The 64,895-nt window shown below is 25.6% G+C and overlaps 3 protein-coding genes across 4 annotated transcripts in view; 1 reads left to right on the forward strand and 2 right to left on the reverse strand.

The window, feature by feature from the left end:
• The window catches only part of LOC145850071 (tRNA-uridine aminocarboxypropyltransferase 1-like), a 5,402-nt gene extending 1,181 nt beyond the window's left edge, over positions 1-4,221 (reverse strand). Inside the window, exons 1-3 of the mRNA XM_082955216.1 lie at positions 4,012-4,221; positions 341-481; positions 19-107 (exon numbers count right to left, since the gene is read on the reverse strand). Coding sequence (XP_082811342.1) covers positions 19-107; positions 341-481; positions 4,012-4,221 — 440 coding nt within the window. The remainder of the gene's footprint in view (positions 1-18; positions 108-340; positions 482-4,011) is intronic.
• A 19,981-nt stretch (positions 4,222-24,202) lies between these two features.
• LOC145829282 (translation initiation factor eIF2B subunit beta-like) lies at positions 24,203-31,381 on the reverse strand. 2 transcript variants are annotated; one of them, XM_082937037.1, is made up of 8 exons: positions 31,237-31,381; positions 30,570-30,744; positions 28,783-28,883; positions 26,872-27,006; positions 26,572-26,667; positions 25,832-25,957; positions 25,503-25,555; positions 24,203-25,109 (listed from the first exon to the last, which is right to left on the reverse strand). In XM_082937037.1, exons 1-8 carry the CDS (start codon positions 31,363-31,365, stop codon positions 24,878-24,880), a joined length of 1,047 nt encoding a protein of 348 aa, XP_082793163.1. In that variant the 5' UTR covers positions 31,366-31,381; the 3' UTR covers positions 24,203-24,877. The 2 variants fall into 2 exon arrangements, with proteins under 2 accessions (XP_082793163.1, XP_082793162.1); XM_082937036.1 differs by having other exon boundaries at positions 24,203-25,118.
• A 13,040-nt stretch (positions 31,382-44,421) lies between these two features.
• Positions 44,422-55,929, forward strand: LOC145850072 (poly(ADP-ribose) glycohydrolase-like). The gene is made up of 15 exons (XM_082955217.1): positions 44,422-44,478; positions 44,770-44,995; positions 45,298-45,376; positions 48,391-48,583; positions 50,357-50,491; positions 50,891-51,028; positions 51,340-51,498; positions 51,749-51,897; positions 52,341-52,429; positions 53,016-53,158; positions 53,771-53,918; positions 54,158-54,296; positions 54,496-54,656; positions 55,110-55,238; positions 55,574-55,929. The coding sequence occupies exons 1-15, from the start codon at positions 44,422-44,424 to the stop codon at positions 55,666-55,668; spliced, it is 2,040 nt and encodes a 679-aa protein (XP_082811343.1). The 3' UTR covers positions 55,669-55,929.
• The last annotated feature ends 8,966 nt before the right edge of the window (positions 55,930-64,895 follow it).

Below are 64,895 nucleotides of genomic sequence, written 5' to 3' on the forward strand. Positions count from 1 at the left end.
TGAATTTATATTACTAACCCAGATTCATTGTTACATTCATAATTTGAAACCTTGGTGTAATATTCCAACGGTTTGGCTTCATCACTTGGGTAAAGCAAGACTACATCCTAAGTTTACATATTTTCTTAACTCAGTTTTATGATATCAAGTTAAAACATTTAAAATCATCAAAATCAAAATGCAAGAAGTTGTTTTGTTTAATAAACTTTACCAAAATATGATTTATTTCTTCATTTACACATAAACTGACTCAAATTCACTTAAGCAATAAAATAAGTTACAACAAAACAGCAATAAACAAATAATACAAACTAAGATGGTATTGTTAAAAACAAAATACCTCTTTTAAGTTTCTGTAGTCGGGCATGGAAGGGTAAGTGTAAATATTAACATCTTCACTGGCAAGCATTTTTGCATGAACTGCTGTGCTCTTGCCATCTTTCTCGTTTGGATGCTTCACAATGTCTAGTTTGATAGGCAACTGTTGATTATATTTTTTATTTATATGTTTCTAATTTGAATAGAAGCTGTAAGTTATTTTAAAAAATTTATTACCTAAAGTATGTCAAATTTTGTAAACAACTGCAAATTAATTGCTATGGATAATAAATTTAATTAAGTTAAAATAAAGAGTTAGTTGTTAAAAGTTAATACTCCTTCACTGAAAAATACAACATACTGAGTGAACAAAAGACATCAATAAATTTACTTTTAATAAATATTTTACTATACGCTTAAAACAAATAATTTTTTTTATTTTTTGTTTCACAATGTCTACTTAGATGAATAGCTGCAAATTAAAATAATTGTAGCTCCAACAAGTTTAAAATGCATTAAATCTAAAAAATACAGCTTATAAGCTTATTATTAACTTTGTACTAATCAAAATCTGTACTTGAAATGTAAGCTAAATGTCTAGTTTTATGTACAGCTTAAAATAAGTTTTTAAAAGTTACAATTACTTTACTAGATTAGGTTAATAATTAAATTAAAATATACTGAACTGAATAAACGTTTACTTTGTTTATTTTGACGGACTATTGTAGTTAAAGGACAGTTACAGAGTTAAAACAAATTATAAAAGCTTGAGAAAAAAGTAAGCTTATTACTAATGATTTATAGCATTTTAAAAGAATACTTTGAATAAAACATGGTTGCCACTGATCAAGCTGAGAAAAATTTCCTGACTTTTCTAAATCTAACTTTTAAATTAAACTTATTCTAAAATAAATAATCTAACACTTAAAACTATATAAAGCTTTCAATCTTATTTTAATGCATGTTAAAAACAACAGTTTTTTGCTGAATTCTATCATTAAACTTCCAGTACATCACTTAAACCATCTGTGTATGATTGGTGTTTGTAATAAACAGCTCTATCATTTAAGTATTATTACCTTATAAACACAGCTCGTCTGAAAAAAGACACATTTGTTTAGCATTTCCTAGCATAAATGTATCTAGATAAACAATCGACATACAAGGAACTTTTACAATTAAAACCTTGAATTAATAACGAACTTTCACAACTAAAATCTTAAAACAATAACAAAGTTTTACAGTTAAAACCTTAAAACAATAAAGAACACATTTTTTTAGAATTTCCTAGCATAAATGTATCTAAATAAACGAAACGACATATAAGGAACTTATACAATTAAAACCTTAAATCAATAAGGAACTTTCACAACTCAAACCTTAAAACAATGGTCATCTTTTACAGTTAAAACATTAAATCAATAAAGAACTTAATCAAATACTGTTTTTTTAAATATATGTACTATTTTTTTTTCTTTGTTTTTTTATTAGCACTTCAACCTCTTCATCTAATGAAGATACGGTTTCCTTCATCTGAACTGCATTTCGCTTCATTTTCTTGGCAGTTAAAATCATTTGCTTCATTTTATTTAAATCGCTCTCATCTGCTGCCCTTACACTTGTTGAAGAGCATCTTTTCTTTAAGCCAAGCCACAACTTGTGGGCTTCATTTCTTTTCTTTTAGCACTCATTTATTTTTACTTTCATTTATAAAATATTTCCTCTTATCATTTAGTATAAAAGTTGTAATAAATAAATATACTCTTATTTACTTTTAAAACTTAAGTTACTCTACAAAAAATACAAATAATAAGTAGTTTAATCTTCGCATATACTTCTCTTATAACTTATTTTATAAATTTAAACAACTTTGAAAAATTATAAAGAGGTAAGGTATACACATTAACTTGTTACATGAAATAATAAACTAACTGCTTAGTTATAAAAAACTCAATTATTTACTTGAACAAAAAACACTTTGATTCTAAAATTATGCTATATAAACTTTTGTGTATATATCACATTTTCTTTAAGAAAGTGTCCTTGCTACAGATCATCAATACTAAAAAGCTTACAAAATCTGCATGTTCAAGTAGGGTACTTGAACAATATGTTAATAGAAAATTTTGGCAGTTTTGTAAAGCATATTTTACTATCTTATACCAGATGAAGGCATTGGAAATAAAATTAAATACTTTTGTAAATTTTTAGGAAAATTTTGGAATTTTTTTCTGACTTTAAAAGACTTTCAAATTTTTACCATTTTAAGGCTTTGGAAAACAAGCAATTTTGTAAATTTAAACTGACAAAATCTGACTTTTTTTTAAACTTTATCAAATTTCCTGACGTTTGTCATTTTATTTTAATTTTTCCTGACTTTTCCTGATTTCCTGACTTTTCCTGACCAAGTGGCAACCCTGATAAAAGCTAAGTTATAAGAAAGCTGATATTATTTTTGTTAAAAAGATAAGAAAGATAGTTGATTCTTTAAAACAGATAGTTGAGTAAGAGAAAATACTAACTAGGTTTGAGTTATTTAAAATATATGTACTAGGGTGCTTATTTTTACAGCTACCTTTAACTATGTTTTATGCTGAAATTTTTTTTCACATGTGGCCAACTGTTTTACAAACACATAGTGAATAATTTAAAACAATTTATAGAAATTTTATTGGTGGCATTTCTTAATTTTATGTAACTTTTATCACTTTTTTAAGTTTTCTTAAGTTTCCAGTTTTTTTTTTCAAAAAACAAAAAATAATGCCGTAAAACTTTCATCAAATCGTTTTAAATTGTTCACTATGTATTTGTGTGATAGTTGGCCACATGTGAAAAGAATTTCAGTGTGTAACTCTAAAGTCGTATTTTTTAGATCCCATGCATTTTGCATTGGAGTGGTTTTTAGAAAACAAGTTTTTGCTAAAGTGAAAGTTTCTACAAATCAACTAAAATTTTGCATAGGGTATTTCTATGATATTTGCAAAGCATAAAAATTTTTCCAGCCAGAAACTCAAAAGTAACTGTAAAAATAAGCAATGTAATATGTATATATTTTTATTTAAAAGAAAATTTTAAAAACTGTTATTTAGCCTACACTGTAATTCCATTCTTGTTTAATTATTTTGAAATATTCAACTTTAATTTTATTTATCTATTAATTTAATTTTATATATAAAGTTGAATATTTCAAAATAATTAAACAAGAATGGAATTACAGTGTAGGCTAAATAACAGTTTTTAAAATTTTCTTTTAAATAAAAATATATACATATTACAGTGCTTATTTTTACAGTTACTTTTGAGTTTCTGGCTGGAAAAATAAAGTTGAATATTTCAAAATAATTGAACAAGAATGGAATTACAGTGTAGGCTAAATAACAGTTTTTAAAATTTTCTTTTAAATAAAAATATATACATAGATATTTTGTTATGTACCGTTTTTAACCATCAGTACTGAATTAAACTTCAGGTATTTTATTTACATTTAACATTTCAAATAAACTTAAACATTAGATGAAAGCACTCTTAAATTCTAAAAGTATATATTTTTTTGCATCTTAGTAGATATAAAAGTAAACATATTTGAAGATTTAGTACTTAAAGTTGATTTACTTTAAAATTTTAGAATTATTTTACTTTCAACTTTATTTGAAGCGTCTAAAGCTTAATTACTTAAAGAAAATGTGAACTAACTTTTACTTTAGGTAGTTTGCTGGTGTCCAAGGTATCAACATACAGGTAGCACTTGTAGCAGAAGTACATCCTTGATGCCTGGCAACCAGGACACTTTGACCTCTTCAAACCCTTCAATGGGGCGTGAGAAGATATGTTCATGTCTTTGAAGGGATCGTAGTTAAGCTCTTCCTTGCTTCTGTAGGCAAACGTTCTTTTGTTGCCTTCCATATTTAATTACGTTTCTGAAGAAGTGTTTTGTACAAATTTAACATTTATCTTTAAACCAACAAAGATTATAATTTTTTACAAGTTTTATCTTACAAATTGAAATACTAGACCAATTTGACAGTATGGAAAAAGTAAATTTTGTTTTTAAAAAATAAAAATATTTCTGTCGCCTTCATATTTTAATATTTTTCTTTGATTAATTTGTATATAAAATACTAAATTTTAAAATACACAGCTATGAAAAACTATGTGCCTTCCTTCTCTTCTTAAATTGTAAGCAAAAATTAAGTTAATGATTCCATTGTATAATGTATATGCTATATAATTGTATAAATTAAGACTTATACCAAGTAATTCTTTTTGCATGTAGTATTTTCTTTTTATGAGAAGTTATATGTTAGCAGTAAAAATTATAAAACCTATTTGACAATATGATAAAAATACAACTTTGACTTTCTTTAACCAAAATTAAAATATTGTAAAATAAAATGTAATTCCTGTTTCAATCACAACAATTTTTCTAAGATTATTTTTCCATTTTGCTTATTTACTTACTTTTTCTCTCTAAAAATCTCAACTTTTAAGTTGTTTGTAAATATTAGTCTTATAACACTTAAATCTTTACTTTATCTAATTATGTTATACAATATTTGTGCTTAAAACAAAAAACTTGTTAAAATATATAATGTTTCAACGAAAAGTTTTCTTGTAATGAACTACTATAATGATCATTTAGTTAATAATTTAAACTAAGTGAAAGATTTGTTAAATGTTATAAATGTATAAATAAAATGATACCATGACAACTTAAATATAAAATATAATTAAGTTTAAAGAATTATAATAACTGAGTGAAACAAAAAAATATTATATGTAGAAATAACTGTTCAAAAATATAGGTTTAATCGTTTGCTAACAAAAGATCCTAGTGAAGTAACTTCACTGGAATATAAATAAAAACAAATTGTATGGTAATCTTCCTTTATTGTACCAACATATGTTTCTGTGTGTTAACAAATAAACACACTTCAACTGGGTTCTGTAAAAAATAATTACTGTAATGAAATAACAGAAATATATTATTCTATTCTTTCATTAAAGTAATTATTTTTTTACAGAACCCAGTTGAAGTGTGTTGATTCTTTAACACACAGAAACATATGTTGGTAAATAAAGGAAGATTACTGTACAATTTATATATGTAAAATATTAATTCTTAGTGATGTTTTTGTTGGAAAGAAATATAAACTGTAAATTTGTTTATGTGTGTAGTTTTTAAGGTAACACAAAATATTTTTTCAGTCTACTACTATACATACAGAACAAAATTTTTGATTAAAACAAAAATAATTTTTTTTTTAAATATTTTACACTTAAATGTCAATTTTTTAAATATTAAAATTTCTAATCACATATAAATAATATGTTTAAACTAGCCCTTTTTTAATTTAAAAAATTTAATTTTTAAGGTTTACAAAAGTATTCTTATGTAAAAAAAATTGCATTTGGGTTTGCTGTTGAGTAAGTTAACCTTATTTTTTGGTAATAAATTAGTTACTAACAATTTATTTAAATAGAGTTGTGCAAATTAAATATTTTATTTTAGACCGGTTTCAGTGGCAAAAAATTGCGACCTCTTCAAGCAAAATAAAATATTTAGCTCTATTATAATAAGCTCTTACCATTTCAGTGAATTGCATTTTTAAGGCAAATAACTATATAACAATTTACTTAAAAATTCAAAGTAACTTTTGATACACATCAGATGGATCAAATTTGAATTTACCTGCTCAAACAATTTTTTTTAGATCAATTTGAAATTTAAAAATATTTTTTTATTTATTACATAAAGTTATTTTAAATCATACAAGGAGCATTTTATAATTTTGTTAGGTCAAAACTTTTAAAAACTGGTTTTAAGACTTTTAAAAAAATTTGTCCTCATATGTTTGTAGCAGCTACTTTTAAGTTCAAACTAATTTTTTTAGTTTATTTTTGACTTTTTTTTTACAAAATTTTCTAAATAATGCAGGGAGCATTTCATAAAAGTTTAAAGTAATTATCTTTAAAAAAAGTAGAAGAAAGGTTTTTAGTGAAATAGTCTTTTTTTGCCTTTTTGTTTACGCCTTTCATGAGAATTCTATTATACTCTCCAACTTTCATTGGCTATTTCTCAAAAATCATTTTAAATTTTTTAAATCTGTAAAAAGAAAGTTGTAGCTTAGCTAATACTTAACAAAATAAGACCAAATTGTGAAAAATGTGATCTTCCACATGTTGTACAATCTACAGTACAATCTTTAATGAATGCTACAATAACTTATATCATTTTTGATAATCAAATCTTTAAAACCAACAGAATGTTTTGAAATAAGATTGATTTTATAAAAGCACATTTAAGGGCATAGGGGTAGGGTAATTCAACTTTTTCACAATTTAGTCTTACTTTATTGAGTTTAAATTAAGCTACAAGTTGGTTGTTAAAAATTTTTTGAATTTAAAATAATTTTTGAGATACAGTCGTTTGAAGTTGGAGACTACAAATAGTTCCTTGTGAGAGGCACAAACTAAAACGGAGAATCAATAAAAGTTATCAAAAATCTATCTTCTCCTGTGTTTTTTGAGATGATTACCTCAAACGTTCAGGAAATATTCCTTGCAATATTTTAAAAAGTCTCTGGGAACAAAAATTTTATGAAAAAAATAAAAGTTTTTTTTGTTTATTTTATTTCTAAAACTTTTATTTTTTAATATTTTAATTTTGTTCCAAAAATAAAATTTTCAATAGTGCAAGAAACACTTCCTAAAAATTTGAGGTAATTATCTCATAAAACTTAGGAGATAGATTTTTAGTGAAATTGTCTTTTTTTCTTTTTAGTTTGCTTATCCCATAAGGAACCTAAGGAATGTAGCCTAGCTTTGAAAAACTCAAAGAAATTTTGAGATATGCAATCAATTTTGGTGACCTCAATAAGTTCCTAATGGAAGGCACAAACTAAAAACGCTAAAAAAAACCTTCTTCTTAAAATTTTTAAAGAAAGTGTTTTATTGAATTTTAAAAAGATTGAATGCAGGATTTTTTTCTAGTTTTTAAAAAGTTTTTTTTTAATCTAAAACTTTTATTTTTGAAATTTTTAAAGTTGCAACATTCAAAGCTTTTTAAACTATAAAAGGAACGTTTACTGAAAGATTGAGGCCTCTAACTCAAAAAATGAAGGAGAAAATAGATTTTTTAATATTTTAAATTTCCAAGAAATTTGACCCCAAAAAACTTGCTGTCTATTTTTTGTATTGGAAACTTTTTATAAAAATTACAATATCTCAAAAGTTGAATAAGATTTTTTTTGTTCTATAAAAACTAGCTTGTAGTTTGTAACTTTTGTAAAGTAACTTTTTAGATATACACAATCAAAGTAAGATCAACTATAGGTTCCATGAGAAAAACAAAACTAAAAAAAATATGAAATGACTAATTTACAAAAAATACAAAAATTCCTTTACAATTCTTTATAAATATTTTTCAGATTATTATAATTAGTTCATTAAAACTGTCCCTTAAAGGGCATAGGGGAGTCTGAAACTTGGGGGGTCCCACAAAAATAACATTGGATGTTGTATTAAGGCTTAAAGTACAAACTACAAGCCAGTTTTTATATGATCAAAAAATATTATTCAACTTTTGAGATATTGTAATTTTTAAGAAGAAAGAAAAGTTCCTTGCAATATTTAGAAAATTATGTCAGAAGGAATTTTAAATAATAAAAAATAAAAAAATTTATAACAAAAAAACAAAAAAAAAGACGGTTTTTTTGTTTATTTTTTATATAATTTTATATTTTTATTTATTTTTAATTCTTTCTGACATAATTTTCTAAATATATCAAGGAACATTTCCTGAAAGTTTGAGGTAGTTATCTCAAAAACGTAGGAGAAGATAGATTTTTAGTGAAATTGTCTATTTTTGCTGTTTTAGTTTGCGCCTCCCATAAGGAACCTATTGTTGCCAACGAGTTTGACCGGCTATATCTCAAAAATTATTTTGAATCTATTAAATATGTAAAAAGCATTTTGTAGCTTAGTAAAAACTATATAAAATGATACAAAATTTCAAAAAAATGTATTTATGCCCTTAAATGATAGTTTATGGTTTCATAAAATTTCATAAAATGTTATGTTTTGTAAAAAAAAGTTTAACCTACGTATGACCTAGCTTTATTAAGTACTAAAAATTACTGTTTAATGTACAAAGAGTAGCTCCTTTTTCTACGAACAGTTATAAATAAATGAGTTTCACAGTTTATGGAACAATAAAATATAAAATTAAATCTAGTTTAACTTACAGTGTGGTTTATGATAACAAGTCTATAAAATAATGTTGTTTTCTGTAAATTATTTAAAGGTTGCCACTGAATAAGATGTAGAACAGGGTACATACGTTTGTACCCAAAACTTTTATAAAAAATAAAATATTTCAAAAGTTAAACAATATTTTTGAATTCTATAAGAACTGGCTTGTAGTTTGTATATCAGCGGTCGGCAAACTGCGGCTCGCAGGCCGCATTATTTTTTTTAACTAGTTTAATATATTGATATTCTCAAAAAAACAAAAATAAAGTTTTGGTGTTATCTTAAAAGGATAATCTATCACCTAAAAATTTATCTTTAAATTAGTTTTTAAAGCTTTTAAAAAACACTCCTTTGTTGACCTGCCGACCCCTGTTGTATATATATAGCTTTCATATAAATACCAAAGTTATCTATTGTAAAACAAAAGTGTTCGACCTCACCCCATGGCCTTAAGTAGTATAACTACATTAAAAAGATATCTTTAAACTTCTTCAAATGTGTTATTTTTTAAGATACTGAAAACTTTGGTTATTAACTAGCATGATGTCACACCAATATCAATCTGAAACTATATAATATTTGATGTCTTTTTTAACCATATATTTAAGCTAAAATCAATGTTTTTAGCGTAATAAGTTAAGTCAAAAAATATACCATGTTTCAAACAAGCTATATAAATACATAAATAGTTATTTAACTGTTTAAACAGTAAACAAGGTAATAACTTTTTAAGTAAGAGATTGTTTTTAAGTAGAGATCCCCTCCAGTTGTTGCCGACTGTGGTCAACTTTAAACATGTTTGAATTTTACAAATTACATGATGTTGCGTTCAGAAACCTTGCTGTTATTAATTATCAAATTTTTATTAGTCAACAAATTCCATGTATTCCGTATAATATATATTTAAAGCCAAACTACAAAAATTTAAACTATTTTAAAGCTAAAATCAAAGATGGGCTTTTAAATAATAAATTTGGAAATATTATATTGGTGCATTACTTTTCAAATTTGGCAAATTTAAACTTCAACAATTCAAATTCTTACAAAAAAATTGCAAGGGCCAGAAATAAAAAAGTAATGAATATTTGTCTAATATAAAAAATACATATGTAGGTCATATTGATATCTAAAAGCTTCTTTTTTAATTTTTCAAAACATTAAGTATTTATTTAGATATGGCTTAAAAAAAGTTAAAACATAGTTATTATTAGTATTTATAAAGTATCTTGAAAAATATTTAAGATTTTGCAAAAAATAAAAAAGTGGCTTCTAGATATTAATAAGATCTACATATGTTTTTTTTTTTCTAATTTTTATTACTTATTGAGATATATTTTTTTGAAATTTTTTAAAGAATTTGAATTGTCGGAAATATGAGTTCTCCAAATTTGAATTTTCATGTAACCATTTATCAATTAAAAAGAATTGGAATAAATCAAGGAGGATGTAAAAACTGTGAAATCCAAAAATGAAAGGTTGACTAAAAAGATGTTGATACATAGGAAAATTATAGGCAAGCAAACATTAAGCTGAATCAAATTGAAAACTGGATGAAAGGCAACAATATTGAAATACAGGGTGTACCAGCTTGTGAAAATGAAAATGTAGAGATTGTTGCAATGAAGGTTTTAAAGAAAGTAAATCTTGAACTTTTAGGAAGTGTTCCTTGGTATATTTAAAAAATCCTGTTATAAATATTTTTTTTAATAAAAATGAAAATTTTATATACAAAATTAACAAAAAAAAGTTTTTTTTTAATATAAAAATTTATTTTTAAATTTTTTTGAAATTTTTTCAGACAGAATCTTTTAAATATTGCAAGGAAGATTTCTAGGAGGTAGTTTTATCAAAAACCAAGGAGGAGATAGATTTTCATTTATTTGTCGTTTTAATTTGTGCCTCCCATAAGAAACCTATTGTTGCCTCCAACTTTGACCAGCTATATCTAAAAAATTATTTTGAATCTTTTAAATCTGTAAAAAACATTAATAGAGTTAGAGAACTAGCCAAAAGATTTTATTTTAAAAAATACTTTAGTATAATAAAGTAATTGCAAAAAACTAATGAAAATTGTAAGTAACATTGTCTCCACTAAATCTACTTCAAGCTGTAAAATCAATGGTGTGCTTGACAAGAGTTGTAAGATTGTGAGTGACCTGAAAAGAGTAACTGAAATTTTTTTTGTAAAATAATAATTGCAAAGCAGTATGGTTTTAGGAAAAATAGTACAACTGAGCTGGCTGTCAATCAGATTGTGAATGAGTTGACTGAGGCTGGTGAGAAAAAGTTAGTTAATTGTTCTGTCTTTTTAGATTTAGCAAAAGCATTCAATACGGTTAATCATGAAAATCTCTTGTCAATATTAAAAGGTTATAAGTTAAATGATCTAATCTAAATTTTCTTCAAAGATATTTAAACTATAGAGGCCAATCAACTGTTATTAATAATTTTGTGTCTGAGCGTGAAATTGTGAATGTTGGTAAACCACAAGGTTCTTGTTTGGGTCCTTTGTTGTTTCTTGTGTATATTAATGATATTTTTTACTCTACTGAAATAAATATGAGATTGTTTGCTGATGATGCCTGCTTAAGCTACCAACATAGTGATCCTGCTTGTGTGAACAGTGTTACTAATGAAAAGCTGAGAAAAGTTGATGTATGCTAATGAACTTTTTATTAACTATTCTAAAACTAAATTCTTGCTCTTTAACTATACATCTCAAAAATGTGATTTCAAAGTAAATATAAATGGATATAATACTGAACAGAGTAAAAGTATAAAATATTTAGTTGTGACTTCGGATGAAAAACTAAATTGGAGGGTTCTTTTAAGATCTCTCAAATCAAAGCTGTCTCAAAGTTGTTTTGTGTTGTCAAAATTGAGGTACTATTTGGATGTGAGTACTTTTAAAATGGTGTATTGTAGTTTATTTTATCTGCACATCCAATAGTGTACATCTGCTTGGGGTGGTGCTGCTGAATGTTATTTGAAACAAATTGTTACTATGCAAAAAAGGATAGTGAGGTATGTTGGTGATGTGCCTGCTGTGACCCCAACAAACCCACTGTTTGTGAAAACTTGAGTTGCACACCATTAATACCTATTAACATCTTGTCCAGGACTTAAATAGGGTTAGGATTAGTTTTTGTTTTTATTTTGGTTAGTTAAAAGTTTTACTTTTTTTTTGTTTATCGATAGGTTTAGATTTATTTTATGATTATAAGGTAAATTATTTTATTGACTAATTTAAAGACAGGGCAGGTGGAATAACACATGATCAGCTTGAATCCACTCAATTGACCTTCAGAAAACTGTTGCAGAGAAAAAGTGAGTTCTGATGTTTTTCTACCTTAAAAAACATTGTATTTTTAGCATAAAATTATGATTAAAAATGACATAAAACATTGTATATTTTCAGTTTGAAAATGGTGCAGATTATGCTTAGTTTGTTACATATTGCAGGTTTTTTTTAAGTTTTTAGTTTTTTTTATTTTCAAATTCCAGGCTTTTTTGTTTTTTTTAGTCTAAATTGTCAAATTCCAAGTATTTCCAGGACTACAGGTTAATTAGCAACCCTGTATTTGTGTACCAGATCTATTAGAAAAAAGGCCTCCAAATTTTGATAAGTTATACTAAACATTAAAGCAACTATCTATATTTGACCCATGGAACTAAATGATTTATGCTCACTTTTTTCTTGGTGTCCTCTCTACAAAAACAACCACAGTTTGCAATAAAAATAATAATAGACATAAAACTATAAAATAATTAGCAGCTTCAATCTAGTTCATTGACATTACCTAAAACAGTGCTTCTGAAATGGGGTTCCGCGGAACCCTTGGGTTCCGCGACACCTCTCAGGGGTTCGGCGAAGCCTTTCGAAATTTAAATAACAACATTTATTTAATTAAACAGTTTATCTAAAATTAAAATTAGGGGTTCCGCGGAAAAGTTGAACTTTGGAAAAGGGTTCCGCCACTAAAAAAAGGTTCAGAAGCACTGACCTAAAAGACTTTAGGCCTTCTTTTTTCTTTTTGGCTAATATTTACTTTAAAACAAACCAATATTTTCAAAAGTGTTCTAAAATTTGTAGAAACCCCTTAAACGAAATACAGTTTTAATGCTAAAATAATTAAGTAGTTAAGCAATACCTACTTTTATAATCATAGGTATGATTTTTAACTATTACAAGTTACTTTGTATAAAATTCTGTAAAATAACTAACTATAACGTTTAATTTCAGCGTCATGTTAATTTTTACAAGCAAACTTTTTGAAAAGAAAAACGTTTTATCTTTTCTAACTATCATAGAATAAAATTTTTCTATTAATTTTGTTTTTCACCTTAAATTAAAGCGAAAATTTATATATATCTTTTATTAGTTTGAAAAAAATGGTTATATTTTTCTTCGAAGATTACTTTAACTAAAGAACTCGCAAACTTGGATCCGACCGGATATGAATGACTTTAAATTCTTTAAGTAAATAGTTCTAAAGTAAACTACACATCTAAAATATATTTTATATGTTTGTTGCCGTTTATTATGTTTTAACTCAAAATTTACTGAATTAAGTTTAAATAGCTTTTGTTACATAATTTAATACAGTTCAAATCTCAGAATAAAAAGTTTATTTGATTAATAAGTAAAATTTTTGTTTTAAACTTAGTATAATAAAAAACAACGACAAAAAAACTTTGTTTGCTTGTAAAATAAAATTTAAAAAACTTCTACTGATCTTACTATGAAATAACAATCAAATAAGCTTAAAATTTCAAATCAATCTTTTTTCTTAAGAATAATGTTTTTGTAAGTTTAATAGCTCCAAAAATATAAACTGGCTTACAAAACTTGACTAAATTGATTGTTTACATTTATAAAACTAATTATAGTCTTATGCATTTGTTTGTACTTGATAACTTTCAATTTGTAAAAGCTTTTTTCTTTCCGAGAAAAATTTTGTTATTAACTTGAAATAAGACTTTTTACAACATATTTAAAATAAACTAAATACTATTTTATACGTGTTTTGTACTAAATGTTTATTATACATCTAAGCTAAGACTCTTTAGATAAGTTTTTTTTTACTATTACTTAATTTTTTACTTTCTAGTATTTGTTTCGGCCAGCTTCAACAAAGTTGAGATGTTAGATCTTAAGATCTTAAGCATGCTTGGTTAAGATCACAACAGCGGTTTCTCGCGACTAAGCCTCCCTCCTGATGAGTCCTAAAAAGGACTAAACCGGTCGTAGGTTATCCCGGATGCTGTTGTTGTTGGTCGTGTGGTGAAGATTATTGTTTTTTAATTTTTTACTTACAGAAGAAGGTTTGATGCAACAATCTTAAAGTCTAAAACATATGTGAGCTCACGTTTGTTTTATATCATACCTATCATGCTCTACTTTGTCTACGAACTACAAAAAATATTATGTATTTATTACATTATAGGGTTAAAGACATTTTATTTAAAAAAATTTGTTTTTTAATTTTATAATTTAATTTCTGAATTCGGAAGATCACTACAAAAACCCAAAATTATTAAGTATTTATCTTATTAAAGAAAGAAGAGAACAGCATTGATTTTTTTACAAAAACAAACAGATTTATTTTTGTTTTATCCCTATACCACTTTTTTAGATACTATATATAACTCAATTCTAACTAGCTGACATTTTAACATAATGTTTGTAGTTTAAATATTCAAGTTTTCATAAAATAGAAATACCTTATCTATGAATTTAGTTTTTTTTTTTTTGTTTTTTAAAGATTTTATGAAAAAACCTATTTGAAAATACATATTTATTTTTATAGAAAAAGTTTTTAAGTAATTTAACTACAAGAGTTTTAGAGCTCATATCTTAATAAAGTTATTTTGTTTGTACGAAATAATAGGTTGAAAAAACCGTATTATGAAGTTTTTAAATACAGTTATATTTGGTTTTACTAATTTTAATTACGAAAAACAAAGCTATCAAATTATCTTCAACAAAAACTTTAAGTTAAAACATGGATTTTTATGTTTATGAATAACACAAAATAATAAATTTAAATAAAACAAAAATTTAAAAACCATTATAGCATGAAAAATATAATACAAATATGTTTTAAGTTGATGAGCCTTAGTAAAATGACTGTACTTTAAATAAAAAATATACATGTACTATAAGTCAGTGCTTCTGAACCTTATTCTAGTGGTGGAACCCTTTTCCAAAGATCAAACTTTCCGCGGAACCCCTAACTTAAATTTTAGATAAAATGTAAAATTTTTACATAAATTTTTAAACTTCGAAAGGCTTCGCGGAACCCCTGAGAGGCGTCGCGGAACCCTAGGGTTCCGCGGAACCCCATTTCAGAAGCACTGCTATAAGTAGTTCTACGTGAAAACAAACTATTCTACTTTGCTATAAAACCTCAATTAAAAATCACTTGCAACTGTACCCGATAGTTGCTTAATGTAAGCCAAAGAGTCCTAGAAGTTGCAACAAAACATACATGAGGGAAACAAAAAATTTAAAAATTATGTCAGCTATAAATTCTGCAATGGACAGTGCGGAAGAGTGAAAATTTGTAAACACTGGCTTCTGAGTTCTGACCAGCTGGATAATTTTAACTCAAATAACTTATTATATTACAGCAAACATTTAAAAATTAATTTTAACAAAGAATTTTTGCTTGCATAAGAAAAAATCCAATCAAGACTAGTAAGTTATAAACCAAAATCGTTAAGTCTCAATATATATCAACAATTCTCGAATTACGACTTCTAGGAACTGTGTTACTAGTTTCATTCAAAGAATGTGCATCAGTACCAACAAAGCAATAAGTTCATGAACTGTCATTATAATCCAACGAATTTTTTTGTTGGCATATTTTTTAACAAATGAATGAGCAGTCTAATATTTTTCACATTTTTTTATTTTATATGTATATACATCAAAAGTTTTTTTTTAAAGTTTCAGTCAATAGTGCTTGACAAGTTAAATTGGAGCTAAATATTTGTTTAAATATGAAGTTTTTAGCTCATTTATGTGTGTATGAACGCCTAAAAATTAATAACCATGGAAATAATAATTTTCTCTGAAATTGTAGTACGAATAGCAGTATATACTTTTAACTAGAATATAATATAACTTAATGTTTCTCAAAAAAAAGTATTTAGATAGAAATATAGCACTTAGTAGTAATAAAACTTCAGATGCTAGATGTTTTAGTAAAAAAATATGTTGTTTTAAAATTTAACTCAAAATAAAGATACCTTATGTAAAAATAGACAACATAAACTAAAAGTTTTTGTTTTTTTTTAAATGCTATAATTATTTTAAAACATCACGAAACATCTTTAAGTGAAAATATAAGGTCTTTTAAGCTTTTCAATTTCTTGCTAACAAGATAAAATTCTGAGTCTGAAAAGTTTAAGTTTGTAAATTTTTCTAGAATTTTTAAAGTGAACCAAATAGAATGAAACTTTTATCTCTTTTTAAGCGTTTTCCCATCATTTTTGTTAAATGTCGTTTTAAGTTTATTTGATAATGTTTTTTTTATTTTTTTACGATAGATCAAGCTGCTAACAATTTAAAACAAAAACAACCAAAAACATAGACTAATAAAAAATAAAAATTCTTTATATTAGCTTTATTTTTTGACATCTCATGTTTTAATCTTTATAAAAAAAAATTTATCAAATTTAATAAGTAAGTGTTTTTAATGTTAAGTATATAAATAAAAATAATTTTAACATGTTTTTGTAACATTTATCTACATATCACAAGTCTTCAAGGTGAACTCCTGTGCAAAGTAATAATTATTTTACTGATCACAAAAAGTTCATCAATCTGAAAATTTGTTTTAAAACAACTTTATCTTTTTTACTGCTATTAAAGAGTTAATTGTAACATAAATTTACAGTTCTTAACACTTATTTTGATTGATAAGAGTTAAGACACTAAAATCATATTTTTTTTTACCAATTACAACTTATTTATTGTTTAATGAAATATGCACAGAATCCCAGTTGTTTACAATTCTTTCCAAAAAGGTCAACTACCATTGCAATTTAAACAAGTATAAAAGGAACAACTTTTTTTTATTGAAAACGGAAACAGCTATAACTGTAAAAGTAGGCAAAAATAAAGTAGTTAAAAATAACACCGGATGTAAAACAAAACAGAGCTTTTGTAGTTAAAATTTCAACAAACTAAAACTAAAGAGAAACAAATAGTATTTATTTAAAGACTATTTATTATGTCGAAATAATTTAACTGAAACTTACAAAATAAGTGTGTAATAAATATTTTACGTGTTTTTATTTTATAAGTTAAGTTACGTAATTTAAAGTTGACATATATTATTGTCAATTGCATACCGAAAATACGTAATTTGTTTGTTTAAAAAAATAACAAAAAGCTTTATTTGTCTTGATTTTAGTTGCGGTTAAATAAACAAACATTACTGTTTTAAGACAAATTACTTCACATATTAATCTTTATTTTTTAACATCTGACGTTTAGATCTTTATGATAAAAAGTTTTTATGAAATTCAAGAAATAAGTGATTTAAATATTAACTATACAAATAAAAACAATTTTAACATGTTTTTGTAACATTTATCTACATATCACAGGTCTTCAAGGTGAACTCCTGTGAACATTAATATTTATTTTACTGATCACAAAAAGTTCATCAAGTTGAAAATTATTTTAAAATAATTTAATCTTTTTTACTGTTATTAAAGATTTAATTGTAACATAAACTTAAAGTTCTTAAGACTTATTTTGATTGATAAGAGTTAAGACACTAAAATCAAAAACTTTTTTTTAATACCAATTACAACTTATTTATTTTTTAATGAAGTATGCACAGAATTTCAGTAGCTTACAATTTTTTCCAAAAGTTCAACTACCATTGCTATATATAAAAAAAAATATAAAAGGAACAACTTTGTTTTTTATTGAAAATGGAAACAGCTATAACTGTAAAAGTAGGCAAAAATAAAAAAGTTAAAAATAACACCGGATGTAAAACAAAACAGAGCTTTTGTAGTTAAAATTTCAGCAAACTAAAACTAAAGAGAAACAAAATAATATTTGTATAAATACTATTTATTATGTCGAAATAACTTGATGGAAATTTACAAAAAAAATGTAATAAAATATTTTACGAGTTTTTATTTTATAAGTTAAGTTACGTAATTTAAAATTGACATATAAAATTGTTAATTGCATACCGAAAATACGTAATTTGTTTGTTTAAAAATATAACAAAAAGCTTTATTTGTCTTGATTTTAGTTTCGGTTAAAAAAACAAACATCACTGTTTTAAGACAAATTACTTCACATACTAAATAACCCTAATACAAAACATTCCATACTGTCTTTAAAGTTTTATGCTACTAAAATAAATCTATACACTCATGATATGAATTTTCTGAGATTAAACAATATAATAATTTCTATTAAACCTAATAATAAACTTTTGTGTTCGATTTTACAACGTGTATATTAAGGAAAAAATCAGTTTTTCAGAATCAAAACGATGTTTATACAAATTAAAAGTTTGTATTCAAAGTATTATAAAAAGATAGAGCTTTTATTAGCACATGATTATAAACTTTATTACAGACAACTAGGCTGTTATAGAACCATTTTACTTTTTGAGTTTTCACTTTTAAATATTATAACATGTACACATATTTTGCTAAAAACCATTGTACAAAAGTATTTATTGATTTTTTCAAGCTTTGACTTAAAAATTAAGATTACTTTTTAACTTATGGAATGATTAAAAAAATAGATAAATTTGCATGTTTGTCGATTAAGGTCAAAAGGTAGTGAAATAAACTCGTGAAGTTTTATTTGTACAGAAATCACTCACTTTCACAGAAAGTAAACATAATGTTTAATGTGGCTATTTTTAAACAAATAAAAAACGTTATTGATGTTTTTCGTGTACTTTAAAGTGCGTCAAACGGTTTGGGATTTTTAAAACTTAAACCTGATTTTATCCATTGTTTAAACTTTGCTACATTGCGTAATAGCACCAAGGGAAATTTATATCGGGTCGCTCGGTTATCTGAACTTAAATAAATACCAAAAATGGAAATTTCCAAAAATTTTTACAGGGTTTTTTCAATGTTTATTTTCCTAACACTATAGGGCACACTGGTATTTTTAACACTATGGAAACTTACAGAATTTTTTTAAACACAAAATATAAGAGCTATAGCTATACTTGAGAAACTAGTAGTTGTTTATTCACGTAAAGTTATGTTTAATGTGAAACATTTTATGAAGTAATTTGTCAAATAATTACGGAAATAGTTGTTTATTTTACCCTACGTCAAACAATTCATGCTATTTAAAACTTAAACAATGTATCGCTGCATCTGTTGAAATTTTTGTACTTTTATATTTGTTTCAATGTTTGCTCTCCTCAATAAATTTTTGTTTGATATCCGGTCCGAATGAAGTTATTTTTAATCGCATTTTTTCTTCTGTTTTGATTTAAAAATAGAACTTATTGTTCCTCTCACATTATCTTTTTGTATATAAGAGAACACGGCAATAACTATTAGTTTATTCTATTATAACTCTAGCATAATACAGTCATTCTTTATCTCTGATAATAAAAAATAATGAATGTAGAAAGGTAAATAATTGGAACTTAAATAGTTCTAGATTAGAAGTATAACTTTAATTTTACTTTGATGTACTATTTTATATGTTTTTATTTTTTTTATAACTTTAAACTTTATTATAGGTATTTTGCGGTTATTCTGGTCTTTTTTGCAGTTTCTGTTATTTGTATAAGTTCAAAAAAATGCTCTTTTTCGAAAAGTGAAATAAAATATCTACGAAAGTTTTTACATGAATACGAAGAAACGTTTTTATCTAAACACACAATAAGCAGTAATGTTAGTTTAAAATTTAAACGTGATTAAATTAAAAGTCTTTATTATTGTTTGTTTAGATTCATTTTTTAACTAAAGTAACTTTATCATTTATCTGGAAATCGTTCTGAAGAAAGTTTTATTAATTTAATTTAGGATACTAAGAAAGTTAAGCTTCCAAGTAAAGCGAAAAAGTTAAAAAAGAGTGTTTGGAACATCAAAAATAAATACTCAAATAAAGCAAAACTTCTGATAGGAATTTCGAATTTACAGAAGGCTTTTAAATTTATTGATGAAAATATTGTAAGTGTTAACTTTTATTGTCAGGTTAATTAATAAAGTAGTACTAAAAGAGTACTTTAACACAATAAATATAAATAATTAAATATATTCTTTTATGTAAACTAATTGAAAGGTTTTAGCCAACTATTTAAGTTTGTCGCGTTAGTTGTAGCATATAAGCATTTATACACAAGCATTCTAAAATTAAATCACATCTAGTTTAGTTATACTTTTGTTATATTTTCCTTGTTTTGACTTCGTTTTAAGCACGTCCATAAATCTTTTGAAGACCTTAAAAACTTTAATGTTCACAGAACCTGCATCCATTTAAACTAAGTCCTTTAAAAATTTTTAAGAAGCTAATCATTTATGATTTTGTAATTAAGAACTTAAAGGCAACATAAAAAATTGCTACCCAATTTAATTTTTAAAACTTAAAAATCACTAATATTAATGTAAAAGATATAAAGTCAAAAGTGTAGCTTTGTTTACTTTTAAATAGTAATAAGAAAGTTAGGACTAAAGTTCAAACTGTTTAAGCTGATAGATATGGTCTTTTTTGTCAGTATTTACCTTTAACTATTATAATAACAAAATTTTATGCATGCTACATAATTTGCACTTTATTTATGCACCTTTAACTATTTACTTGGTTACATTAAGTGTTGTATTTAGTAGCGTACAATATGGTATTGTTTTTAATTAAGTGTCATTAGACATGTCAAGCAAGCACTTAAACTTATTTAGAAGATTTACGCTTTAATACTGTTTTATAAACTTTAATTTATACACAACAAACACATTTTGTAAAACTAATTTAGTTTATAAAAAACAATTCTTTTTTTCAGGATAACAGCAAAATAATTTCATGTAAAAATCAAAATGAGGTTAGGTTTTTTAAATCTTTCTTTAAATTTCAGTTAGTAGATATTTTTTTTAAATAGACTTTAAAAGTCAATATCTTTATAATTAGTAAAAAGGTTGTGTTTTAAAAGCCTAAACATTTTGTGCTTTTAAAATAAGTTTTTTTTTTTCATTTATCTTGAGTTAAATTGAACAGAAGTAATTTAGCTACTTAAACATGTTTTTTATTAATGTGTATATAAAAATAAATATTTATTATACACAAAAATTTATGTACAACTTATTTTTCTAGTTGTACCCTTCTTATATAACTTACTGGGAAGTTTTATTAGATGATTTATACAAAAATCTCAGCAAAACCAAGCGAAAGAACAAAAATACGAAAAAACAAAGTAAACAGGATAAAAAGATGAAAAAGCTAGTATTGAAAACATCAAAAAAAATGTGGAAAAAAATAAATAAAAAATTAAAAAGTCTATCAAAGTCAGCATGCTTTCTTGTTGATAAGAATGTGAACAGTTTAAAAGAAAACCTTGTTATGTTTACTCAAAAGTGTTTTGATTAGATGAAAAATTGTAGTCATTAGAGTTCTTTCTTTCATTCATAACGCAGACGAAGAGTGTTTATCCGTTAACACACAAAAAACATATGTCGGTATAATAAAAGAATTAGTGTATAATTTGTTTTTATTATATATTCCAGTGAAATTTTTTCAACAAGATCTTTTTTAGAAACACTCAAGTTTTTATTTTGAATAGCTAGTCATTTTTCTTCATAAGTGTTATTTATTTTCATGTTTTTGTTAAAAATATTTATTGATGACAATTACACAATCGTACATGTTGCTTTTAAGTTTGCCTCGTTTGATTAAAACTTTTTGTAGTAAAATTAAACTTTTTTGTGCATTTTATTTAAATGTCTGATAGGTTTAAAAACAGTATTGGGCAAGACGTTACACTGTATCCAAGTAGTGTACAACATTATAACCGAAAGGTATATTTTTTATTGAAAGGCCTTAGAGCTTTTTAAGCGCTTATTTTTGTCGTTCAATAAACAATACGTATGTTTAAAATTTGAATTATGTTTCTGTTATGTTCAGCATTATCCTTAAAATCAAGTAATTAATGATTATTGTAATATATTTCAGGGCACAAAATTGTACGAAGATAATTTTGCATGAAGACTAATTTACGCGAGGGCACAAAATTGTACGAAGATAATTTTGCACAAGGGTTACTTTTGCACGGGTTAAATTTATTGATCTTTTTTATTTCTGTATTAATTTTAATCTTTTTACTATCACTGTTACCCTTAACCTCGATCAGTAAGTTATTAGTACTAATAAATTTATTTTTTACTATCACTGTTATCTCTAACCCTCGGTCAGTAACTTTTTTTAATATATTTTTTTTTTCACTATCGTGCAAAATCGTCTTCGTGCAATTTAGACCCGTTCCCGTTTTTTTTAATCTATAAGATATATTTCTTCAGTCAATCGAAGTTTTACTACTTAACATGTGAAAAATTCCCAGATTTTAGTGATTTTTTCCAAACTTCCAGGTTTTTTAGCCTAAATCGTCCAATTCCAAAGTTTTTTGACAACCCTGACAACATGATCTAATCTATTAGAATCCGATAAGTTGGTATCACAAAAAATACTTCTAGTTAAATAGTAATAGTTGACTAGAACAAAAATACTTGGTATACCAGCTTTTAATAACCACGACCTGAGCAAAAAACTGAATGATGTAAAGTCTTAGTCAGCCCGAATCTGAATCTTGACATAAATTTTATTTTAAAAACAGGCAGATTGAGATTTTAAAATGCACTCCAAATTTAATTATGAATAACTCTGTTGTTTGTCCACTAATTGATACAATTTTGCTTTAATAAAGTTTTCTAAATTATTCAAGAATAGCTTTAAAGTTCAACCGTCACGCAAATAAATAAAAAAAAAATTCAGCACGCTAAGGATTTCGTGGTTAACTTATTCCGTTTCTTAAGCGACACCTGATATTCAGCATTAAAACCTTCTTGTTTGGATGAAGTCATTTTATTGTCTATAAGTTGTCTCGGCAGACTGTAGGTTTACAAAAGTATATTAATAAAATTGAAACCTCTGGACTACTTTGTTTTTTTTTTCGGTGAATTGAGTACTTAATTAAAGTTTTTAGGAATATAAAAATTCAAATAAAACCGGAGAAAAAACTTATGTTTTCCAACAGTGTATAAAATATTTATTCAACTAAAAAATGCTTTTAACACAATAAAAGGTTTGAGCATATTACTTAATCATTAAATTCTAAATAAACATGCATTAGCTGTTTTTAAATTCAATACTTGAAATTTTATTGTTCTATAAACTTACTCCGTGTTAAACTATGCTTTTTATACTACACGCAGTTCGTTTAGTTTGTAACAAATTCAATCAACTAAAAAAAATTTTAAACTATGACTTAAAATTTTTTATTTTAAAAATTATTATTTTCAAAACTAAGATATAACTTGACAACTTTGTATACATATCTGAACATTTGAATTATCGTTTTATAGAGTTAAATACTATACAATTTTTGCACGCTTTCGCAATAACCATTAGTAACTAATAAGTGACAATGGACATTTGATATTTATATGTATATGGTAAAAGTAAAATAATCATATCTGAACTGTAAAATAAAGTAAGTAGACAAAATTTATAACTGTTGTCAGACTTATACTAAACAAATAAAGAAATTTCAAAGTTTTTTTTATTTCACAGAAAATTAATTAAAAATTGGTAATTTTTTTTTTGCATACACAAGCAGCAAATATATGTTATATCTCAAAAACAAGTTAAATAACTATCAAAATATTGTAATAAAATATTTTTATATTGACTATAACTAAACAAAAACTTAAATTAAAATTATAAAGCATATTGTGCAAACAATCTTTTTATGGTACATAGTTTACACTGATAAAAATTTAAAATTTTCTAAAGCTGTATCAGTTTATAAAAAACCTCTAACAGTTTAGCTTAACTTTTACATTCAAAAATTAACTGAAAATTATATAAAAACTGTTTTTAACTTTTTTTAAACAAAAACAGGTAATTTTAGAAAGATAAACTTAGTTAATAGAACAAAAGTATCGAAAATGGCACCAAAGAGTTATAAAATTCATGATAATTATCAATAAAATAATATGTTTAGTTACATACTCAAAAATAGCAAAATTTTATAAGTAATTAAGTATAAATACTTAACAATTTTTGTGATAAAACTATAAACTACAACTATGAAGGCAACTTATTTTTGTTCCTTTCGCTAAAATCATTACATTTAGCACAAGCTGAAAATAAACAGCAATTTAAACAAAGAGTTTTTATCAGAAACTAGTAAAAATTAAGAAAAGCATTTTTTACCATAAATTTTAAGATTTCTTTTCAAAACTTTATAACTTATTACACTTATCATGACTCAGATTTTATAAATACCTATATTTTAAGTTTAACAAAATTCAGTCAAGCCTGAAAAGAACTTGATGAAAAAGCTTTAAAATTTTCTATTTAAGCTTTAAGAATTTTAACAACTCGAGTTTTAACACTTAAAACCCACCAGTGAAAACCTATGAGCCCTTAAAACTTTATTCCAAGAGAAACGATAAAAACTTGCTTATCAACAGTTTTCAGAGCATACAAGTTTTTTTAATTGTCTAAATTATCAACTAAAGTCTATTGAATAACTGAAAACTTGTTTAGACTGCCAATAAACACAAATTTCTCTAATAAATCTCCCACAAATTTTTCTTGATCCTTATTCGTAGACTCAAAAGATAAAAATATTTTTTTTTATCAATAAAAATAACCTTTATAAGTATTAAATATACAATACAAGCACCAGTAAGGCTTTACATTAACATTAGATTTTTTTTCAACCGACTACATTTTCCTAAGTTTTTAAATTTCATAAATTAAATAAAACAAGTCAGAGGCATAATCACAGATGTAAGAAAAAAAGGTGCCATAGCAACAAGAATACTAAAATAGCTACCGTAGCACCTTAAAACTTACGCCCTAACAACCAATTTAAACAAAGAACTGCTTAACAACCAATTAATTGAATTATTATAGTTAGCTTAATTTTACAAACTTAAATTTATATCAGATCACTAACTTACAAGTCTGTACGTTTAAGCGTATAAATAACTTAAACAAATATCATAGCAACCAAAACAACAATAAGAAAACGTAAACAGAAGTCATAGCAACCAAATGAAATATCCCTAACAACCGAAGTTAGTTGCTATGCAGGTGTTCAAACACGTCTTGCCTACAGTACTGCTCGTCGATGACGCTATATAGGTTCAACGGGGTCATACCTCCCTCGTTGCTAATCACCAGGGTGATGAGGGATGGGGGCACGTAGTCGAACTGCGGGTTCAACACGTCACACTGCTTCGTGACGTCATAGTTGCTGTTGAGCTGCCCGTTGATGCGGAACGACATCACGTGCTCGCTTGACAGCTGCCTGCAATTGCTTGGTGGTACAAAAGTATATTGTATTAATTCATCATGCATATGTATATAGTATTTTATTGTATATAACTTTACATTACGTTGTTTAAAATATATACTTATATCTATGATTGGCAACCTAATGGTTTATACTTAGCAAAGTTGTATTGATTAGATATAAGTTTTATTAAAGTAACAAATTTGTAGATTACACAAGGTAAGCCCTTGTTGACAAAAAATTAAAACATACTATGTACTCCGAAAACAAAACTGTGATTACAAGTTTGTAAAAATATATTTAGTTATGTAAAAATGTGTCTTATTTATTTCATTAAAATTTCTTTGCAAAATATCTTAATTAGTTAACAAAAATAATAATATTAAAAAACTAAAAACTTAAAACTACCTGTTTGGTTGCAGTTCCTTTCCAGTAACGTCGCATTGAAACAACGGAGAAACCTGATAAACGAATTCGATTATATAAATGTTCTATCTTTTATAAATAAAGTATACTATAAGATATATTTAACCTGATGAATGTATAATAGTATATTTTACTTACAATTATAATTTAAATATATTAATGCCTGATGCATACACAACAGTAAATACACATTATATATTTTATATCATAAACATATTATATATATTACAACCTGATATATCCAAGATAGTATATTTAAACAATAAATATTTTATAACATGTTAAGTGCAAAATGTATATCATATTAATACCTGATGTATACACGACAGTACATATACAGGAACTTGGTGCTGATTGGCTGACAAGCAAGTCACGTGACCTCCAACATGCATTTTCATTCCTCCGTTCGCGTAAACCGTTGATGTTCCTAGTATCACCTGTGAGATAAATTGTTAATGAATAATTATTGTTTATAATAAAAATTGTTTTTGTAATTTGGTTTGTATTTCTCTGTGTTAACTAGTTTAGAACATATTTAATGACAATTTTTTATTTGAAATGCTTTACATTTCACATTAAGGTAAACTATCAAAATCCACTTGATTTTTTTTATTTTTTTTTTATTTACTATTTATTTTATATATTTTTTGAATTTTTTTTATTTATTCTTTATTTATTTTTCACTATCACTGTTACCCCTAACCCTTACCCTCGTTCGGTAAGCGGTTTTCGAATTTGACTCGGTGGATTTTGATCGGGTGGGTTTTGAACGTGTCCCCACATTAATTATATTAATTCCAAAGATTACTAGTTTACAGTTGTATGTGTGTTATAAAATAAACTTAAATTATTTGTTTTGAGCAGTTTATTTTTGTTGTGCAGCTTACTTGAGATATCTTTTGAAAAAAATTAGTATAACTTTAAATATAACAAGTATTGGCTATGAAACTGAAAAAGAAACAAAGTATATTCAGTAGTGTAATATACACTATATATCCGTACCAAAAGATATTGTATACTATATTATACTGAAAACAAATAATCAACTGACCTTATTAACTCTGCTCATGACGCAGTAGATGGCTGAGTCATTGATGAGAGTAGTTTCAATTCCACCTTCTACAAGTGATTTCACCATGTCATGGCCCTGTTTGAAAAAAATAAACTAAATAAACATGTTTCAATATCTCCTTCTACTAAAGATTTCACTTTGTCGAGACTCAGTGTAAATTAATAACCAACCACCTAAAGGAATATAAAAATCCATTTTTATTAAACACTTTAAATATTTTTTAAATTCAAGAAAACTGACATTCATTACATGCTACTTAACTATTTTTTACAAACTCACACTGTAGCTGGGAGCGGCTTCTGCGACAACCACACGAAACTTCCGCTTAGTGGCAATGTGGAGAAGAAACTTGCAGACTGTTTCGTTGTAGCCAACTGTTAATACTATCTCGTCTGCGTGAATGTGCTCTATTCCCTGTTGACAGTGAAAATTTATTAAAACATTTCTTAAATTTAATTATCTGGTCAGTGTAGTTGTGTTCTAATTCTGTTGAGAGTGAAAAAATATATCTTTTATACTTATTTTTTCTTTAATTTTCATAGCTCAGTTGAAGTGTGTTAAGGCCATAGGGGGGGGTAGAAGCCATTTTTTGACCAAAAATAACATATAGACTTATATTATAGTAAATTTCATTATCTTTCAGATGCTTTTTTTAGATTTTAAAAATATTAAGTAACATTTTTTTTATGACCGGTTATATAAAGGGTTGTCTTTATAAAGGGTATATAAAGGGTAACTTTAAAGCCGTTTTTCTCGAGTTTTTAAAAACGGGCTTTAAAATCTATCTTCTCCTTCATTTTTCAAGCAATCTTCTTCAAATTTTCAGGAAATGTTCCTTACATTATGAGAAAAAAACGTTATTTGTGAATTTTAACAATTTTAAAAAATAAAAATTTTATGACAAAAATTTAAAAAAAAAGTGATTTTTTATCAAAAAATTTTTTTTTTTTTTTCAAAAAAAAGGTATTTTTACTTAAAATTTTTTAAAGTCACAAATAACGTTTTTTTGTTATTGTATAAAGAATAGACTGTGAAAGTTTGAAGAAGATTGCTTAAAAAATGAAGGAGGAGATAGATTTTGAATGCATTAGTCTTTTTTCGCCGTTTTAGTTTTTCCTTCCCCATAAGGAACCTGTTATGGGGCCCGACTTTGGCCGGTCATATCTCAAAAACTAATTCGAATTTTTAAAAACGGTTAAAAGCAACTTGAAGCTTAGTAAAAACTCTATAAAATAAGATCAACTTGTAAAAAACATGGCCTACCCCCCCTATGGCCTTAATTTTAGAACACACAGAAAAATTTGTTAGTTTAAAAAATAAAAGTACTGCTTAAAATAAAAATCATTATTATATATATTTTTTATTAATTACTTCGTCAGCATGTTAATACTCTATAACTTATTGAGGGTGAAAATATTAATCATTTCTCTGTGATATAACATTTATGACCAGTTCAAATTTGGAGAGTTCTTATGGGCATAATTGAGTACATCACTGGCAAATATTGCTTAACACAAACTACAAACCAATTGTGAACACTTAAACTAACAATATTATGTTATTAATTTCGTTTAGGTTATTACTGAGTTTATGCCATTATAGTATATTTTGAGAAAAAAATCTCGACCTTAGAGTATTATGCTTAACTTTTAGAAGGTTTTACTTTATGACTTTAGTTTTGAAGAGTTTGTTTTGGAGTTTAGCTTTAAACAAATTTTATTATACATTTAATTCTAAAAAAATGGTCATATAATGGCTGTTTTGATGGTAAATTGTAAAAACCAGATGTTAAGAGCATATTAATGTTTACCAAAGTTGAAAAACAATTCATTCTTCCTGTAAAAAGTAAGTACTGCGAAATTTACATCACCTTACAATTTATAATGCAAAAATTAGTATAACCAATGTAAAATATTTTATTAACAGTAAACCAATAATTTTAAATATAAAAAACTAATGTTATTTTTAAAACTTAATGTTAAATTATAATAAATAAAGTTTTCTGAGCAGCTTAGTAAGTCAAAATTAATTAAAACCAACTTAAGTAACATTTTAAATTACAGTTTGATGAGCATGAAGTATAAGTTTTTTTATGAAGTTTGTAACGAAATAGCCTAATAATTTGAACTTTAAAGTCTCTTGTGTTTTAACAAACAAAAAATTACTCGTAATTATTAATACAAATCAAACCTGTGCAGCAATGTTGTCCACGGAATTTTGAATTTCATCCATGTACTCCATAAGCATTCCAACTATATTAGCTTTCAGTTCCTTGTAGGGCTTGTCCAGACCTAGAGTAAATAAAATATCTAGTAGTTATATGTAAAATTAAAAACTAATGCTGCATGTGATCTGTTGATTAATTAAAAAACATATTAAGTTCAAGTTTATTAACACAGTATTAATTTAAGTTCCTTGTAACAATGTCTACAGGCCTGAAGTGAATTTGTGTTGAAAATAAACTAATATTTGTAGAACAAAACATTGTACAACAAGTTTTATATTGTAAATATTATCAAAAAAAACTGCTGTGATAGAGTGAATGATAAAGATTTAGTTTATTAATGCACTTTATTATTTTTTACTTCTTGCAATACTTATAAAAATCGAAGTTAAAAACTTTAGAGTTAGAACTTTAAACAGCATAAAAAAAGTTCCATATTTTACAAAATAAAAGACTAATATTTCTAATAGTCTTTCTTTATTTACTTATTTTCTAGTAGTATAACATGTTAAACTTGAAATATTAAAAGGGTAATAAGGCTATGGAGGGTTTAAACGTTGTTTTAAACAAGTGGATATTATTTAAGATTTTTGCTTACAGACTTTTTTTAATGCTTTACAGAACAAATTTGGAGGTATCAATGATCAAGGTTAGCTGGGTATTTAAAAATTAACTTATAGAAGGAGCAAAGCAAAAAGGAAAAAAATACTATCCAACTTCAATTATTCTTTCTTAAAAACTAATCTTCTTAAGACGTTTATGTTCTTAACTAGTTCAAAATTAAATTCTGGCAGTTTTTTAAATTAAGACTAAAAATATTTTTTTCAAAAAATAATATTTTTGGTAGCTTTAGATTTTCTTTTTTAATTTCATTTTGTCAGTTCTTTTAAACTGTTTAAGGAATTGTTTTTGAAATTTTAAAGTCTCAGCTCAAAGAATAAAAATTCTAGAAAACAATTTAATATTTAAAGAAAAACTCTTTCTTGACGTTTAATCCAAACTGATTCAAATATGATAATGTAGTTAAAATAACATATTATGACACTAAAAACTTTTATAAAATGACTTTAGCATAAAATAACACTTATATAAATTAAAACCAAGTTGTTCCTTCAAAAATAACTGTTTATCAAAAGTATCAATTTAAATAAACTTAGATAAGGAGTTTTTAAGTACTTTTTAGTAATGAATTTAAACATAATAAACAGTAAAATAACATATAGAACTGAAAAACAGTAGGCATGAATTAAGGGCAAAGGGGGGTCCAACATTTTTTTTTAATTAATAATAAAATATTATATGAAAGCTTGAAGTGCAAACTACACGCCAGTTTTTATAGAATTGAAAAGTCTTTTTTAACTTTTGATATATTGTATTATTTATAAAAAGTTTCTAAAACAAAAATATAGAAAGCAAATTTTTTGGGATCAATTTTCTCAGAAATTTTAAAAATCACTAAAAATATGTCTACTCCTTCATTTTTTGAGCTAAAGACCTTAAACTTTCAGGAAACAATACTTTTATAGTTAAAAAGACTTTTAAACTTGCGCCTTTCATTAAGAACCTTTTGAGGTCACCAACTTTGACTGCTTATATCTAAAAAAATACTTTGAATTTTTTAAGCGGTTAAAATGTCTAATAGATCAGATAAAATTATATAAAATAAGATCAACTTGTAAAAATCAAGGTTGACCCCCCTATGCCCTTAATGGCTCTACATAAACACTTTACAACTAATTCACTCAGTACTAACTTGTGTTTTCATTAGACTCTGAGTTTGGCAGGATTTTGGACTTTTGTTTGAGCGATTTATTTTCTTTCTGCTCAAACAACTTAGTGCTTTCCTCTCTGATGATCTTCAGCACCCTGAACAGGATGTTTTGAACAAAGTGCTCGTTGTTTTGTATGAACAACATGGATTTTCCAGCCTAAAGCCATAATTTGTTGTTGTTATTAACCAGACTGAGATGTACCTTATAATCATTATTAATAAAAACTATTTTATAAATGTTAACAATGTTTATTATAGACTAATTCTAATATTTTATTCACAAACTTATGACATAATATAAGCTTTAAAAAAGTATTTATAATTCTTGAAATACTTTAAAATTGTCTCATGATAACTTGATTTCTCCAAAAATGTAAAAATAAAATATTAGCTTATTTTATTTAATCTTTTTTACAATAAAAAAGCTTGTACTTTTTCGCAAGTTAATTATATTTATATATAAATAACATAGGGTTTCCAGTTTTTTTTTTTTGTTTAAGCCATAAAAAAGTAAATATATGAATATTTAAATTGTTTTAAGATTATAAATTTTTTTTATCATATCAAATGAAAGTTTTAATAAATATTACAGGTATGAGACTTATTTAATCATTATTTTTTAAAACAAAAACAAAAAACAAAAGCAAACTTCTTTAACAAGTTTCATCAGCTCATTAGCAGTGTGAGCTACCCCCTTGTTTTGCTGAGGATTGGTCCTGGCAATCACCTTCTTCAGGTTCTCTACAGCTTTCATTGGAGTGTTGAAATATCCTTCCATGATTTTTATTTTATTTTTCTAAATATTCTGTAAATAAAACTAAACTGAGAAACAATAGTTTTCTATAAATAGTTAAAGTGTCTATTTTAAAATGAATATAATTAACACTAAAAAGTCTGATAATGCAACTAAATAAATAAAAGAAAAACGCTTTCATAAAACTGTTATAACATCCTTCTTTGTTTTTTAGTTATTTAGCATAATTGAACTATAGCTCATTTTTCTATATATCAGTGTTCATAATATATATATATATATATATATATATGTATATGTGTTTATATTTATTATTGTTTCAGACTTTTTATTAATAATAAAGTATTTAAACACAAGATTTTTTTTCTATTACTATAAATAAATGTTTTACTAAAACATAATGAATTAATAACAGGTTTAAATGTAGAATATACTACAAAATAAGAAGAATTTAAAATTCTCAAGTTTTTGTAAACAATAATCTAGTAAAAAAAATTATACAATCACATTAACTAAAAAATAAATTTGTGAAAAAAAAGTCATTAAGCACTTATTTAATATATTTGACTCTATGGAATCAAATATGTTTTAAAATTAGTAAATATTTTGTACATAGTTAAGTGCAATAATTTGTTTTTAACTAAGTGTAACATATTTTATTTTGTATTTTTAAATTTTTGAAGCAATAGGGTTTATTAACGACTTTTAAATTAAAAAATCTATTAAGCTCTAAGTTTCTTTTAGTTTTGTTTTTGTATAATCTTTTAGTTTACAAGTTTTTCCAAGTTTCTAGGTAAAATTACCACCATGCAGTAAAACTATACAATACATAAGTTTTTTAAATAAATCTCATTCAACAAACTTTAGATTTTTTAAGTTTTACAATATATTTCAAATGTTTATTGTTATTTTGTCAATAGCTATTTATTAAATAAATGTTAAACAACTTGAAAATAGACCTATGACTAATGAGTTTTTCCACAAAATGTTTCTGTGATATTCCAGAAAAAAATTAAAAAAAAGCAGTTGAAAAGTCAAAGCAACCAAAAAGTCCTAGAACAAAGTCATCATTTTTTCTTAAAATTAATTAGTTATATGATCAACTTCCTAGAACCTATACCTTTAAATTCTAAAGAGTAGAGTTATCTAATTAAACTTCAAGCTTGACTTAAATAAATTTTGATTGAAAAAAGAGAAAGAATATAAAACCTTATAATAAGGTTGCCTTTCTTTCAAGCAAAATACAAGCCTGAGTAACAAAAAACTAGCCAAGTATAAGATTTGAAGTTTTTTCTAAAGTATTAAGTGTCAATAGCTGAAGAAATTATAGTAATCAAGCTTGGATGCCTAAAAATATCGTAATATCACATAAGAAAAATATAATAAAAGTCATAAATATTAAGATTTAAAAAAAAAACATCCAAACCATCTGAGTTTTGCAAAAAAAAAGCAAGTCTGATCTTTTTGAAACAATTAAACTAGCCTTAGTTGCTTGTATATGTAGCACTCTAATGAAGTTAATAGTGTTTTAGCTTAGTTAAATCTTTTTTAATTATTACAGGTTAAATACATTTTATACATAAGTTACAAGTCAAAAAAAGTAAATTGGCTTGTATTTTGTTTTTAAAAAGTTAAAAATTACCAATTTCCTTTAAACTAAACTATTATTAAATTATTGGTTGCAATTTAGTGATTACTATTGTAAAAAAAATATATGAAAATGTTTAGAAGTAATTGATTGTTTAGTGTTTATGGTTTACTGTAGTTTTTATGGCAAATGTTGTCCTAGATAAGAGGCTAAAGTGTATATAAGTGGTGTGCGACTCAATAAGCAAAAGTATTTGTTCTGCATTAGGTCCTAGGACCAAATATTTTGAGTGCTTTTTTTTTTCAATAAACAATATTTATAAAGTAGCAACAAATTTGAAGTTAAACCATTATGTTTTTTTTTTACTTTATTTTTCATATCACTCTTGCATTTAATACACTAATTGCTTACATACAAGTATCAAAAATAATTTGAACAAGAAAGTTTAATCCTCCACACCTGGTCCATTGACCAGACCATACTCTTGTAAATTCTGATGCAACAAATATTTAATAAATCATAAACTACCTTGTGTAAAACATCCCCTACTTTGAGTATTTTAAGCTAAATCAAAGTAAGTTTTAAAGCTACAAACTTTTCTGTTAAATAAATTAATATATATATATATATATATATGGCTCAGTGTGAAATATATATATATATACATATATCACAGATGTTCTTGTGCTAAAACTTTATTTCAACTAACGGCGTTTCACTGCTCTCAAATAAATTTAAGAACAGATCTACGGAGTCTATAAAATGTTAACACACATTAGAAAAAAAGCAGAAAAAAAGCATGTATAAATTATGTATAGTGTTTATCTAGGTAGTAACTATAAATGGACTTTATGGTTTAAAAACAAAGTTTGGGATAAAAGCATAAAATTATAAAATTGTCTACAAAAAAAAAAAAAAAACCAATTTAATAAAAGTAGGCACTAACCTCAAAAAGCTCTAAGAATAGACAGGTTTTAAAAATGAAAATTAAATTGAGTTGTGCAGAAATGTTACGTCATAATAATTTTAACAAGTTGTTCAATAATTTATATAGCTTAAAAACATGAAGTATTAAACTTGCAAGTATATGTAAGTTTTGTGAAATAAATTAGTACATAAATAGACAGAGTTATTTAAAGTAGAATCGTCGGTTATGGGGACAGATATTCGATAAATCTTGCCGCTTATTCAGAAGTAGGTCTTTATCTTCTGCTGCAATTACTGCTCTTTCTGTATTGCAAGTTGGGCAAATTCTACTTACTCCGTTGGATGCATGTTTTATCTTTGAAACAATACTCCACTCCATGTTTGGCCTTTTACCGTACCTGTGAAAAAAGCTCCAGACATAATCCGATAAACGCGTGCTTTGTTTTTTATTTATATTTTTAAAAGTATGTTTATGATTAGCATATCTATCCTTGAAACTACCTGCTGTACTTCCGATATAAATTTTATCTGGGCCCTTACTTTCAACTTTAACTTTATAAATTACATTTTTAATTAAACAATTACCTTTTAATGGGCAGTTATCTTTGTTTAATTTACGGCAATTACATGTTTTAGGCATATTACTTAACTTATTACCATTAGGGTTAGTTGGTTTTGAATATTTATTTATAGTTTTATTGTTATGCATTTTGCTTATACTTTTAGCGCTATTATCACTTACTTGTTCTAAGTTTTCTTTTATCATTTTAGAAATACTTCTAGTTATACGTTGATTATTATAATCTACACTATTGTTAGTACTATTGATATGGATATTTTCATTATCATTAATATTAAAGTTATCATTATAGCTTATATCTTTAATGTTTAAAGTTTTAATATGTTTTACATTATTGTTACCATAATTAAAATTTTTACTATTAGGATTATCATTATTATTACTGTTATTAAAATTATTATTATTATTATTACTGTTATTATTAATTTGATTAGTATAATTAGAAATATTGTTCATATCTACGTTATTACTAACTTTATTACTAGAGTTATTATTTGTATTAGCTTTGATATGTCTATTTTTAAAATTTGAAATTACTGTTTTGTTGTGCGATTGTATTAAAGTTTTAACATTACTCATGCAACTATAAGAAATTTTAACTGTCTTTCTATTAAAAATTTTGTTATAAAAGTGGCTATCGGGGAAGTGTTTATCGACTAGCTTTAAAAATTCTTTACCTAAGTTTATATTAACTGAAGAGCAATATGGAGGATTATACCACATTATATGTCGGTTACGCGGTTTTTTGCGTTTTTTATCTACATCTAATTTTTCATACTTTAATTTACACTTAAAACCTCGATTTTTTAATTCATTTTCGTACGGTGCTTTTATTTCGTTAAATATCTTTTCATTCGAAGAGAGGGTACTTAGACGTTTTTGTGTCATTACCGGGAGGCCTTTTTTTACATGGTAAGGGTGGTCAGAATTAATATTGATAAAGTTTAATAAAGAATTCGGTTTACGGTACGGACGGTAAGTATTATTAGATAAATTTAAAGTAACATCTAAAAAATTCGTTATTTGCGCTCCTATTTCTAAAGTTATTTTAAAACCGATATCAGACATCAATCTAAACGTTGACTTTTTAATTTTTTCGTAAACAAGAGGTTTTGAAAGATCAATAACACCGAGTCCATCATCTCTATACAACCCACAATTATCAAAAATACTTTTGAGTTTATCTAGGATGTATAAGCCTACAAGATCGCATACCTCCGCTCCATGAAAACTACCCATTGGTATATCAAAAAAACTATCGGTATCATTTTTCTTCCATACATCATCACCCGAAAAAAGCAAAGAGTCGCACGAATGGAATATAATGTCTGTATCTGATTTATTAAAATTAGAAAATTGGGATGCATAATCTAGTGCGTTAATTAAGTGCGCTTTTGTAATAGACGGGTAAAATTCGACGATATCAAAGCTAATAAAACGCTTACTACTTTTATTGTTAATATTATTAAACCATTGTAATAGTTCACCAGTGTTTTTCCATTGGATTAGACTAGTGGCTGTTCTTACGTCTTTAATTATACTAGTTAAAATTTGTTTAGATATTTTACCAATATGCGTTTTACTTTTACTTATTAGTCTGCACTTGACTGTTGCAGGAAAATTATCTTTATGATCCTTTACTGTTATATATGCTTGCGATCTTTCTAACTTAGGTATACGTTTACCAGTAATATTATTTTCATTTAAAAGTTCTTGTGCACGGGAGTCTATCGTATCAGCCGGATTATTGGTACATTTTTTATAGTTTTTTGTGATATTATCTAAAAGTAACTTATCATAATTTTTTGGACTGATTTTATACAAATTATTAGTTTTGTCTGCAAAAATGCTCTTCAGTTAATATAAACTTAGGTAAAGAATTTTTAAAGCTAGTCGATAAACACTTCCCCGATAGCCACTTTTATAACAAAATTTTTAATAGAAAGACAGTTAAAATTTCTTATAGTTGCATGAGTAATGTTAAAACTTTAATACAATCGCACAACAAAACAGTAATTTCAAATTTTAAAAATAGACATATCAAAGCTAATACAAATAATAACTCTAGTAATAAAGTTAGTAATAACGTAGATATGAACAATATTTCTAATTATACTAATCAAATTAATAATAACAGTAATAATAATAATAATAATTTTAATAACAGTAATAATAATGATAATCCTAATAGTAAAAATTTTAATTATGGTAACAATAATGTAAAACATATTAAAACTTTAAACATTAAAGATATAAGCTATAATGATAACTTTAATATTAATGATAATGAAAATATCCATATCAATAGTACTAACAATAGTGTAGATTATAATAATCAACGTATAACTAGAAGTATTTCTAAAATGATAAAAGAAAACTTAGAACAAGTAAGTGATAATAGCGCTAAAAGTATAAGCAAAATGCATAACAATAAAACTATAAATAAATATTCAAAACCAACTAACCCTAATGGTAATAAGTTAAGTAATATGCCTAAAACATGTAATTGCCGTAAATTAAACAAAGATAACTGCCCATTAAAAGGTAATTGTTTAATTAAAAATGTAATTTATAAAGTTAAAGTTGAAAGTAAGGGCCCAGATAAAATTTATATCGGAAGTACAGCAGGTAGTTTCAAGGATAGATATGCTAATCATAAACATACTTTTAAAAATATAAATAAAAAACAAAGCACGCGTTTATCGGATTATGTCTGGAGCTTTTTTCACAGGTACGGTAAAAGGCCAAACATGGAGTGGAGTATTGTTTCAAAGATAAAACATGCATCCAACGGAGTAAGTAGAATTTGCCCAACTTGCAATACAGAAAGAGCAGTAATTGCAGCAGAAGATAAAGACCTACTTCTGAATAAGCGGCAAGATTTATCGAATATCTGTCCCCATAACCGACGATTCTACTTTAAATAACTCTGTCTATTTATGTACTAATTTATTTCACAAAACTTACATATACTTGCAAGTTTAATACTTCATGTTTTTAAGCTATATAAATTATTGAACAACTTGTTAAAATTATTATGACGTAACATTTCTGCACAACTCAATTTAATTTTCATTTTTAAAACCTGTCTATTCTTAGAGCTTTTTGTGGTTAGTACCTACTTTTATTAAATTGGTTTTTTTTTTTTTTTTGTAGACAATTTTATAATTTTATGCTTTTATCCCAAACTTTGTTTTTGAACCATAAAGTCCATTTATAGTTACTACCTAGATAAACACTATCTATACATAATTTATACATGCTTTTTTTCTGCTTTTTTTCTAATGTGTGTTAACATTTTATAGACTCCGTAGATCTGTTCTTAAATTTATTTGAGAGCAGTGAAACGCCGTTAGTTGAAATAAAGTTTTAGCACAAGAACATCTGTGATATACATTCCGATAAGCTTAGCTTATCAGGATCTCCAGGATTTAACGCCTTATTACGTTACATCTTATATATACATATATATATTTATTTATTGTTATAAATATTGTATTTTTAATAATAAAAATAAAATTGCACAAAATATTAAGTCCTACGACCTGATGCACAAAAAAAACCTTTTGGTTATGAGGTGGCACACGACTTGGATACCTTTTAACGTTTTGTCCAGGTTAAAATGTTAAATATATATAAAAATATATAAGTTTTATCAGTATTGTTAGATACAAACAAGAAACATGTTAAAAACAATAAAAAATTAAAGTTTCATTTTAACTAAAAAGGCAACAGCTTTGGGACTTTTCGTAACTTTCTTATCACAAAAATTACAAAATTATAAACTAATTGTAAATAAAAAAAGATGTAGTCATGTATGTTTATTTTAAAAGTGTTGTTTATTTCTAATAAAAGGGTACTTTAATTTTTTTATTTTTTATCATGTTACTTGTTTGTATCTAAAGATATTGATAAAACTTTTCTTTAAAACTTTGAAAAAAAAAATGTAAGTGATAAAAATAAACTTAAAAACAGAATATTTCTTTCAATATAATTACAATAAATAAGTTTATAACCTAGAAATTTACCGTTAATATGTTTAAACACTTTTTTATTTATTATTGTCATTTTAGAACGTGCAAAATTGTCAGGCTCTAAAAATAAAACATAAGTAATAAAAACTTTATCAATTTTCTTGTAAATAAAAAACTTTTTACGTTTAATTGTAAAGCTAAATATTTAGTTTTAACTAAGAAATGTAAAACTTTTTGTTTGTGTTATTAATAGTCTAATGCTAATCTGAGTTGCAAGTTAAAGTATTTTTGAAAATTAGGCCGTATTTTATGAGTTGTAATGTGACGTTTCAAATATAAACGCACTTTTACTGCAAGTTTTAATGTAATGACGGTTTTAATTATTTCTGTGTATTTATTTTGCAGCTTTGTATTAATTCTTTAAACATGCTGAATACCTAAGACATCTATAATAAGTAATACATAAATTTAATGTAAAAGTTAATCATATCCAACGATGTTAAACATTTGATAAAGTGGTAATTTTAGGACTGGGTGGGGTTATTAGAACTCCAAAAGTAAAAAGTTCTGAATGATATACTAATTATTAGATTTTCAAAGTTAAAATGTCTTATTCGTGTAAACGTATAGCGTTATTTTTGAAGAAATCTGCGAACTATGCTTTTGACCAAAAAGTTATAAACTATTAAACTTTATTTAAGGCTAATAAATTAAAATAATATATAATTTTATCTGTTTAAGGTTTTTTTGTTAATTAAATGTTTTTAATATATGTCAAGTCATTTTTAAAATATTTATAAAAAGTTTTATTAGAAAAAATTTCAACACTTTTTATATAATCTATATTTTAAATTTATTTTAGTTAGTATTTTAACATAAGTGTTTTGTTAATTTTTCTTTTACCTCTTTTTTGGTTTTAACGTAATACTATAAATTTAAATTTGATCCATATTTTTAAGTTATTAATAGTATTTTTTACTAAGAGAAAAAAATGTTTAAAATAACCATAGAATTTTGATATTAATTGTTTAAAATAGTTTAATTCTATTAGACTGCCAAGTTTAATAAAATATTAGAAACAATTTTATTTTTAACCTTTTTTGTGATTTAGTTTATAAACAGTTTTAATTCTCTTTAGCACTACTAGAGTTACTTAAAAAAATTACAAATTTGTTATATACACATTTTCAAAAAATATTAATAAAATTTAAACCCCCTTTAGTAAATATATGAAAAATTTTGGAACATGTATTAGCATTTAATGTATATATATTAAACCAGGTTTGCCATTTTACTTAAAAAAAACCTTGAACTTGACAATTTGGGCAATAAAAAACCTTGAATTCAAAAATCACAAAAAATACTTGGAACTTAACAATTTTCACATGTTCTGTAGTAATATTTTGATTTGATTCAAAAATCTATCATATAAATATAAATTTTTTTACATCATAATTTTTTTTTTAACATATTTAAAGTAGCTTTACAGTAACTTTTCAATGTTTTTATACTATTTTACATATTTGTCCTGGGCATGACATTAAACTGTTCTGGTGTATGACTCGATAACCAAAAGGATTTTTGTACACCAGGTCCTTGGACCAAACCTTTTGAGCTTATTTTTTTTTTTATATTTTAATAAATAATAACACAGTTCCTACCTTAAACTTAACTTTAAACTATAAATAGACCCATAAAAATGTACTTTTAAAAACATGGAAGAAATTTTGAAAACGGCAATTTTTTTTTTTTAAATGAGTGGCAATTCTGTATACACATTGAAGTTTATAAAACTATATACAGTATGTTCAAGACAGACTGCAAACAATGTAATATCTTGCAGAGAGAAAGGTATGTATTTGTACATGATATAATACAACTGAAAATAACTGAAAGCTAAAACGTTGGTTGTAGCAAAGAAAAGAATTTCAAACTGATGTTTTTTTATGAATAAAAATGTATTATGGAAATTATCAAAAAATAGTGTACTCAATATGGAGAAACACATCTTGTTAACATTCTACCAGGTTTGCACTTAATCAGGATAGTTAAAACATGAAATTGAAAAATCAACTCAAGCTGACTAAGGGCACTTGCTTTTTTTAATAAGAAGCTCAGGATAGTCTACTAATGTTTTAAATTCTCAGGCAAGTTTTTTAAAATATGGGTGTAGTTTAGTTCATTTAGTTCCAATATTTTGTTATTTTATATCAAATTTTATTGAGAAACTTGATTTTTATTGATATTTAAAACTCAATTCTTTTTTAATGAATAAATTTAACTCAGATGACCCAGGACAATTTAAGGTCACTCAAAACAGTTTTTTTGACTCTTAAGAGTGGCAACCCATTAAATGTACTATTTGATTTTAAACAGTTATTTTGACCATTTTAAAGTAACTTTAAACCAAATTCTTAAAATTTAAATAAAAAATTAAAAACACTCTAGTAGATAAAACAGTTTTAACATCTTTAATATTGTGATAGTTTTTTTTATCTCTTATTGCTTAATATTTATTAGTATAATCTTGATGTTAAAATGCTTAAATTGTTTCTTCTTATAATAGTTTCTACTTTTTTTTATTTCAATTATTATCAGTGCTAGAATATTTATCTGCACTTATAACCTCAAAATTTACTTATAAATAAAGTTTTATATAAAGCCAATAAATTTTTATGTTATTAGTTTTGTATAATATTTGATACAACTGTATGGAATAAAAAATAATATGGCTGATTTTCTCCTAATTTTGAATAATTCATTAAAAGTCTATAACCTCTTTCACTTTTAAAACAATTTACTTCAAGTTTTTAGCAAAAATTCTTTTTAGTATTATTAACCCCTTTTTGACAGTGAGTTTTTGAAAAAAAAAAGAGCAAAACTAAAAAACAAAGTCGTTGTTGTTTAGTTTATATAAACAAGTGATTTTATAAAAAACTAAAACTATTTATTTTTATAATGTGTTCAAATTATTTAGAGATTAAACTTCAAAATTTTTAAAATCAATATACCCAAAACTAAAAAGTGAGATAAAGTTTTATTAGTATTATTGTTGTTGTTTTTGTCGTAATTTGTAATGTGCTTTTTATTTAATTTAGTTTCAGGTAAAAAATTTCTACTACTTTAAATGTTTTTGTTTCAGCAATTTTGTCTTATAAATTACTTCAAATTAGTTTAGTACAAGATTCTAATTTAAACTTTTAAAACAGACTTTTATACTTTATGGCGTAACTATTTTTAGCTAGACTTTTCAAATTCATTGTATATAACTAAGATTACACTATAATATTAATAGTTTTTAGCAATAATATTCTGAGGATGCGCTAATTAAAGTTAATTAATAAACTTTTTTTTTAAATGAGTAACTGACGTTTATCTTTTTTAGTTCACAGATAAAATTGTTGTGAAAAACTCAATTTTTGCCTTTTCAGTTTGTGCCTAAAATAAAAAAACCTACTTGGGTCTCAACTATAGTTGCTCATATCTCAGAAGTTAATTAGTATTTCAAAAACGGTACAAAACAAGTTGTAGCTTAGTTTTATATGAAAAAAAACTAAATGCCATACCCTTGAAATGAACAGTAGATATAGTCATGGTTATCTAACTAGAAAATTACCATGTACAAAAAAGAAAGAGATATAAGTTCCTGTGCACACCAGATTGTTGAATTAAAAAAAAGTAGTATGTTGACTTAGTTCAGTCTAGCCAATTTTTTAAATACAACAACAAAAACAATTAAAATAAAAATACTAAAAATTCTTATGAAAAATTAAAACATTTTATTTAATAAAAAGAACTTCATTAAGTTTTTCCAACTCAGTAGTGAGAACTGTGTATGTACTTTAAATATTTATTTTGTAGTTGCATACTTCTATCTAGAATATAAAAATAGTCTTTTTTTGCCTTTTTAGTTTGCACCTCCCATATGCCTATTGAACTCTTTTGAACTGACTTTTTTTTAGCTATATTTCCCAAGCTATTTTCATAAAATCCTCTTTAAAGAAATTAAAAAGCTATGGTCAGCTCCAATGAGATTTCTCAAAAAACTACTATTAAATCCACCTAGAATTTTTTTGCTGTTCATCATCAACTCCAGAATATCTAATTTAAGTTTCAAATTATAGCTTCATGGCTTTCTTTTGGCCCCTTTGTTGCTTATGCCTTTCTAAATTTTTGCTATTGCCCCATATAGCAAACTTTAAAAAACCATGATCTAGATTTTAATCACCTTTGTTAGCTTAATACTATTTTTGTTATTTTAAAGTATTTTCCTGCACACTTTAATTCTTTCATTGTTAGGTTAAGTTTTTTAAACCCTACTACATTTTTAACTTAAAATGTTAACTAAAAACTTATTATTTCAAAAAAAATATAAGGGCATAAGCGGGTAAATCACTTTTTTACAACTTTATCTTCTTTTAGAGATTTAACTAAGCTACAATACAAGTTGCTTTTCACTGTTTTATAAACATCAAAACAAATTTTCAAATATAGACATTTAAAGTCCAAAAGTGAAATAAGTTACTAAAATCATAACAGAAAAAAAAAAAAAAAAAAGAAATAGTATGATAAAAAATGAAAAAACAAAAAATTTGGATTATTATTTTATAAAATTTTAATCTCTTAATTATTTTAAACTAGCTGCAATGGATTATTCTAAATATTTTTAAGAATGATTCTTAAAAATTCAAGCTATTTATCTCAAAAAGCGTAGAAGAGAATAGATTGTTAGCAAAATAGTTTTTTATGCCTTTTTAATTTGCATCTCCCATATGATTATTGATATCTCTGACTTTGCTTCGCTGTATTTCAAAAATTTTTCGATTTTGAAAATCTTTAAAAAGCAACTTGCAGTTTACTCAAAACACTAATATAGAATTTTTAAATATCTTCAAATTATTATTTTAGTTTAAAGTGATAAGTAACATAGAAATGTTGAAAAACAAAAACTAATTTGCAAGATTATATCCCTGATCAATATTAAAGAATCTTTTAATGAAAAAACTGTTAGTTTTCAATTAAATTAAATGTTTACATATGAAAATTCTAAAATCCCTACACATACTTCAGATGTATAAAGTCTTGTATCAAGTCATTTAAATCAAATGGTATGTTTATTTTTTAGTTTACAATGAACATTTACAGTTTATTGTTTAAAAAAATGTCAAATTAAAGGAAGAACATGTTTAAAAAAATCTATTTAAAAAAGATAGGAATGCAGAAAGAACGATATTATACCAACTAGCTATATGTGAATATAGTCATCACAAATTATTTGATAATCATTAAGTGTTTGTCATCAGTTTTAAAACTTTATTTTAGATAAATATTTTATATTTTTTTATTAGGATTTTGTATCAATATTTTTATCTTCTTTTAAAAGATATTCTGTGAGTTTTGTACTTTTAATGCTAAAATACCATCATGGTGTGAGTATGTTGTACAACATATGTTATTTAAGTTTTTTAATTCAAAACATTTTATATTTAAAGGTATTTAATTTAAAAAGTAATTGAGTTTACAAAAATTGTCATAATAAAAAAAGTTGCAGCAAAAACATATCTTAACTAAAAATGTCTGCGGTTATTAGGATGAGGTAGATTTTTATTTGGATTGTTTTTTATTTTGTTTGTTTTATAATAGCTAATTTTTTTTTGCATGTTTCAATCTTTGACCATTCAAAAATATACTTAAATTGTTTATGTTTTCTGAATGTAAAATGTTTTTGTTTTATAAGTTTAAAACATAGAATTACAAATAATTTATATAGACTGGGTGCATACTGTAAGAAATTATTTACATGGTTTTGTACTTTTAAGTTATTATAAATGTTTTATTTATTCCATTTAAATTATTTTATTACTTATTAACTTACTAGTTTTCCAGAGTATATTGTACAAGTTCTGGAATTTGAAGATTATGTACAGTTTCTTTTTTTGTTTGTATGTAAGTTATTTTTCTAAATGTAAGAATAAATGTAACACAGGAATTTGTTTAAAAACAAATATAAGATGCAGTCTTCAATTTCATCATTCTTTCCTAAAAAAGTACACACTGAAAAAAATGGGGTAATTATTTTTCTTTTAGTTTTTTATAAAATGTTTCAAAAGTTATGTTTACTTTTGTTACTTGAATTAAAAAAAAAAGTTTATTTAACAGAAATAAACCAGGTTTTCAATAAGGTTTTAGGTAGTTTCATTTAATAGTATCTTAAATTTTCAGGCTTAAAGCCAATCAAATAAAAATTTTACAAGATAAATACAAACTTTTAAAATTTCTTGTAAGTATTAGAAAAAAATGTACATGAAAAGTAACATTTTTTAAATTTAGTATTTTAAAAGTCTTTGCCAAACATTCAGAACCACAAGGCAGAAAGTTCTACGGAAGAAAAAGCAAAGTTGTCAGATGAAGGCAACAAGTCTGCGGAACTAACAGACAAGTCTGCTTCCTCAGGATTAAGTAGCAGGTCTGTGTCATCAGATTCAACTTACAAATCTGTATTTAAAGCGTTAGATGATGGTGACACTCTTTCAAAATTATCTTCTATTGACGAATGTCATGTTTCTTTTGAAGATTTCACTAAAGGTTGGTGTTACAAATGTTGATGAAAATGTTTTCAGTTTTTGATTTGATTGTCATTTTAGTCTTCTTATACAGTTGGACAGCTTTTATTTGTGTTGTATTTTTGCTAGTTATAAAAACAAGTGTGTTTTATTTTCAATGTTTACTTAATCCTGTTGTAATTTTTTTTAAAATAAAACATATATATGTCAGATATAAAATGGGAAATTTTAACTTTTTGTAGCAATTTTATTTAAAAAACTATTGTTTTTTTTTATCAAAAGGAAAAATACTCACAGTTGATTTGTTAGCATTTGAAAATATAGATTTCCAGTCGAACGGGAGTTACAGTAAGAACAAACACATCACCCCGAATAAGTATTCGAATTATGTTACGCCAAAAAAGTTAGTTTAAAACTCAATAAACTATATTTCAGAAGCATAACATAATTAAATTAAACTAAAGCAATTAAACTGATACTATTATACTTATGGTAAAATGGTGTTGTAGTATTGATGTGTTTTACTTTACGCCAATATATTATTTATATCGTAATAAACATTAAACAAATATTAATTATGTTAGCTCATTTTTAGTTAAGTCTAAAATAGTATTTGCTTTTCCGCATTGTATAGAGAAGGTAGAAAAAGAACGTCTGATGAAAGTTTTGGAGGTGACTATCAAAGGTAACTGTTTCATTTGAAGCTCAGTGATATATTTTCGTTTACACACACTTTAATTATTGAAATGAGCACTATTTTATTTTTGATTGTATTATTTATGATGTAAACTTTAAAGCTTATGTAAATATATTTTCTCACACTCTAAATGTTTTTAAGCTTTTTTTTGTAAGTTAAGATTTTTATTTTTGGCAAAGTTATTTTTTCTTTTACCTATTTTTTTATAAACTTTATTGTTGAGCTTATTATTTATTGATGCATGTTTGCTTGGTAAAATAAATTATAGAAATTTTAACTAAGTTGATGAATACTTCAAAATTATAAAGTTAAAAATTAGTTTCATTAAATTAAGTGAGTTGTGTGATTTTTAAATAGTTTTAGTAGCTTTTAATTCATATGTTAACTATAATGTTATTATATTAGTCATAAATTATTTTTTTTCAGATTTTTATTTTATTCTCCTCAAGTTTGTCTAACTGTTAACTTTAAAAGTGTATAACAAATTAGTAACATAGAATAGTTTTCAATAATTAATTAATAAATTGACTCCTTTATGTGCATGCATTTTTATTATATAGCTATGAACAAAGAATATTTGACAAAATTGAACAACTTCTTTAATATTCGGTTGTGTAAAAGTACTTTTGCTTACTTCAATTAATTTTGTGAAGTTAAAATTTACTTAAGTAAAAACAAGAGTAGTGTTAGTGACATTAATAAAGTTAATGAAAGATAACATAAGCTTTATACCATCAAACACTTTCATTGGTAAAACAGTTGACTTATTATTTATGATTCTAAAAATGATGAAAATTTTTTTATCCACTAGTAGTAAATCTTATTTGTTGATTGAAATATATCATTTGAATAAAATAAATGAAAAGGTTTAAGATTGAAATCAATGTTTAAAGTGGATTGTTTTTATTTGAAATAGCTTTAACTAGTTTATAGTAGTAGTATATATTCACAAGTATATTAGTATGCTTTTGAAATTTATTATTTCAAACTGTAGAAACTGAATATCTTTGCAATTATTTTTTTACCACTTATTTGCTAATTTGTCTGAATTAATAAATTACAGTGTTGCCACTTTACCTGGAAATCTGTAAAAACCTGAATTTGACAATTTAGGCAAAAAATACTGGAAAAAACTGGAATTAGCAAAGTAAAAATAAAAAACTCGAAAAACCTGGAATTTTAAACAACTTTTGAATATTAAGTAGAAAATTTTTGATTTGACATAAAAAGCATACCATAAAGATAATTTTTTTTTTGTCATCATCGGTTTAAACTCAAAATAAACCCAAAAACAATACTTTAAAAAACCCTGAAGAAATTTTGAAAACCTGGAAAAAAATTGTCAAAAGTCAGTGGCAACCCTGTGTATTATTTCAAGCTTTGTAATTATTATTGTAATAATTTAAGTTTTTAATAATTGTACTGATAAGTAAAAAATCATGTTTGTTTTTCTTTAGTTTTCAGTAAATTATTTTCTGTTGATGATTTAAAGGCCAAAATTAAAAACTTACTCCTTTAAGTATTAATAAATGTATAAAAAGTTATACTTGAAAAAACAACAAAAATTTTCTAAATCTTATTAATGTTGTTTTGTTATTTTTTTTTGAAATATGGTTATATATATATGTTTAATAAATTGATAAAGAAAAAGTTCAAAAGAACAGTCGACACACCAGGACAAGTTGAAAAACTTGAATATTATAATTTTATTAATTTTAACAAGTAAATACTGTTGTAATATTATCTAGCTTCATGTTATTTTTTCCAATAAGCTTCTAAACTTTATTTAGTAGTATTTCATAGTTATTGAAGCTAAGTATTCAAAAAAAAAATTACAATGTGTAAATTAAAAAAAGTTAATGTAAAGTGTAAATCAAAAAGTTTGCTTAGTATGTGAAAGTATTGTTTTCATATTTTAAGCTTAATTTAAATATCAGTCAGGTAGATTATTATATTAATGCTTGTATATTTAGCCTATATACTTCTTTTTTGCATGACTAACTCTATTTTATGAAATTTAATAATTCTTATTTTTTTTAAAGAACTTTCATTCCTTACATGCTTCTATAATTAATAAAAAGTAAAAATATTAAATCATTACATTTTTCAATATAATGTTTTATTTACAAGGTAAGAAAAATTATATAATGATGTTTAACAATAAATTGTATTTCTTCACATAAAAAAAATATTTTCTTTTACTTTGTTTATACTTTTTTTTTATCAAGTATTTTTTGTGTTTAATGAAAAACATTTAAAATTACACTGAGAGATAAACTATCACTGTGCTTTTATTTATTTTTAATTTGAACTATTTGTTTAATGAGAAGAAAACAATTGATAGTTAAGTTTATAAGACTATATTATACTATCAAAGTACTTAAGTGATTTCTTTCAAAGACTGAAATATTGAAAGTTTTTTATTAACCTTGCAATGTTTATAATACTTAAGTTATTGTTTTATATAAGAATAAGTACATTAGTTTATAACAATTAAAGTTTAATTTTAAAATAAGTATTTGAATAATTAAAGGCTAATTAGACCAATAAATGTTAATAAAGCTTTATAAGGTATTAAATATTAAAATAATTACTTAATAATCCTCTAGTTATATACTAAACCATTTACAATGTAATTTCACTTTTGTAAAACCAAGTAAATTTCTCACAAAAGTGTTCGCGTTCACAGCCTGATTTAAAATTATTTTGTTTAAACTCAGAGAAGACAGCCAGAAGCGAATTAGGACAAACTCATTCTCACACTCGCCCAACTCATTCAACAAATCGTTTGCAAACAACTCAAGTTCATTTGCAAAATCTCCAAACTCTTACTCTTCATCTCCGTCAAATTCCTTCATGGCATCACCTTACTCTACTCCAAAGGGAAAATCTCCCTACAAGTCACCACCAAGAGTAAGCAGTGTTTTTTTTTGTGATTATATATATAAAAGTAAGTATAATTTTTTACTGATTTTGATTTTATTTTTATGTGTATTCATAAATATTTTAAATTGCTTAAGTAGTGTTTTGATTTAATTATTTGTTTTTATATGTAGTTATAAGTAGTTAGTAAGTTAAATAATATTTTAGTTCAATTATTTAGTTTCTGTTAGGTATGTTAAGTTTGTTGAGCAAAATTTTGATTCCTTTATTACTTGTTATATATTATTGTAAATGTGTTCAGTTGTGTAAAATATATTAATTAAATTATTGTTTTTGTATTTGCTCATTAGTACTGTAATGAACTGAATTTTTTATATGCTATTCTATTGTTTTGAATGTCGAGTAACATGGAGTTAGTGAACAAGAACCAATTTTTGTTGAAACTTAAATATAGTTTAGATAATGAGAAATTAAAAGCAACAACAAATTAAGAGCAGATCAAATTACAAAAAATTTCTGATGCAATGTTTCTTATGCCATATGCAGCTATATACACTCATCAGAATTTGAGGTTGAATAGTTGAGTCAAAACCTTACAACATGTAGTTGTAACAGACAGTTTGAGCTTAATTATCTAGTTCCAGTAACTGAGAGCATAGTGGTCCAACATTTTTTTATAATAAAAGTTTACATTGGTTTTTATTTAAAAGCTTAGAGTGTATACTATAATATGATTATTTAAACAAAAAAATCAATTTGTTTTTCAGATATAAAAAAGTTTTATAAAAAATTTATAAAAAAAAATCTCATACAACCAATTAGATATTTCTAAGTCTAATTTTCTTTAAATTTAAGAAAATTCACTAAAAGTATATCTCCTTCTCATTTATGAAACATTTAACTTTAAGTTTTCAGGAGGTGTACTTTTTGATATTACAAACAACTTGAAGGAAGCGGATTTTTGAAAAATAAGCATAAAAAATATTAACAAATTTTAATAAAAATGGTCATTAAAAAAGATTAATATAAGAAAACTTGTACAAAAAATGAATGATATGTTTCGTACAAATTATTTAAGAATTTACTAAAGATTACTCTAATAAAAGTTTTAAAACAATTCCTAAAACAAATTAGAAAAAAATGAAGGAGCAGATATAAAGTTATAGCTAATAATGAGTTTATACATTCTTAAAATAATATTTTATTAAAACTAATTTTGGTGTTGATGTTTTAAATCCATTTAATGTAATTTGTGAAGTATTAATTTCTTTATTTTATTGGTGTGTGTATCTGTTCTTTATAAGAGATTATAACCCCTTTAAATTATTAAACCTAGATTATAGAAATTAGCTTTAGGTATAATTTGTATTTGTCAAGTTTGAGATTTAGTTATGGTAGAAAGTGTGGAGGAAAGTTATCATAAAACCATACAATCTTAAATAAAGTAATTTAATATTATTTTAGGAATATAGTATGTTAAGTTTGTTAAGTTGGTTAAGGTGTATATTCATTAGTTGAATGGTTAAATCATTAAGGGCGTAGGGGGAGGGGGGTAAACCACCTTATTTATAATAAGTTCAATTTTTTTTCTTTGAAATACTTGATCATGAAAATCTTAACGATTACTTTTATTAGACTTTTAAAGACTTATAGTGAAAAATTATAAGATGAGTTTCAAACTGATACGTGCTTTTAAGCATAATATCATAAAGGTGAGATGGTGTTGATTAAAATTAATAATTTTCGCAAGTTATAATAATTAAAAACATGAAGCTAACTTTTCCTAACCATGATTTATTCCAGATGACCCCAAAGAAAGCCCACATGAAGTCGAGACCGGTTTTGGCGGGAAAATTGCAGCATTTCAAGAGAAGTCCAGAATGTCTCGGAGAATTTCCACCATTAAAAAATTCTGAAAATCACACAGTTTTGTTCGAGGTACGGATTTCATGTTTGACAATTTTTATTTTGTTAAATAAGAAAATAAAAAAATGTTTAATTAGATTAAGTTAATTTAAGTTGTAATGAGTGACTCTTTTGTTTGAGTTAGGGTGTTTTCTAGTATCTAAATAACATTTTTAATTTATAACAGTAGACCTGCTATTATAATGGTATGTCAAGAAAGGCTTGTTTTTAAATATTGCTAGTTTAAATTTTAATGTAGTTTAGATTAAATTCCAGTTTTGTAAAATTAAAATGTTTAATTCAAACCTAAGTTTTATTTTTGGATAATTGTAAATTTTATTGTCAACATAACATTTTAAACATATAACTTATATTGTGTATTTTTTACTTTATAGATCACATACATAACTTGTATTAACAACCAATCAACAGGCAAGTGACAAACCCATTGAAGCGTTGCGAGGTAAACATGTTCCATTGCCATGTTGCAACAAGTTGCTAGGCGACCACTGGGATAACATAAAGTACGCTCTAACCCATTCACGCATAACTTCCACCCACGACCTAGAAGTTAGTTGGATTATTATAGTTTTAAAATTTGTTTAGAATTTAATATGCAACAACTGGCAGAGGTTTCTTTAAAATGAGTTGGTAAAATAGAGAAACGTAACTTAAAAGACCAGAACTTAAGAACTTAAGCAGTTCGATTTAAAAATATGCTTGTAAATTAAACGAACCAGCAATAAGGAATATGCACTAAAGTTTTATTTGAATTTTATATAAATCTAAAGCAGGAGAGCATACAAATATATTGTAAAGATATGTACTATAAAATTAAACAACTTGATTCCATAATAAGTGTTATTAATTACTCCACACAGGAGCGCATTGGGACATACTGCAAAGATAATACCCGCAGAAACATGCAGGGTTTACACTATTTCTTCCAGAGGAAGGGTCCCTTCACTTCGGAGTTTTTCAATAGAATCCTCCCGTTTATTGTTGAAACAGCTCTTCAGTTGCCTGACATTTTTAAACAGGTTTGTTTTATTTGATAAATAATAAATATATAGTATATATATTTATCAGAGGAAGGATTTTTACATATATACTGTACCCAAAAAAGTATTGTAAGTATCATGTATACTTGGTTATATGTATTTTTTTACCTTTTGAGCTAGTTTTTAAATAAAAGCAAAGTCTCCTTTAAATTTAAATCAAGTTATTTTTCATGTAATTCATGACATTATATTTTCAACAATCAAATTTAACAAATCATAAAACAAACAGCCGATACCACTACTGAAGAATGGCATGACGCACAAGCTGACGATGAGCAAACACCAGGCCGCAAGCATCTTGTGCAACATGTTCCTTTGCACGTTTCCCAACGACAGAGATTACGCTGAGAACGACTACAACCAGTGTAACTTCTCATCGTTGGTTTTATTATTAATTGTTTTTGATTAATATTTTAATAGTTAAAAAGCTATTTGATTACGTTGAAACTAAAGTGAAACTCATTTGATTGTCAGGTACTTTTTACTTCATACTTGAAAGAGTTTCTTATGTTTATTAATAATTATTTTTTAGTTTTACCTATTTCTTGTGAACTGACGAAATCTAAAAATGAAGTTTTTAATAAGTTGTAGTTTAAGTTGCATTTCTATGGCATTTAAAATGAAAATCAGTTAGTTTTTTCCTATAAATAATATTTTTTTATGTTGTGAATATTTTTAATTTTGTACATGCTTAACAAAGGCGTCCTAAAATAAGAACTAAGAATTTTTTCAATAAGTTTTAGATGACAAAAACTGTCAAATCTTTCAATAAAATAAAGTTTGTTATATTAGTCCTAATTCACTTAAATTGATATCAACAGAATTCACCAACTCAACACGAAAAGAAAGGCGATGAACCAGAAAATGAAGACTCTGGTTCACTATTTCGACAGAATTTCTAAGGAAGGAAGTACGTAAAACGTTACTATTTAAAATTGAGTAAACTATAGTGTAGATAAGGGTTTTTCTATTTGATATCGCTTCCTTGGTACAATTTTGGTTTTCAGGGGTCATTAACCATTTAAAGGGGCGATATCTAATAAAGAGGCAATTATTTATTAACTTTCAGTCTAATGGGGCATTTATAAAATGAGTTTAGGAAGCCTGGACTTAAATTGTTTATTTGTTAGTTACATTTTACTAGTATTTATTTCGGCCATCATCAAAAAAGTTGAGATGTTCGCGCCATTAACAATAAATAATTATCTTTACTACACGACCAACAACAACAGCATCCGAGACAACCTAAGACCGGTTTCGTTCTAATTAGGACTCATCAGGCAGGCATAGTCTCGAGAAACCGCTTTGATCTAATCTAACTTTGTACATAAACTAGCTTGGTTAAATCACAACAGCGGTTTCTCGTGACTATGCCTGCCTGATGAGTCCTAACTAGAACAAAACTGGTCGTAGGTTGTCTCGGATGCTGTTGTTGTTTGTGTGGTAAAGTTTAATATTTATTATAATGCACTAAAAACATATTTTAATAATTTTAGTTGGTGAAGGCAACATAACATATGAAAGAGTGTGTTTATCTGAATTACCGAAGTGGAGCGAATTAGATGATAAGTTCAAAAATGATTTCATGATTGTTGATAACAGTGGCATGATTGAAAATGAAGGCATAGGAATGTTACAGGTTTCATTTGTTGTTTTTTAACAAGTTTAAGTTGTTTTCAAAATGTAAGTTAGTTATAAGTTGTTATCCGTTTTACTAATTAACATATTTCAGCCATTTTAGGGTTCTTAAAAAACTTAAAAACCTTGAAAAACCTGGCATTTGACATCTTAGGCAAAAGAAAAACTGGAAAATCTGGAATTTGAGATAATAATTACATGTAAAGTAACCAATCTCAATGATATACAAAAAAATCTATCTCGAAAGTAAAAATAATGTTGTACCAGTATTTTTTTTTTATTAAAAAACACATTTAAAGTACCTTTGTAATATCTTTTCAATGTTGTTATATTGCTTAAGATTGTTTTTTACTTAAATGTTGTTTAAACTAAAAACTGACCTAGAAACTTTTAAAATCTGGAATAAATATAGAAAACCTGGAAATTAATCACAGAAAAACCTTTAACAACCCTGTTAGATTAATAAAGATTTCCTTGCTTAGTTAATTGTTTATAGTTTTCCAACACTAATAACATAAGAAATAGTAAAAAAATACAGATTCACTTTTAAGTATAAATAAATATTATATTCTATTACCAATGTTCAAAATGATTTTAATATTAATTGTTTCAGGCGGATTTCGCTAACGAGTTCATAGGTGGTGGGGTGCTGAATTATGGGTTGGTTCAGGAGGAAATCAGGTTCATAATAAACCCTGAATGTTTGGTTTCCATGGTGATGTGTGAGAGAATGCATGACAACGAAGCAATCATCATAACCGGTTTGTTAGTTTCACTGAATCAGGATAAAACAATATCCAACATATACTGTTTATTAAATTTAATAACATATACAGGAACAGAACAATATCCAACATATACTGTTTTTTCAAATAAATAAAAAGTTAAATTTCATATTAAATTTGATAATATATACAGGAACAGAACAGTATTTAACATATACTTTTTTTTCAAATAAATAAAAGGTTAAACTTATTAATAAACTGAATAATGTATACAGGAACAGAGCAATATTCAACATATACTGGTTATTCAAACACTTATATGTGGTCAAATCCCTGCAAAGACGATACGGGTGTTGATCCTTGGAATAGAAAATGTTGCAAGATCACCGCAATTGATGCCATCTGCTTTTGGCCGTTAGTTTGTTATAACTTTTTTTTTTGAAAAAAATTAATGTCCACCTTTTTTTAAAAATTAAACCAATTTGTCATTTTCTGAATATAGCCAATGTACTTCAAACTCGTTATAGTATTACTCCCTTAATTGTAATGTTTATAATTTCAAAGCTTTGTTTCAAATAGATTGTATTAAAAAAAACCTATGCAACTTTCACAGTGAAACAGTTCACTACCAATTCAAAAGTGAACATGTGTTAAGGGAACTAAACAAAGCTCACTGCGGATTTCATCCGCTAGATGGCGTTCCTGAGCATCAATCTGCCGTTGCCACTGGTAACTGGGGGTGCGGGGCGTTCGGTGGCAATTACGTGCTGAAAGGTTGGTTTGAAGTAATAAAAAGTTAATAAGTAAATATATATACGTTCAAACTTTACTTTAAAAATAAATAAATTTTTTATAATGTAGAGATTGCTTGAAACAAGCAACTATATATAATGTGTCTGTGGCTAGTGTTCGTGCTTAATGTATAGGTTTGTAATTCTAAAATGAATAATTTAACCAGCTATATAATACATGAATGAAAACTATGCGTGTTTTTTATGGTCAACAAAGTAACTTAAAAACTGAAGGATTGTGTATCAGTCAGAATTGTCACTAAACATTAGTTGCTAAAGTTTAAATTAAAATTTGTTTAAGTTTTGTTCAGTAGTAGTGGAAGTTTTAGTGGTGTAAATTTATGAAAGTAAAGTTGATGTTTATTTCGGTTAATCTATGATATAACTGTTAAATACTTTGATTAAAAAAACCAATTTTATAATTAATTCTTTCCAGCTGTAATTCAGATGATGGTGTGTTGCCACGCTAAAAGGCAGTTAGTTTATTTCACTTTCAATGATTTCCATCTGAAAGAAACCATAGAAACAATATACAAGCTGCTAGTAGACAACCAGGTCTCTATAGGTCGGTTTTATTTGATCTTCATAAGTAAATCAATGGTATTTTGTCTACCAAGAAAATATTTTTTTTGAATATTAAGCATATAACAAAAATTTAAGTAAGTTTAAGTACCAAATTTTGTAGTTTATTTGTTAATTGAAAGAAACTAGTGAAAGCATAAAATTATACTAGATTTATAAGTAAAATAAATAAAGTAAGCAGTTTTTAAGTTTTTGGAAATTATTACTTATATTTACTTTGGCTATATATGAAAGTATTTTTTCATTATTTTGTAAATAACTAAATTAGTTATAACTTTTATACACTCTTTTTTTTTCTAACACAATTATTTATAACAGGACAATTATGGAATCTCATTATTAATTATTCTGCTGAGCAATACCAACAATTTGGAGATTATTTGATAGAAAAATTAAAAGAATTTTCAGATTAATTTCTTTTAGGGTTTTGCCACACTTGAAACCTAGTTTATATAAAAAAGCTGTTTCTATAAGTTGGCCAGCTTTTATTATTTTATGATCCACAATTATCTTTGAAATTAAATTCTTCTTTTAGATGTTAAGTACCCTTAATAATGTTATTATTTTTATAGTATCATCCTTGTATAAAAGTAATTGTTTTTCAGAGTTTAATTTTTATTTCTCATAAACTTTATGAATTTCCCTTAAACTCAAAATAGTTTTTATAGCTTCAAAGAGTGACAACTTTGTGCTTTAGACTAAATCATATAATTTTTAGTTGTGATGTTTTATAATTTTTTCACAATTAATGTTCTATACATCACTAGCTGCATATAATTTACTGAAGCTACAGTAATTAAAACTTTTAATTTATAAATGTATTAATAAAGTTTATTTTCTATATACAATGTCTTTGTTTTAGTTTTTGTCACAATAAAGCCAATAAAACTGTGAATCTGTGTTTTATGTAACTATATTACTTTGTCTAACTTTTTATTAACAAAATGTTTATTTCTGTATGAAATATAGTTGTAAGTAATTAATATCAGTTGTTTTACTAACTTCAAACAAGTTTTCATTAGATATAAAGATTTTAAATATAGTGGTACAGTTTTACTCATATAGATTTTATGTTGTCAATTTTTTTTTTAATTTTTATCAGTTACGTTTTTACAAAGGTTCTAAAAATGGAATACTATTAAAATCCACCCGCGTTCAAAATCAACCCGATGTTTTTTTATATTTCTTTTATTTATTAATTTATTTTAAAAATTTTTGCATTTAAAAAAATTATTTTTTATTTATTACTCACTATCACTGTTACCCCTAACCCTTACCCTCGTTCGGTAAGCGGTTCTCGAATTTGACTGGATTTTAATCCGGTGGATTATGAACGCGGGTAGATTTTGAAGATGTCCCCTAAAAAAATAATTGTTTAAAAAAATATTGCAGTACTTACTGCTGCCTGTTTTTAAACATTTATTTTAGTGTAAAAAATTTAAAAATTGAGTTTAATCTTTTTAGCATGTAGTGTTGTGTATATAAAAGTAATGATCAATAGTAGTAATGATAAATCAATAAAAGTAATGATCAATTTTACATAGGATAGCTAATCTTACTTTAATACCAATCACGCATTTTAAGAAAAATGTTAAGTTGGAAATATGTTACAAAATAATATTCCTATGGCAATAGAGTAATTTTGGCAAGTTTTATTGTATTTTTTTCTTGTATGTACATGAACAGGAATTACAAGATATAAACCATCTGCTGCGAACACTATAAAACAAAAAAAATGCGTAATTTTTTTTAAGGAAACTGAGATTTATATTATAAATAAGATAAGGTGTAAGAATAAGTAAACAAGCATTAACCATAAAGATTTAGAAGATAATTGAATAACACCTTATAATTTACCAAACTTTAAAAAAACTTAGTTATAAATTTGAAGTTTTTAATTAATTTTTTTATTTTAGCTTTTTATTTAGTTAAAGATAATAAAAATAGTTTATTAAAAAAAAACTAATGATACACGGTTAAATTTATTTTAGTTAAAACTATTTAAGTTGAGTTAGTGAATCTAGTAGATAGTCTGTACCTTTATATGGTGTTAGATATTTTTTAATGTTTGCTTTAGTGATTTGTAGACAGTATTTTTTTAAAGCATAAATAATGGTATTTCAAACTATATATAAACTCATTTTATTGTATTCTATAGTTTATTAAGCAAAATAAAATTAAGTTTAATCCAGCTAGTATGAAATATTTTTTTTTGTTTTAAATATATACTTTATTATTATACATCTTTAAAATACTAATTTTACAAAACTATAAACTAATTTTTTATTTATAAACTACAGCGTTTCTTGCATAAGTCAAACGAAAATTACTAAAAATTTATGTTTTTAAAATTTACATTAGTTTTTTTGTTTTCATTTTAGCAAACCTTTAAAAAACAGGATGCTCTTGTTTTTACAACTACTATAATTTCGAGAGATACTTTCTGCTTTTTTCTCATATGTTGTAAATATAACATTTTTATCAACTAACTCTGCTTTAGCCAGTAAAAAACAGATTACACTAAACTAAGAAATTCGCTCTTTTTTGTACAAACTTATTAATAATTCAAACAACTGTTTACTTAATCAGTTATTTTTTATTATTTTTGCCACGGTAACTCAAATACTAAAAGCAGTAACACAAATAAAACAGATTGAACGTTATAATTTATGAATTAACACAATTAACACTGGCAGACAGTAAATCATCAAAAGATCCAACATGAACATGTATCACTGTAGTTGATCTTCGAGAAAGATGTTTCCAACGACTTCTTGAATGTTTCTGCAAAGATCATTGCACTCACTTATATCGTGCTTGAGGAAAATAAGAAATTGGAAGTAATCAAGACTAAAACCACTCACATTTGCTCTTAGGTAATAGCGGAGTTTTATGACAGCATTTTTCAGCCTTATTAGTGTCTCCCTCAGCTGATACCGTTCCATGTTGTTTTCCAGAAAATTAGCAAAGATGTTGCCGCGGATCAAAAACCTACGACCTTTTCGCAAGGCAAGTATTGCTTTACTGAAGAGCATCGCCCATTCCGGGTGCTTACAAACAGGAAGGACACTGCGTTCATCTGGAGGTAGGTCGGGAGTCAAATCTCTCAAGACAACCTGCAGGTAATACCTCCGAAATACATCTTCCACGGTGAGCTCAGTTTCTACAGCGAGATCTTTTTGGTCGAACTTGTGCCACCAAATAAATTTAATTATTTTACGGATATTCACTGGCGTAACATTTATATTAGGGTTGTACACTGCCCCCCCATAAACTATTTCATTTGGATAATCTACGACCAACTCCATGAACCGATCAACCTCAGTAATCACTGCTGATATGTCAACGGCCTGCCAGCGGTCGTCATCCCCCAATTCATCTAGATAAGCTTGTAGTTGGTCAGGAATTTGAATGTCATTATGTTGAAGGGCCACTCTTATGCAATTGCGCAACCATTCTCGGGCTACTTGACGGTCAATAGGGAGTCGAGGAGGTTCACGGGGAGCTTGGTTACCATGGGGAACTTGGTTGCCATGGGGAGCTTGGTTGTCATGGGGTTCATCATCACTATGAATACTCACTTGAGGTTGGACCATTTCAGTTTGAAGTAATGTCTACGCGCTGTTTGAAAAGCGAAATAATTAGTGAATAGTTGTAAGCAAGCAAGAACTTATAAAAATAAATATAAAGTATTGAGATTACAAAATTTAAACAACTTTTGTGTTTGTTGCAATCAAATTCATGATTACTAAGTTCAGACTATATTGTTCTGTATCAGTGAAATTTGTTATGAAAACTTAAAAAACTAAATATAAAAGAATCAAAATAGTTATTTAAAAAAAATTTAAAGCTTGGTATGAAAAATTTTAAAGTCAAGTAATTTCATGTTAGTATTTTTATAGAGTTTAGTATCTTAAATAACAAGGTGCTCTCAAAGTGAGATGAAATTTTTTTAAATTAGATTAAATATAGTTTTAGACAATTTATTATTAGGAAGTATGATAGATAGTTGAATCTATATCATCATAAAATTTTTGATTGCTTTTGAAATTAAAATTATCAACTTTAACTTAATCATAAGCTATATCTGTTTTATTTAGTACATAAAACTGCTTGAAATAAAGTTTCCCATTTTAACATAAAATCAAGGTAAATTTAAGTTTTAAAACTAGTTTTACAAATCCATTTTACTCAAACAGATTTTTACAATGTTTTTAAATTAACAAAGTAGAAGTATCTCATGGCCAGCTTTTCTAAGCTCAAAATTTTTATTTTTAGTTGAAATACAAATATATTTACAATGTTATCAATATTAAAGCTTTCACTTGGTAATTTAAACTTAATATCAAACAACATTATTTGTTTAACTGCTGCTATAATAAGTTGCTTCTCACTTAAACTTGCAAAAATAACATTTTTTATTCTCTTTATATATCTTAAAGTTTCTAAAAATTTAAAATTTTGATCCATTTGAAATTTAAGTAGTTATTAAGCATTAAAAAAAATATTACTTTCTACTTAAGTTTATACCAACTATTAAAATTACATATTACTATCTATCAGAACTATATGTTTAATAAATATGAAGCAAGCTTTACATATGTATTGACTAATATAAATGAAAAAGACTTCATAAAACTCTTGATGTTTCGCACAATAATTAATCATTTAGAACTAGTCATTAATGGAAAAAAAGTAATTTTTGTATCGTTTATGTTAGAATACGAATCAAAAAGTTTTTATTTGTGATGATTTAGTTATATGAAATATTGTATTATTATTTCCTAGCATTTAAATTTGGATGCAACAATGAATTGAAAAAAATTGTTTTGTAGAAAAAAATAATTTCACTATAAATAATTATCAATAAAAGTATTTTCGTGTTTGTTAACTTACTTTTTTGATTATTATACATACATTAAAAAAAAAAAAAATTGATATTTTTTCAGCAAAAAAATTCTAACTCAAGGTTTTCTAGAAATCGTCAGTTGTTAGTAATACCTGAAAAAATTGTTTGAACAAATAAGTTAAAGATATTGCAAATCAAAAATAATACAAAATAACGCTAAAAGCTAGAAATATTTAATATCGTAGGTAAAAACAAATTAAGAAATACTTGAATTAGTTTGCTTCACCATTTTTTTATAAGATAAAACTAATATAAACTGAGAGTTTACTTTAATAATAATTCGTTGTATAGTTCATTAAATGCGTTGTTGATTTTAAAGAACTTTAAAATACAAGCATTCTGTATGTTATAAAAAACATTTTTATGTTACTTAAGTATGCAATCGAAAACAGCACACCAATGCTTTGAAAAGTTTCAGTTTTATAAAAGAATATTACTTTGCAGCTATAAGGTTATTACTTAAAGCAGATAGTATGTATAAACAATTCTGAATATATAAATTATAAATCAGTTGTTTTAGATTTTGTTATAAACTTAATAATAATGTTACAACAATTAGACAAAATATTTTTTATTTAAATTTTATTATTATTAATTTAAGATAACATACCCTAAAATAACAAGGAATGAGTTTAGTATTTAATACAACCTTGTAAAATGTACTTCGGTGTTTTAGTAAAACCAAAAACTCATAATATAAGTCAAAAATAAAATATAACTTAAAAAAAGACTTAAACAAAGTCAAAAAAAAAGTAGTCAAGGTATTATAACTTTATAAGTCTTAGTTTAAGTCAAAATACATAATAATGTTTTTAATTGTAAAATACACAAGATGGCTAAAGAAAGTTATTTAAGTTTTGAAGTTTGTTGAGAATAAGATTACAATAATAATAAACTAAAACTGTTGTCTTACATTATTCATAAAATTGAAAAGTTTGTTTACTGTGTTTAATTATCACAATTACTTTCTATAGACGTTCGTCATTTATTTTGCATATCTAAGGAAAAAAATTCTCAACTTTCTAAATATTGTTTATACTTTCTTTATAAAAACCTTTTTTTCAAACTTTTTTAAAACACTGTGTTTTAATATTTTGAATTTTTTGATAATCAATTCAAAATTATTAAAACTACAACTTTTTTTAGTAAACTTTGAATACAAATTTTATTCGCACGAAGTAGCACAAGAGCTCAAACCAAATACTCGAATTTGATTGGTTTAAAAACTCTTTTATGATTGGTTGGCACGAACCTCGCGTTTTCGGGCGAAACGAACAATAAGGTAGGGGGAAAATGAAACTATCATGTTGCTTTCACGAGAACGATCAGCTTTTATCATCTAGTGTGACGTCATAATTCAAATTGTCTGCCTTGCGAAACTTTATCAACAACTGCAGCAAAGTGCTCAAGTGTAACGTTTGTTGCAAAATTTTTTGGTTTAATGTCAAAAATCAGGATGAAAAATCATAAAAAGTGCTTTACAAAATATTTTGACGGCAGAGTTTTGCGAATTGAGCCTTTATTTGTTTGTTACTTTACAAGGTTTTTATTTTTCTTTATAGCTTTTTAGTCGAAACAATCGGAATTATTTTTGAAATAAGCGGCGTTATGGATTTAAACTTATATTGAGATATACTCAAATATGTGTTTGAACTCTATTTAGCTTCTTGTAACATTTGTAAACCAAGTTAATACAAATTGTTCGCTGCATCTCAAAATAAAACATATTAATATCGTTTTATGTATTATATTGTTTATAAAGTTTCAATTTGTTGTTTGTTAAGCTGTATTAAAGTTCAACTATCTTTAAAAGTTTTATTTCTTTTTATGTATTAGATAGCATTTTTAATTTTCTTAAATTATATACGATGCAATAAATACGAAACAGAGAAGTATTGCTTTTAGTCGATTAAATATTTACCTGACCAGATATCAAACTTTTTTAACTTATCTAATGACTTAACATGTCAATTAAGGTCTTTACGAGTTTAAAAACTATAAAAAACATGCTAAATTAAATTTTAGCTTACTCATAAAAAATTAAGCTTACTTTCAGTTTAATATTTCTCTTAAAGCATAGTGTCGATAATAAAAAGTAATTTAAGTATTGTATAATTTTTAAAACTATCGCATTTTAAAGTATAACTTTTAATTAGTCTGTTAATACATAGTTTATTTCTTTACAACAATTTGTAAAAACAATAATGTAGTGTTATAACAAAAAAAAAAACAGACTCTGCTAAAATATTAATAGTTGTATCAAATTATCCTGAAAAGTTGTAGAAGTATCTTCAATAGATACAAATAAATATAAGTAAATTAAAAAATATAGTAGTAGTAGTACAGTGCTTCCTCGCTAATCCGGTCCTCGCTAATCCGGTTCCTCGCTAATCCGGCCGATTTTAGTCGAGAAGTCGACTAATTTACTTTAGCGTTTAATTTTATTTTACTTCGAAAAAGTATTCAATTTACGTTTTATAAGTATGCAAGCAATATATAGTTACGTCATAATAAAGTATCATTTGTATAATCTTAAGTTTTTTTTTCATACTTTTCCCGCTCAGTTGTAACAAACTTGTTTATTATTCATTTGCAATTTTTCTGTCTTTGCTAAGCAAGTTACACTTTAATATACTACAATCAACATATCTGGTTAAAAAATGGATAAGACAGCAAAGAAACGAAAACGCGTTGAACTAACAATTGAAAACAAGTTAAAAGTTTGCGAAATGGCAAACAATAATGTGCCTAAAGCTGTTATAATGAACCAGTTTAACATTGGTAAGTCAACTTAACATGAAATTTTGAGAGGCGAAGAAAAGTTCAAAAAGTTTAAAGCCGAAAAGGAGGAGCTGGGACTAATTGGAGCTGCTAAAACGGCAAAAAAGTAGAGGGAGGCGTCTTTGACAAGCTAGACAGCGCCCTTTAAATTTGGTTTCGTCAGGAACGTGAAAAGGGTTGTCCAATAACTGGCCCAATACTATTAGAAAAAGCCTCCGACTTCCATCGTTTAATTTACGGTGAACACTCAAGGCCCTTTTCAGCAAGTACGAGGTTTCAATGGAGGTTTTGCAGGAGATTTGGCTTGCGTAATCTTAAAATATGTAGCGAAAAATTAAGTGCAGATAATTCAGCTGCTAATAAATTCATAAATGAGTTTTCTGTTACTACTGAGGGCTATTCTGAACACTAAAATTTTAACTGCGATGAAACTGGGTTATACTTCAGAATGTTGCCTTGTCATACATTAGCTTCAGTTAACGACCGGACAGATGGAACGAAGAAAGCAAAGGACAGGGTAACAATAAACGCATGTGCTAATGCCAGTGGCACAATAAAGCTACCTTTATTGTTTATTGGAAAGGCTAAAAACCCGCGTTGTTTCCGTGACCTCAACAAGGAAGCGCTGCCAGTTGTCTATTGTAGTCAAAAAATGCTTGGGTCGATCGTGACATTTTTCGCGATTGGTTTTTTAACTGTTTTGTTCCCGAAAAAAAAACAAAGACTAAGTGAACTTGGGCAAAAAAAGAAGGCAATTTTGTTCCTTGACAGTTGTTCTGCTCATCCTAGTGATACGAACTTGTATCAGCTGATGGAAAAATCACTGCAAAGTTTCTGCCTCCAAACGTTACTTCACTCGTACAACCAATGGATCAAGGTGTACTCGAGTCCATAAAAAGGATTTATAGAAAGTCGATTCTTAGAGATCTTATATCGCAATCAACTTTCACAATTGAAGATTTTTTAAAAGAATCGACATGACAAAAGTTGTCGACACCGTTTCATCTGCTTGGAGTATGGTAAAGCCTTCTTCCATTAGAAACTCATGGAAGAAATTAATGCCATTACAGCAAAGCTCTTCCATGCAAAACATAGACCCTTCAGAAAAACTCAAGACAACGAGTTTGTACAGCAATTTGCGAGATTAAATATTACATTTACAAAAGATGATATTCAAAGATGGATGAGTTGCGATGGTCCTGGATATGAGCATATGGACGAGCAAGGAATTGTTGAACTGGTTACTTGGGATAACGAAAAAGAAGCTGTTGAAGTTGTTGAAGATGAAATTGGTGTTTCCCAGCCTTCTAAGTGTCCATTTTCTCATGCTGAAGCCATGCGGAAAATGGACGATTACATAGCTTACTATCGTTGCCAACCAGAGCCACACCTGAAGATGTGTCAAAACTCATCCAATTTCGTGAGTTTTCTGCTAAGAAACGAGAAAGCACTGTAAAACAATCTTCCATTCTTTCTTTTTTCAAAAAAAATCTTAATTTAGTTAAAGTGTTAACAGTGTAGTTTTTTTCCATTAATTTCAAACTTATAAAATTTTGTTTCGTTTAGTTTTGTCTGTTTTAATTCTTTTTTCTTTGAATAAAGTAAAATAGTTTAATTAACAAAAATTTTATTGTACGTTTTGTTATATACATTCATAATATAACTAAGGTAGATAATTTGTAAAAAAACCGATATTTTGTTTTTATCCGGCCAAAGGCAAATCCGGCCGTATTTTCAAAAAATCTTGCCCAACTTGGCCGGATTAGCGAGGAAGCACTGTAGTAGTAAACAACAAAATTAGCAAATTAAGAATGCTACACTTTGTTCATTTATTTTAAAATTTATACCAGTAATTTCAGATTTTTAGGCAATACACGTGAATTTGTTGTCACAGCATAGTTTTTTTGAAAAGTTTAAAAATTTATTAAGTTATAATTATAACAAAATGTG

Source organism: Thalia democratica, chromosome 2, assembly GCF_965202585.1.
Source record: "Thalia democratica chromosome 2, ktThaDemo2.hap1.1, whole genome shotgun sequence".
NCBI lineage: Eukaryota > Metazoa > Chordata > Thaliacea > Salpida > Salpidae > Thalia > Thalia democratica.

Coding starts and splice junctions, on each gene's coding strand:
- LOC145850072 (XM_082955217.1), top strand. CDS start 44,422: ATGCAGTCTTCAATTTCATCATTCTTTCCTAAAAAAGTACACACTGAA. Junction 52,430..53,015: donor CAGAATTTCTAAGGAAGGAA/GTACGTAAAACG, acceptor TAATAATTTTAG/TTGGTGAAGGCAACATAACA. Junction 54,297..54,495: donor GATGCCATCTGCTTTTGGCC/GTTAGTTTGTTA, acceptor CAACTTTCACAG/TGAAACAGTTCACTACCAAT.
- LOC145829282 (XM_082937036.1), bottom strand. CDS start 31,365: ATGGAAGGATATTTCAACACTCCAATGAAAGCTGTAGAGAACCTGAAG. Junction 26,668..26,871: donor AAGCCGCTCCCAGCTACAGT/GTGAGTTTGTAA, acceptor TTTTTCAAACAG/GGCCATGACATGGTGAAATC. Junction 25,119..25,502: donor AAGGAACTGCAACCAAACAG/GTAGTTTTAAGT, acceptor TGTACCACCAAG/CAATTGCAGGCAGCTGTCAA.